The sequence below is a fragment of the Bos indicus x Bos taurus genome, chromosome 7, assembly GCF_003369695.1.
Source record: "Bos indicus x Bos taurus breed Angus x Brahman F1 hybrid chromosome 7, Bos_hybrid_MaternalHap_v2.0, whole genome shotgun sequence".
Lineage (NCBI taxonomy): Eukaryota > Metazoa > Chordata > Mammalia > Artiodactyla > Bovidae > Bos > Bos indicus x Bos taurus.
The window spans coordinates 89694389-89763389 of NC_040082.1; the positions used below are offsets into that span (position 1 = coordinate 89694389).

The window sequence follows — 69001 nt, forward strand, 5'->3', positions numbered from 1 at the left end:
ACACGGCTTTGGGAAATACTTTTAAGAGAAGAATTTGTAAAAGTAAGAGTGGGGCCCCAAGGCTCAGGGTGCAGGATTTGGGGTGCAGTGTGGTCCCAGGCGGCCCCTCTATGTGCAGGCATGGCCTGGGGGCTGAGCTCTGACCCTCAGGGGAGGTGGGGCAGGGCCCTGTGCATCTTGTTGGGCTCCGGCTGGGTGGGGGCAGAGTGGTCACCACTTGATGAAGACCATGCCAGCCAGGACAGTGTAGCCCAGCACCAGGAAGAGGACCTTGAGCAGCCGGTCGCTCTTCTCCTCCAGCTCCTTGGCCAGGATCTCAAAGAAGGTGACGAAGAGGAAGGTGCCACCCGCCAGGCCCTGCAGCAGCACAGAGGCCACGCTGCTGGGCATGCCTTGGGCGCTCTCAATGCCCAGGCCAAGGCTGATGCCCAGTGGGATCATGGCACTCACGGTGACAGCCAGCTTGGCTGCGTCCCTCAAGGCCATGGCACTCCTGGCCATGTTGATGCCCAGGGCCACGGCCACCAGCGTCTCGTGGATGGCCACTCCCACGAACAGGCTCACCACCTTCTCTCCTTCCTCCTGCAGGCCCAGGGCCAGGCCCTCGAAGACCGAGTGGGCCGACAGGGCAAAGACCAGGCTGAGGAGCCGCAGCGGGCTGGAGCGTGACAGCTCCTGAACGCTCAGGCCGTGGCTGTGCCCATGTGGCTCCGCGTAGAGTGCGTGGCCCCGTGGGCCGCCCATGAAGGGGCTCTCATACTCCGAGTCGCTGCCAGCATCTGAGCTGGCATTGAATGTCTCCAGGTCGATGAAGGCCGGCCTCTCCTTGCGGAAGGTCAGCACCAGCTGCTCCAAGAAGACAGTCATGAAGAAGCCCAACAGCATGATGGTCTCGGCCAGCGGGTAGTCGGTGCTGATGTGCGCGAGAGTCAGGACTTCCTGGAGCTGGAGCGGAGGGTGCCAGGGGGAAAGGATGGGAGAGGTTCAGAGGCAAGAGGCTGTGACCCCACTGCCCACACAACAGGTTCACCAGATATGACCATTCAATTAACAGAAATACCCACTTCATACAGGTTTTAAAAGGGGAAGGGGACAGTGACTCATCCTCGATGGATTGAAAAAAAAATCTATTAGAAAGGGAATAGGGCTCACGCCACTTCCACTCTGTTGACCAACTTGCAAATGGTGTAGAGACTTCCCTGATGGCCTGGTAGTTAAGAATCTGACTGCCAATGCAGGAGGACATAGGTTCGATCCCTGATCCAGGAAGATTCCACATGCCTTGAGGCAACTAAGCCCCTGGGCCACAACTACTGAAGCTGTGCTCTGCAACAAGAGAAACCACCTCAGTAAGAAGCCCAGAAGACCTAGCATGGCCAAAAATTAGTAAATAAATAAATAGTAGTTAAAAAAAAAAAAAAAAGAATCCATGCTTCCACAGCAGGGGGCATGAATTCGATTCCTGCTGGAGAAACCAAGATTCCGCATGCTGCTCGGTGTGGCCAAAAAAATAAAAAATAAAAGCAACCATTTGATACCCTTTAAGATATTCTTCCTTTCTGTACTCCTCCAGCCTTCTACAGGTAGCTTCTAAAACAAGCAAACAGACAAATATTTAAAAAAATAAAATAGTGTAGTGTGCTAAAGATATGTCCACCAGGAACTTCAGAAAGTGATCTCATTTGGAAGAAGGGTCTTTGCAGACATAACTGAGGTGCAACAGGCTGAGCTGTGTCCCTGACAAACAGAAACTTTTATATGAAAGTCTCCCAACCCCTAGTGCCTCAAGTGTGTGTGTGTGAGTCCTAAGTCGTGTCCAATTCTTTCTAATCCCACGGACTGTAGCCCACCAGGCTCCTCTGTCCATGGGATTTCCCAGGCAAGAATACTGGAGTGGGTTGCCATTCTCTTCTCCAGGGGATCTTCCTGACCCAGGGGTTGAACCCAGATCTCCCACATTGCAGGCAGACTCTTAAGCCTGGTGCCTCAAAACCAACCCTATTTGGAGGAAAGGTCTTTAAATAGGAGCTTCAGTTAAAAGAAAGCTGTTGGGGCAGCCCTAAGCCACTAGGTGGTGTCCTAACAGGAAGAAGAAGAGCCATCCTGTGAAGAGGCTGCAAGAGATGGCTGTCTGCAAGGCAGGGAGGGAGGCCACAGGAGGCCCCACCCTGCCAGCACCTTGATCTCAGACTTGTGGCCTCCAGCCCTAGAAGAGAGTAAGTGTCTGTTGTTCAAGCCCCCCATCTCTGATCTTCTGTCATGGTCACCCCAGGAAACTCATTCATAAGATAAGGATCTTGAGATGACATCTTCCCAGATAAGGATGGGGCCTGAATCCAATGACAGGTGTCCTTCTGAGAAAGAAAAGGAGACACACAAAGAGACACACAGGGAGAGGCCATGTGATGATGGAGGCAGAGATGGCGTGATGCTCGCAAAGGGCCAGGGACACCAGGGACTGCAGACGATTCCCACAAGCCAGGAGGGACACGGGACAGACTCACTCTCATGGCCTCAGAAGGACCCAGACCACTGACCCCTTGGTCTTGGACTTCTGGCCTCCAGATCATGACATCAGTCGGGCCTTCTGGCCCTGATGCCTCCATGGGTTTGCTTCCAAATGACTCAGAGGCTATTTCTGGGGGCCCCCGTCACTCCACCCTCTTGGGTGAAGGTGCTGAGAACCAATAAGAGGCTCGCCAGCACATCTGGCTGTCCTCACCAGACCCCTTGAGCCAGTACCATCCAATACCTTCCAGATGATGGAATGTTCTCTGTCTATGCTGTCTGACATGGAACCAACCAGCCACGCATGGCCCTTGAGGACTTGAAATGTGGCTGGTGCAACTGAGGACTGGCCTGTTGAATTGTGTTCAATTTCAATTCACTGAAACCTGACCAGCTGGAATGGTCCAGGTCCATGGCGGCCACACTGGACCATGAAGCAGGAGCTCTGATGGGGGCTGGCAGGTGGCCAGGAGGAGGGGCCTGGCCCACTGAGGTGTTGGGGAGTCTGGGGCAGGGGTGCGGCACAGGAGTGGTTCTGGGAGGACTGTGAGAGGGCCCTGTGCGCTGGAGAGGAACAGGGAGGGGCAAGGCCATTACAGTAGTCCAGGCTGGTGGTGACACTGTCAGAATGCAGGAATGGGGTGCAGAGTACACCAGAGAAGACTCAGATCTCATCCTCACTGATGCCAAGTGCACAAGTTTCCCATGCTCTGTAATGGAGGAACACAAGCTTAGAAGTGCAAAACACTGCCCAGCCCTCAATGTCAGCAGTCCAGGCACAGGATGGGACTTGTAGATAAAAGCAAAAGGCACAGTGAGGAAGCCCATGTGGCCAGGGACTGCGGGTGGCTCCCAGCCAAGAGCTCGGGAGGAACTGTGCCCCAGTTCAACCATCAGGAAGGAACTGAACTATGTCTCACAACCACGTGAGCTCAGATGCCAACCTGTCACCAGCTGAACCTTGGGATGAGACCACAGCCCAGCAGATACCTCTACTGCTGCCTCATGAAAGCCAGCAGCCAAGTTGTTACCCAGACTCCTGACCCACAGAAACTGTGGTCTTAAAATATATGCTGTTTTAAGATGCTAAGTTTGTAATAATTTGTTATGCAGCAAACATCTGACTGATACAGGAGTTGAAAAGAGGCCACAATTGTCAGCTTCAGGACAAAGTGCACATGCCTGGTGCAAGTGGTCTGGTCAAGTAACGACTGATGAGCCTACCATCTGGGAACCCCAGGTCTTGTTCAAACCCCTTGTTTACCAGGTAAGACCCAGAAAGGAAAAGCAACCAGCTCATGGTCACAGAGCAAGTTCATTTTCTACTTCCCCTCACCCTTATAGTGTCAAGGTCCCTAAGCTTGGTATCAGGGTTGAAAAGCACCAGAGATGGGGGAGGGGCAAGATAAGGGTAGGGGATTAAGAGGTATAAACTATTATGTATAAAATAGGAACTTCCCGAATGGTCCAGCGGTTGAAACCCTGAGCTCCCAATGCAGGGGGCCTGGGTTTGATCCCTGATAGGGGAACTAGATCCCACATGTCACAACCAAAAGTCCAAATTGCCACAACTAAGAGTTTGCAACTAAAGATTCCACACACCACAAAGAAGATTGTGCATGTAACAGTGAAGATCCCATGTGCCACAACTAAGACATGGTGCAGCCAAAAAAATAAAGACTAAAAAGATTAAATAGGCTACAAAGATGTATTATACAGCATGGGGAATATAGCAATAGCTTCTAATAACTATGAAGAAAGTGAAAGTGAAAGTTGCTTAGTTGTGTCTGACTCTTTGCAACCCCATGGACTATACAGTCCATGGAATTCTCCCCAGGCCAGAATACTGGAGTGTGTAGCTGTTCCTTTCTCTAGGGGATCTTCCCAACCCAAGGATCCAACCTAGGTCTTTCACATTGCAGGCGGATTATTTACCAGCTGAGCCACTAGGGAAACCCAAGAATACTGGAGTGGGTAGCCTATCCTTTCTCCAGCGGATCTTCCTGACCCAGGAATCAAACCAGGGTCTCCTGCATTGTAGGCAGATTCTCTACCAGCTGAGCTACCAGGGAAGCCCTTTAATAACTATAAATGGAGTATAACCTTTATAAAATTGTGAATCCCTATGTTGCATACCTGAAACTGACAAAATATTGTATATCAACTATATCTCGGTTTAAAAAAAAAAATGGAAGAAAGAAAAGCAGCAGAGACGCTTGGCCATAAGGCGCCATGGGCCACTACTGCCAGCCCAAGGAGCCTTACCTTTTCCCTCACAGCCGGCAGTAAAGCATTGAAACATGTGGCCAGAAAGACCCCACCGCCAAAGGTGTTGCAGAGCGAGAGGATCTTTTTCGAGCGGTGGGCCTTCTCAAAGTCCATCTCGATGATCTTCACGGGGAGCAGGGAGCCAAGCAGCATGAAGAAGAACATGCCCACCATGCAGAGGATTTTGGCCACCAACAGCTTCACCATGGTGGCGTCCCCCGGCTGCTCTGGTCGCCGCCTGGCCAAACCATGTGTGGGAGCACACTCCCGTCCCACAATGCGCTAGGGGGTCCAACCACGCAGCTGGGGGCTCATGCCTCAGTCCAGCCTCTGTGAATGTCAGGGGAAACTGCATCAGCTGTTGGACTGGTCCTCTGACCAGCTCAAGAAACCAAGCCCATCACCCCCAGTATTTCTACCCACTCCAGGCCTAGCACGCATCATTGTCTCCTGCAGAAAATTTTCCACGGCTACGCTGTTCAGTATGGCAGTCACTAGACGCATGTGTCTGTGTAAGTTAATTAAATAAAATGCAGAAATAGGGACTTCCCTGCTGGCCCAGTGGCTAAGACTCCACTGCAGGGACTAAGACTAAGGTTAAGACTCCCCAGTGCAGGGGACCCAGGTTCAATCCCTGGTCAGGGAACTAGATCCCACATGCCTACCCTAAGACCCAGTGTAGGCAAAAAATATATATATATAAACATTTAAATAATATTCAGTAGAATTCAGCTTCTCAGTCACACTAACCATATTAAAAGTGTCCAATAGGCACCTGAGTCTAGCAGTCGCCATACTGGACAGCAAAGAGAACACTTCCATCATTGTACAATGTTCTGGGTCCCCTCGCCCTTATGTAAAATCCAACAGCTTTACCCTGAAACAAAGGTTCTGCACCGCCTCCCTTCACTGGCCTTTGTGGTCCCTGACTGTGGCAAGCCTGCTCCCACCTCAGGGCCTTTGCACCTGTTGCTCTCTTCCCCAGGCCACTTTCCCCTAACCTCCCAGTAATGCTTGTCTTTCAGATCGCTGCCTCCAGGACCCCTTGAGGGGGCCTCCCCCTGCCCTAAATGGTACCGCCTGTACCCACCTCAAGGCTCCAAGCAGAACCGATGCTCAGTATCAGTTGGCTGAACAAACGGATGAGCTGAAGCATGTGGACCTCTTTATGGGACTTGATGAGCCAAACTGAAATCGATCTCGCCCTAAACAGATCCGAAAATGTCACCATTAATACAAGAGACTGCGGCTGCTCCCCAACCTCTCAGTTCTCACTGCCCGCGTCCCCTAGTCAGTTCAGATGCCACCAGGGGGGAGATATCTCACACCCCGTCCCTAGGCATCACTGGTGCTACAGGAAACTACATAAAATCCTCGAATGTCCTTACTCACCTTGGGCTGCGACTTCCACAGGATCCAGGAGTCTGTCTTCCCCAGTCCGAAGCCAGATACACAGTAGGCGCCCAATAAATACCTGCCGAGGATCAGGATGCCCCAGGCTGCAGCGTTGAGGTGAGTGTGTCCTAGACGCCCTCAACCCGGGGATTAATGGGGCTAGGCAGAGGGGACGGTCTCATTCATTCATCCTTTCACTCAGCATTTATTGAGCACCATCTGTGTACCCAGCGCTGCATCCGGCGCCCAGCTCGACAGGAGACAAGTCGCGCTCCGCTGGGGAAACCGTACGCAAATCAAAGGAGGGGCCTCGGCTAACGGGCAGAAGAGCCCGCCTGGCCCCGAGCCTCCCAGGCCCAGCCCGCACGTACCTCCGTCGGGTCCTCGCCCGCCCACCAGAGCCGTCTGCCGCTCAACTGCCGGGCGGTGTCGACCCTTCTGCCGGGCTCCTGGCCGAGCCGTAGCTCGGCGCGCCGCTGCCCACGCCCCGCCCACGCCTCTGACCACTGGCCACCCCAAGCGCCGCGGGCCACGTTCTCCACGCCATTGGCTGTTACAGTTGCCACTCAAACTGCGACTCCACCTCTCCTACTGGCAAGGGAAAGTAGTTTCCTCCCACTGAGCGGCGGGTACTGCCATAGGGCGGCTCCGGTGGGAAACTCAGACCTTAGAGGAAGGGTTCCAGAAGTATTTGGCTTCCAGAGCTGTCCAGGGGCTCCTGGTGCTGAATCCCGTTCGGGTAGAGGCTTGGCCGTTGTCAGGAAAGGATTTACTACGAGTGACTGTCCCTTTCGGAGCGTCCTGGCTGCTGATGCCCTTCCTGTCGGCTTAAGAAGCAGATTTATCCCTTCAACATCTCTGCTTCCTATGTGCCAGAATATTTTCTTGGAGAACTTCTGTCAACAAAACAAAGCTCTCTCCCCTTTTGGAGCTTACGTTCTAAGAGACATAATATAATCGATAAACATAATAAGTAATAAAATTGTATCAGAAGGTGACAAGTGCTCTGGAGTAATAGAGCCCAGAGAGGGTTATCAAGAGTGTTGGGAGGTGGTTTGGGATATATACACACACACTACTATATATGATAGATAACCAACAGCACCTACTGTATAGCACAGGGAACTCTACTCAGCATTCCGTGATAACCTATATGAGAAAGGAATCTTAAAAAAGAATGAATACCTTATGTACACCTGTGGTTAATTCATGTCGATATATGAAAGAAAAACTGATACTGTAAACCAATCATCAATCAATTAAAAATAAACAAACACTTTTTAAAAAGCATGAATGTATGTATATGTATAACTGAGGCATTTTTCTGTAGACCTGAAACAAACACAACATTGTAAATCAACTTTACTCCAATAAAATTAAAATATATTTAAAAATAAAGTGCTGGGTGGTGAATTGCTATTTTGAGGTTTTTTTGTTTGATTGTTTTAGGATATATAACCAGGAGTGAATTTGCTGGGACAAATGGATAGTTTTTAGACAAGAAGAAGGAGACTTAAAAAAAAATCTTGATATTAGCCCCCCAAAAGCAACCAGACTTAAGAAAGAAGAGACTGTATTCATTTGTTAACTAAAATCTTATTGTCAGCCTACCATGAGCCAGGCATGGGAGAGTTACTAAGAATAAAATGGAGAATGCTACAATATGGATAAATCTTAATGCATTAGGCTAATTGAAATAAGACAGTCACAAAAGGATAAATACTGTATAATTCCACTCACGGGAGGTCCTAGAGGAGTCAAATCCATAGAGACAGGAAGTAGATGGTGGGACCAGAGGCCAGGGGAGGTTGGGGGGTCAGTGTTTCATGGAGACAGAGTTTCAGTTTGGGAAAAGAAGAAAGTCCTGGAGATTATGGTGGCTGTACAACAATGTGAATGTGCTTAATGCCACTGGGCTGTGTACTTTAAAATGGTGAAAATGCTAAATTTAATGTTATGCATATCTCACCATAGGGGCTTCTCAGGTGGCTCAGTGGTAAAGAATCTACCTACCAATGTAGGAGACACAGGATGCTGGTTCCATCCCTATGTCAGGAAGATCCCCTGAAGGAGGAAATGGCAACCCACTCCAGTGGGTTGGAAATTCCATGGACAGAAGAACATTGCAGGCAACAGCCCTTGGGATTGCAAAGAGTCAGGCACAATTGAGTGAGTTAGCACAGAGGCAGACTTAATAGGCAGACCTCTAAGATGATTCCAAATGACTCCTACATCCTAGGAGTCACATCCTTGTATAATCTTCCCTTCTCCATCTTAGGGTACACCCAGTGACTTGATTCCAATGAAGAGAATATTGTCAAGTGATGCGATGTCATTTTCATGATTAGGTTTCAGAAGACTGACTTCTGTCTTCCTAGCACAACTCTCTCTATTGCATTTTCAGCTTGCTTTTTTTTTTTCTTTTTGAGGGCAGGGTGCTGCGCCATGCAGCTGTAGAAACTTAGTCCTTCCACCAAGGAATGAACTCTGGCCTTCAGCAGTGAGAACATGGAGTTCTAATCGTGGGACCACCAGGAAATTCCTTCAGCTCGTATGTTTTGTTAAAGCAAGTTGCGATGCTGAAGAGGCCCACACTGCAAGAAACTGAGAGTGACCTCTAGCCCAACAGCTGAGATCTTTGGCACAAGAGCCTGCAGGGAACTGAATACTGCCAACAACCATGTGTGATCTCAGAGCAGGGTCCTGCTCTTGTTGTGCATTCATAGGGCTCATGCCCAGTGGACACTTCGGTTACAACCTTTGAGAGATCCTGAGCTGAGGACTCAGCTAGGTGAACCTGGCTTCCTAACCCACAGAAACTGAGTTAATAAACCTTGTTGTGGTAAGCCACTAAGTTTTGGGGTAATTTTTTATGCAGCAAAAGATAACAATACATATGTATAAAGGGAAAACTGTAGATTGTACTAAGAATTATTCAGAAAAAAAAAAAAAGAGTTCTGCATTAACCAAATAAAGAGTGGTGAGGAGTAGCAGGGGGAGACAGAATGTTTGATGTGAAAGTAAAAAAGAGGACTTCTGTGGCAGTCCAAGGGCTAAGACTCCATCAGGAGGCATGGGTTTGATCCTTGGTTAGGGAACTAAGACCCCACATGCCACATGGCAAAAAAAAAAAAAAAAAAAGCTGGCCACATTGGGGAAACTGAAAAGCCAGGCTGGCTGGATGCTGGTGAGTGATGAGGAGAGCTGAAGGTCAGTCCCAGAAGCCATGTTAAAGCATTTGGATTTCCCCATCAATGCACTGTGATTCGGTGATGAAAACTCATTGAGAAATTCTAAGCTGGGGAGGGCTTCCCAGGTGACACTAGTGGTAAAGAATGTAGGAGACACAAGAGCCACAGTTTTAACCCCTGGGTGGGAAAGATCCCCTGGCATAGGAAATGGCACCCCACTCCAGTATTCTTGCCTGTAAAATCCCATGGGCATACTAGCCTTGTGGTCTACAGCCCATGGGGCCACAAAGAGTTGGACACAACTGAGCAACTAAGCACAAGCAGGAGAAGCTTGTGATCCAACTGACATTTTATATTGATTTTGAGACCTATGTCCACACTTCAGTTGAAGCCTTTGAGAGATCCTGAACTTTGAGCACTCAGCTAAGTGAACCTGGATTCCTGATCCACAGAAAGACAGAATTGTAAAGGGAACAAGTGAAGGCAGGGAGACCAGTGGAGGAATTTGAGGAAGAGCCGATGCTGGGTTATTTTTATTTCTTTATTTTTGGCTGCATTGTGTGGCATGTGGGATCTTAGTCCCCTGACCAGGGATCAAGCCCATGCCTCCTGCAGTGGAAGCTCGGAGTCTTAACAACAGGATCACCAGGGAAGTCCCAAGAACTGATGCTAGTTTACACAAGGGCATTGACAAGGGAGATGCAGGGAAGTGGATGAATCTGAAAACCATCTTGGAGAGTGAACTGACAGGACTTGGCTTTGGTGCTGGTTTGTCTGTGGGTTGTGGGAGTAGGAGGTGTTGAGGATGACTTGTAGTTTTCTAGTTTGAGCAGTTAGATAGATCTCAGTGGTATTCACTAAAATAGGAAAGACTGGAGGAGGCACAGACATTGGAGGTGTCAGAAGACTAAGTTTGGCTTTGCAGAGTTTAAGTATGACAAGTCTATAAGTTCTTAACGTTTAATGCCACTTTCTGCCTCTATGGAATTTGCTTCATGACAAACATGCAATATATGGTAGCTATTTTTTTTTAATGAAGCATAGTTTATTTACAATGGTCTGCCAATTTTTGCTATACAGCAAATGACTCAGCTATATATATTCAATATATATATACATTCTTCTTCATATTCTTTTCCATTATGGTTTATCACATGATATTGAATATAGTTCCCTGTGCTATACAGTAGGACCTTGTAGTTTATCCATTCTGTGTGTAATAGTTTGCATCTGCTAATCCCCAGCCCCCAGTCAGCCTCTCCTTGCCACCCTCCCCCATGGCAACCACAAGTCTATTCTATATGTCTGTGAGTCTGTTTTTCCTTAATAGGTAAGTTTATTTCTGTCATATTTTAGATTCCAGGTCTAAGTGATGTTATACAGTATTTGTCTTTCTCTTTCTGACTGACTTAGTATGTTGATCTCCATCCATGTTGCTGCAAATGGCATTATTTTGCATTTTTTAATGGCTGAATAGTATTCATTGTATATCTGTGGGGTGTGCGTGCGTGTTCAGTCGCTCAGTTGTGTCTGACTCTTTGTGACCCTATGGACTACAGCCCACCAGGCTCGTCTGTCCATGGTGGGTTATCATTTCCTACTCTTGGGGGTCTTTCCCACCCAGGGATCAAATCTGACTCTCTTGCATCTCCTGCATCGGCAGGAGGATTCTTACCACTGTGCCACCTGGGAAGCCAATATACGTGTCGTAGCTATTTTTACCATTGGACACACAGTGACTTGACTCTTTTTCTGTTTTCCATAATTCACAACAACAAGAAAGATCATTCATAACTACAGCACACTAGGTAACTGCCCACAGGACCCCCTCCTATACGAGAATTCATAAAGGGCAATGTGTGTGTTATTCACTCAGTCGTGTCTGACTCTTGGCGACCCCGTGGACTGTAGCCCACCAGGCTCCTCCATGGGATTCTCCACGCAAGAATACTGGAGTGGGTTGCCATTTCCTCCTCCAATAATGTGAAATATTTTTTCATAAATGTTTAGAGGAGGAGGCTGCTCAGAGAAGGAACTGCATAGCTTCAAGCTTTTATTAGTTCCAGACATATTTTTGAAAGCTTCCTAGACTCCAGGACCTATATAAATAGAGCAGGTATCTTCAGACTACAATAGAAAAAAATATTGACAAATTTGACTGCATTGAGTACTTGAAAAATCTCCCATCATGAAAGATTCTGAATGAGCTCAAAAGATAAGTGACAGGCCAGGAAGAAATGTTGAAAATAGATGAAATAGAGCTCTTGATAGCAAGCAAACGTCCCAAAATAAAAATGGGAAGGGAAATGAACAGACAATTCTTAGGAGAACAAACACAAGAGGAGAATAAATACAGGAAAAGATACTCAAGCTGTGCAGATAATCATGGAAATAGGAAATAAAACCAGCTGAACAGGAATTCCCTATAGGTCCAGAGGGTAGGGCTCCTTGCTTCCACTGTAGGGGGGCAGTCCCCCTGGTTGGGGAACTAAGATCCCACATGTTACGTGGCATGGCCCCTCCAAAAATACCCACCAAAAATACCCATCTGAAAAGCTTTACTGAGGTGTAAATGATGTACAATAAACTACACATATTCTAAGTATACAGTTTGATAAGTGTTGACATATGTACACACCTGAGAAACCATCCTCACAATCAACATAGTGAACATAAACTGCACCCACTGAAAAAAATGACCTCCTGCCCCTCCCCACCACCGATCCCCAAACAGCTGCCATTCTGTCATGGTTGTTCAACTATGGTTGAACATGGGTAGTTTTCAGTATTGGCTTTGCTAAAGGCACTGCCCCCATTATTCCTCTGCATGACACTGGGTGGCAATTCATGAAGGTTGCTGTTGGGCATACATTCCCAGGGCGGTGGGGGGGGGGTGGTGGTGAGGGGGAGCAGGGCTTGGGTGAAATTGTATATCCAGAGGTTTTAGGGTATCTAGATGCTTAGCTCTAGAATGTCGATGTCAGGACTGGTGGTCAGCCACTGGACCTGGTGGTCCAGTGGCTAACACTCCACCTTCCAATGGACGTTGTGGGTTCAACCCCTGGTCAGGGAACTAGATCCCACATGCAGCAATAAGAGCTCGAATGTTGCAGCTAATAGATACTGCATGCAAAAAATAAGACCTGGAGCAGTCAAATAAATAATAAATAAATAAATTTTTTTTTAACTCATTGAGCTGTTTGCTTATAATGTATGCACGTATGCTACACTCAGATAAAAAGTTTAAGAAGCACAGTGATGAGAAGGAGAAAGAGATTTCCGACCTCCTCCCCAGGTCCGCGAGAGCTTACAAAGACGGTGGGAACAGCCCTAAGCTGAGATAATTCGTGGTCTGCACCCTCCAACCTCACCACGGCAGGGACCCACATTCTGTGACCGAGAATCACATCAGGCAATCAAGGTGGTGTTTGTTCCCACCACAGCACAGAGCTTCACAGAACGTCCCTGTTGAGGATGACTTAAAATTCTGAAACGAGAATTGGCTGTAAACGTGCAACTCCCAAACTCTAGGACGCAGGCCGTTTCTAGGCTCAAGTCCGGATGGTTTCAGGGTCAGACGCGACGGTGTTCTTTGTGGTCCTGATGCTCACGGATGCAGGCGGCGCCTGCGCGCCCTCTGGTGGCCTCAGCTTCTAACATACGGGGGCCAAGTCCAGAGGGTTCAATGTGTGTTCTGATCATTGATTCAAATAATTCATTTTGAAAGGCTGGGGTCGATTTTGGGGAGGGGTCAGATCGGGCGTGGAAGCCAACTCAGTTTGGGGTTTTCAGGTTACCTAGGTTGGGATGAAATCTTTACTGCAAAGATAACAGGAGCATTCTAGAGCCAGTGAACAAGTTAATTAAAAAACATTTTTTTTTTGGCCCTGCTAAGCTGTTTGACTGTATAGAGCTTCTCCATCTTTGGCTGCAAAGAATATAATCAATCTGATTTCGGTGTTGACCATCTGGTGATGTTCATGTGTAGAGTCTTCTCTTGTGTTGTTGGAAGAGGGTGTTTGCTATGACCAGTGCGTTCTCTTAGCAAAACTCTATTAGCCTTTGCCCTGCTTCATTCTGTACTCCAAGGCCAAATTTGCCTGTTACTCCAGGTGTTTCTTGACTTCCTACTTTTGCATTCCAGTCCCCTATAATGAAAAGGACATCTTTTTGGGGTGTTAGTTCTAAAAGGTCTTGTAGGTCTTCATAGAACCGTTCAACTTCAGCTTCTTCACCGTTACTGGTTGGGCTTGGATTGCCGTGATATTGAATGGTTTGCCTTGGAAACGAACAGAGATCATTCTGTCGTTTTTGAGACTGCATCCGTTTTTGAGATTGCATCCAAGTACTGCATTTCTGACTCTTTTGTTGACCATGATGGCTAAGGGATTCCTGCCCACAATAGTAGATATAATGGTCATCTGAGTTAAATTCACCCATTCCAGTCCATTTTAGTTCACTGATTCCTAGAATGTCGACATCTCTTGCCATCTCCTGTTTGACCACTTCCAATTTGCCTTGATTCATGGATCTGACATTGCAGGTTCCTATGCAATATTGCTCTTTACAGCATCGGACCTTGCTTCTATCACCAGTCACATCCACAAGTGGGTATTGTTTTTGCTTTGGCTCCATCCCTTCATTCTTTCTGGAGTTATTTCTCCACTGATCTCCAGTAGCATATTGAGCACTTACCGACCTGGGGAGCTCCTCTTTCAATATCCTATCATTTTGCCTTTTCATACTGTTCATGGGGTTCTCAAGGCAAGAATACTGAAGTGCTTTGCCATTCCCTTCTCCAGTGGACCACATTCCGTCAGACCTCTCCACCATGACCTGTCTGTCTTGGGTGGCCCCACATGGCATGGCTTAGTTTCATTGAGTTAGACAAGGCTGTGGTTACTCCTTGGAAGGAAAGTTATGACCAACCTAGATGGCATATTCAAAAGCAGAGACATTACTTTGCCAACAAAGGTCCGTCTAGTCAAGGCTATGGTTTTTCCAGTGGTCATGTATGGATGTGAGAGTTGGACTGTGAAGAAAGCTGAGCGCTGAAGAATTGATGCTTTTGAACTGTGGTGCTGGAGAAGACTCTTGAGAGTCCCTTGCACTTCAAGGAGATCCAACCAGTCCATCCTAAAGGAGATCAGTCCTGGGTGTTCATTGGAAGGACTGATGCTGAAGCTGAAACTCCAATACTTTGGCCACCTCATGCGAAGAGTTGACTCATTGGAAAAGACCCTGATACTGGGAGGGATTGGGGGCAGAAGGAGAAGGGGACAACAGAGGATGAGATGGCTGGATGGCATCACTGACTCGATGGACGTGAGTATCAGTGAACTCCAGGAGATGGTGATGGACAGGGAGGCCTGGTGTGCTGCGATTCATGGGGTCGCAAGGAGTCGGACATGACTGAGTGACTGAATTGAACTGAACTGAACTAAAGCTTCTTGAGGGATCTTGGATCCCCCACCAGGGACTGAACCTGGGCCCTTGGCAGTGAAAGCACGGAGTCTCAACCACTGATTCACCAGGGAATTCTCCTGAACAAATTATGTTTTGCTGCTGGCAAAATGGTTTGGTATATTTGTTTCTCTGACATGTTTATCAAGGGTCTACTGTGTGCTGTAGGGCAGGGCTTCTCAGCCTTGGCCCTGCTGATATTCAAGACAGGATGAGCGACTGAACTGAACTGAACTAAACTGAGCACTGGGGGGTGTGGAGCAGCATCCCTGGTCCCCAGGGTGATAAGCACAGATGTCTGTCTCCCAGACATCACCTGGTGTCTCTAGGAGCCAGAACTGCTCCCAGGTGAGTCCTCTTGCTTATGCAAAAGAGAGACACATCTTGTTTCCACCTCATTGCTCCACTGGACTTAATCCGGGTGGGATTTGCCATCTAGCTCCTAGGATTTATGCACCAAGGGTGTGGGGATGCAGAAAACAGTTTTCCTCACCCCATGGACTGTAGCAGCAGCTGCCTTAAGTCTCAAGACTCAACCCACTCCTGGAAGCTTTCTCCAAGGCACAACTTATGCTAAATCTATGTTTAATTGCCTTTTTTTTTTTTCCTTTACTCAATACACTTCTGACAGTAATATTCAGAAATATCCTATGGGCGACAGACGATTCGATGGTTGGTTGGCATCACTGACTCAATGGACATGAATGTGGACAAACTCTGGGAGATAGTGAAGGACAGGGAAGTCTGGTGTGCTGCAGTCCATGGGGGTCACAGAGAGTAAGAACCACTTAGGGACTGAACAACAGCACTCGTGTGGGATCAAGCAGCGAGTCTCCAGGATACACATCTCATCGGGTTACCTAGAAAAGCCACTGGATTCTGGGATGAGATGCTGACAGTGACCCCATTTTTTTTTTTTAATCCATTTCCCTCTTCCCCACGCTTCCAGTGGTTCCAAAATAGAATGTTTCTGGATCTTTCCTGTACACTTAGACTGGGTGTGGGGTCAGTTCGGAAGAGGCTGTGCAGGGCCTCCCTGAGATGGGCACACGGGATGGGAGGAAAGGAACCCAGACCATCTAAGAAGACCTATGGGCCATGTTAGATGCTCCTGGAAAACACAACTCCTATTCCTGTGCCAACGCTGATGCTCAGCATGAGCTTCTCCAAACAGGTCTGTCCCAATCCCCTGAGATGCTTGCTTAACACACAGAACCTGGTGGACTTTCCTGGTGGTCCTGTAGCTAAGACTCTGTGTTTCTAAGGCAGGGGGGCTGGGTTCAATCCCCGGGCAGGGAACTAGATTCTGCATGCTGAAGCTTAGAGTCTGTATGCTGCAACAATAGCAAGAACAAAAAAGACTGCATTTGCCACAGCTGAGACCCAGCATAGCCAAATAAATAAGTAAAAATAAAATGCAGAACTGGTAGCACATGCATGCTCAGTTGCTCGGTTGTGTCCTACTCTTTGGGACCCCACGTACTGTAGCCCACCAGACTCCTCTGTCCACGGGATTCTCCAGGTAAGAATACTGGAGTGGGTTACCATTTCCTCCTCCAGAAGATCTCCCCAACCCAGGGATTGAACCTGCATCTCTTCTGTCTCCTGCATTGGCAGGTGAGTTCTTAACCACTGATCCATCTGAGAAGCCCTCAGAACCAGTAGAGGGCTCACTAAATAAATTCAGGAGAATGCCTGGACTTGACCAATATTTCTCAAATCCTTTGGTGTGTGGAGCAGCAACCCTGGTCCCTACCCACTCGATGCCAGGAGCATCCTTCAGTGCCAACATCCAAAAATATCTCCAGATATCACCTATCGCCCCCTGATGGGGGCAAGGTTTCCTCTATTGACAACTACCAACCCAGGTGAATTTTCAGAGTTTATGGGGGGGTGGGAGGAAGGTATCAGGGATAAAGACCCTCAGATGACTTCAACAGCAGCCCAGATGGGGAGCACTTCATCCTCCTCGCTGAGCTGAGGGCCACCAGCCCATCCTTGCTCATCGCAGACAAGGAGGGAACAGGTTTAACCGGCACCATGGAGCATTAAGACTTTGCTAAGGGACTTCCCTGGTGGTCCGGTGGTTAACACTCCGTGCTTTCACTGTAGGGGGCGCGGGTTCCGTCCCTGGTCAGGGGACTAAGATCCTGCATGCTATGCAGCCAAAAAAATAATTTTGCCAAAAGCGCATTCCAGAAGGTTGGTAAGTCTTAGATTTTTCTCTCTGAAGAATTCTTGCTCAAATGGATTGGCATAAACTGAGACCTATGTAGAGGTGAGCTGGGGGAAGAGTGGAGGTGGCAGGAGGGTCCGTAAAGACCCGAGATGCTAAGACTCCTGCCAGACCTGGAATCTGATGATTCATTTTTGAACATGCCTGCACTTCACAGAGGCTGCACAATCAGAGCCCTCTGGTTGGCTGGGAGACTTCACTGAACTCAAGCCTGTGGTGGACAGATCCTAAGGCACTCCAAAATCCCACATCCTAGAGGTCACGCCCTGTGTAATCCCCTCCTGTCGGTGTGTGGCTAGATCAGAGACTCCTAACCAATAGAATAGATGGTGACCATCATTCCTGAGACTCAGCCACGTTGCCTAAGTTTCCAACCTGGGAGCTGAAGCCAGCCAGACTTCCTCTCTCCTGCTGCTTGGGTGAAGCAAGTGCTGACAGCAATATCTGGGGAATTGTGGAACGCTAGCTATTGACCCCCAGAGGTGTCCACGTCCGAATCCCCAGAACCCATGAGTGTGGTTCCTTACATGGCAAAAGGGACTTTGCAGGTGGGATTATGAAGGACCTTGAGACAAGAGATGATCCTGGATCACCCAAGGAGGAGGATGTCCTGTGTTGTCATGAGGAGGCAGAGCGCGCTTTGACACAGACAGCAGGGGTGAGGCTTCTGTGTGAAGAGAGAGGCAGAGACTACGGTGATGTGGTCACAAGCCAAGGACACCGAGGCTCGGAAGCTGGAAGAGGCAGGAAGGACTCTACCCTGGAACCCCTGAAGCGGCAGGGCCCTGGCAGACACCTTGCTTTTGGACGGACCAACTGATTCCATGCTCCTGCTTCTAGAACTAAGAGGCTCAATGTGTGTTGGTTTAAGCCCCTGAGTCTGTGGTATTGAGAGAGTTATTTCCTAGGCAGGTTGATAGGGAGTCTAGGGGTCCCCAAGGAGAGAAGGGTCTGGAATTCCCAAGGAGGAAGAAAGGACAAACTTTTCTTTCTCCACATTCCTTAGGATTATATACCAATAATGTATCCTGCCTAAGGACAGTCTTTGGATTCAACCTTCTGTTATCTTAAAATGTTAATTATGGGAGTAGACCTGGTCTTTACAAGGACGTATCTTGCCTGAGGACAGTGTTATCTTAAAATGTAAATTATGGGAGTGGGTCTGATGAGGTCTTTACAACCTCCAGACATTCTTTGGATTATATAACCTCATTGTTAACACTAGCAAGCGGGTACTCTTTCTGTCCCCTTCTGATGCCTATGTCAGAAGCTTTCTCTATCTCCTTTATACTTTAATAAAACTTTATTACACAAAAGCTCTGAGCGATCAAGCCTCGTCTCTGGCCCCGGATTGAATTCTTCTCCTCCGGGGGCCAAGAATCCTGGTGTATTCGCGTGATTCAACAACAACCTTTCATCTTGGGGGCTCGTCCGGGATCCTTCAGGACAAGGTAAGGATGCTTGGAGCTTTAGTTCTTTGTTCTCTTAGCGAACACGTTTTCTGCTGTGCTTTACTAACTCTACCGTGTGCTTGTGTGAATGAATGGCATGCCCTGCGTGAAACAAGTAAGGAGCTCTGCTCTGCGGTTCCACGGTGATCTCATAGGGCTTATGGCAGAAACCTGTTGGGGCGTTATACCGACCTGCCAATGCCAAGAGGCACCCAATGTCTCCTTCGGGAACCGACCAGAAATGGGCAAAGCGTGTGGACCGAACTCTCCTTTCTTGGTCAAACTTTTTGGTCTCTTCGACCATTTCATAACTCCTTGGGAATTAGAAGTACTAACCTAATCTATCGGATCATAGACTTTCAAGGGACTTGTGATCTATACTGTTATTGTATACTGTGGCTTAGGTCCCAAACTTGGATTCGTAGTCAAGAAAGTGTCTAAAAAAAAAAAAAAGAAAGAAAGAAAGTGTCTAGCCTTGCTAGGAATCGAAAGTTCGGAAGCTAGATGGAGCTCTAGCTCCCAGAACATCTCTGAGGTTAAAGGTTACTCAGATTGGGACTGCGATGGGTTTTTTTCCTTTGGTAATGCCAGCTCTTAGTGGATCAGAGGAGGCTGTTATACTGGTGTGGTGATGCTTGGAAAGAACATCTCAGTTTTATGTTCATGTCGGTCTTATTGTAGTCAGGAAATACTCAGGGTCGTGCACAGGCACTCAGGTGACGAATGTTTCCTACAGCGGTCTTAGCTTGGGAGGCATTCCGGAAGGTTACTCTGGTTCACCCCGGGTGACATCAGAGGCAAGCAAGGTTAAGGGTGAAGAGCTGGACGTCAAGTAGGGATGCTGTCAAGTCTACCCCTGGTACATCCCCACCCCATCTCGGTGGTAGAACCGGGAGGGACGAGTACGGCGCCTGCGTCGGTAACGGACAGACTAAGTCCGACCAGGAAGGAAAAGCTTTTGGTGTAACGTCTGTCTACACCCCCATCTAGAGCAGGGAGGGACGCCTCCGGTAGAAAAATGGCCTTGGTCGCTTTTTTCTCTCTTACAGATGGGAGCTAACAATTCCAGCCTCACTCCTTTGAACTGTATCCTGAAAAACTGGGATAGATTTGATCCCCAGGGCTTAAAGAAGACACACCTGGTCTTCCTATGTGATACTGCATGGCCACGGTATCCATTGGAGGACGGCGAACGGTGGCCAGTTAGAGGGTCTCTTAAGTATAATACTGTTCTGCAATTAGACCGGTTCTGTAAGGAACAAGGGAAATGGGTAGAAGTAGCATATGTGTTGCCCTTTTTCTCTCTGTGAAATATGCCAGACTTATGTCCTAAAGGTATAGATTTGGGTGTGAAACCTTCAGCTCCCTCCTGTCCTCTTACTTTGCCCCCGTACCTGGGACTCCAAACTGGGATTCAAACTGCCCACATGGAGGTCCAAACAACTCCTGTCTCAGTACGACCTCAGACTACTCTGGTTTCAGTAGAAACTCAGACCATCGAAGTAAGAGATGAGATGGAGGACAGGAGACAAAGAGAAGAGGAGAAACAGGTTTCTCCAATCTATCCCTGGGATCATATGCGCAGAGCAGCCAGAGAGACTGAGGAACAGCCACACAAGCTGTTGCCTCTTTATGAAACACCCACCGGGAGAAATAATCAGTCTGTGAGAGTTAATAAGCCTTTTTCTTATCAAGAAATACAAAGAATCAAGGAGGATCTGGGAGACTATTTAGAGGACCCAGAAAAATATATCAGAGCTTTTAAAGGTGTTACTCTGCTTTATGACCTCACTTGGAAGGATGTGATGTATATCTTGGGACAAACGCTGACTCCTGAGTCAAAGACTCGAGTTTTGGGAAAAGCGGTTGCTTATGGAGATGAGTGGCTTGGTAATGAATCAGTAGGGAAGAGGGAGAACGAGATAGCGGCCCTCCCCACTGGGACTCAGGCGGTCCCAACTATAGAACCGGACTGGGACTACAACACAGCTAAAGGAAGATGGGATCAGAGTCATTTTGTTAGATGTATTCTTGAAGGACTTAGGCAGGCGCGTTCTAAGCCTTTAAACTATGGCAAATTGGCAGATATAGAACAGGAGGAGAAAGAAGCTCCTGGTAAATTCCTATATAGACTGAGAGAAGGCCTTCGCAGATTCACTGAGATTGATCCCGAAAGTGAAGAGGGAAAAGTGATCTTAAAAGATAGATTTCTCACTCAGTTGGCTCCAGATATCCGCCGTAAGCTATTAAAACAGGCGTATGGACCAAATCAGTCTTTAGATACTCTGTTACAACTGGCTCAGACAGTCTATTATGGTAGGGAATATGAGGAAAAGAAAGAAAGGCAAAAAAAGACAAAGGAAAAGGCGGAAGCCTTCGCCATGGCTATGAAAAACGTTCTTAAACAGCCTGAGAAAAATGCCCAGAGGGGCCCAGGTGAAAAGGGATGGGCTTGCTACTGCTGTGGAAAGGAGGGGCACCTCAAGCGGGATTGCCCTCAGGCATCTAAGCCGCCCCCGGCTCCATGTCCGGTCTGCAAAGGACCACACTGGAAGAGAGACTGCCCCCAGAGGCGTAGGTCTCCGGGGTCGGACTCTCAAGACAATCAGGCCTGAAGGTGCCCGGGGGTCCCCACACAAGCTCCCGTCCTAATTACACCTGAGGAACCCCGGGTATTAATAGTTGTGGGGGGCCAATCCGTCGATTTCCTTTTAGATACTGGGGCAACTTATTCTGTGCTTACTGAAGCCCCTGGCCCACTTTCTTCCCGATCCGCTTCCGTAATGGGACTGTCTGGACGAGGCAAAAGGTATTATTTCAGTTATTCTTTATCTTGCAACTGGGATTCTGTGCTGTTTTCACACGAGTTTCTGATTGTGCCAGAATCTCCCTCATCCCTTTTGGGAAGGGATATACTGAGCAAGGTCCATGCCTCTGTTTTCATGAATATGGAGCCCTCCCTTTCTCTCCCTTTAGTTGAACAAAATGTAAATCCTAGAGTATGGGCTGATGGAAAATCTGTGGGTCGAGCACAAAATGCTATTCCTGTAGTTGTTAAGCTCAAAGACCCACACGTATTTCCACATAAGAAGCAGTATCCACTGAAACCTGAAGTTAAGGAAGGGTTAAAACCCATCATCGAAAATTTAAAAGAGCAGGGACTATTAATTCCCTGTAACAGTCCTTGCAACACTCCTATTTTGGGTATAAAGAAATCCAATGGTAAATGGAGACTAGTTCAAGACTTACAAATAATAAATGAGGCTGTAGTTCCTTTACACCCCGTGGTGCCTAATCCTTATACTCTATTGTCTGAAATTCCTGAATGGGCCAAATATTTCTCAGTAATTGATTTAAAGGATGCCTTCTATTCAGTGCCTTTGGCAGAAGAAAGTCAATTCCTATTTGCCTTTGAAGACCCTACGCAGCCAGCTTCTCAGTTAACCTGGACAGTTTTGCCCCAGGGATTTTGTGACAGTCCTCACTTATTCGGACAAAGTTTGTCACGGGATCTACAAAACTTTAATAGCTCTGAAGCAGTGGTGTTACAATATGTAGATGATATTTTGCTCTGTGCTGAGACAGAGGAAGCTTGTTCGCGAGCCTCAGAAGATTTCTTAAACTTTCTGGCAGACTGTGGTTACAAGGCATCAAGAGAAAAGGCTCAGCTTTGTCAACAATCAGTTAGATATCTGGGCCTAATCATATCAGAAGGGACTAGGGCCATAGGCCCTGAGAGAATTAAACCTATACTAAATCACCCCCTACCTATGACTTTAAGACAATTGAGAGGATTTTTGGGAATCACAGGTTACTGTCGCATTTGGATTCCGGGTTATGGGGAACTTGCCCGGCCTTTATATAAACTTATAGCTGAAACTCAGCAGGCCCAAACCGACAAACTGGTTTGGTCTCCAGAAACTCAAAAGGCTTTTAAGGTTCTTCAGACTGCTCTCCTGCAAGCTCCAGCTCTGAGCTTGCCCACAGGGTCAGAATTTAATTTGTCACTGAAAGAAAAGGTGTGGCATTGGGAGTTTTGACACAACCCCGAGGGCCTCACCAGCAACCTATTGCTTATCTAAGCAGAGAATTAGATGTAGTTTCATGTGGGTGGCCCCACTGCCTAAAAGTAATTGGGGCAGCGGCTTTATTAGCACCTGAAGCTTTAAAAATAATTAATGGATGAAACCTTACTGTACTGACTTCTCATGATGTGAGTGGAATCTTAAATTCTAAGGTTAATATTTGGATGACAGACAGTAGGCTTCTTAAGCATCAGTCATTGTTGTTAGAGGGACCAGTAACTAAGCTTAAAGTTTGTGGAAATTTAAATCCTGCCACTTTCCTTCCTGAGAAGGAAAATGAAACACCTGATCACGATTGTTCTCAATTCCTAACTTTAAACTATGCAGCTCGGGAGGATCTAAAGGATATCCCATTAGACAATCCTGACACGGAAATATTTACAGATGGCATTTCTTTTGTTCAGGATGGAAACCGTAAAGCAGGTTACGCCGTGGTGACTGCTGAACAGGTTTTGGAAGCAAAATCTCTCCCCCAGGAAACAAGTGCTCAGTTAGCAGAGCTTGTGGCCCTGACCCGAGCTCTAGAATTAAGCAAAGGGCAGCGGATGGGCCTGATAATCTATGTGAGTCTACTTTTGCTGACTCCAAATATCCTCAGTCTGCCATTGGATCTTCAAGACAATGTCTTCTTGTCCTGGGCTCACTCCTATGCTACATTCCACAATCAGTCTAACTGCTGGGTCTGCGGAGCACTCCCCTCTTCGTCAGTGGAAGGCTTCCTGTGGTGGACATGCCCACTTCAAGGAAAAGACTTTCTCCAAGTCTGTGAATACCTTCGACAACAATCACATGCGATGCCTCTTCTTCATCTGATGACATCTACCAACCCTAAAATGGACTGGTGCAACACTTTGCACTTTAACTATGGACATAATGTGACTTTTAATTTTGATTCTAAATGTTTTGTTTTTACTGTTTGCTCCCTACATCTGTAATTATATAACTGGATTTGTTTCTAGCCGCATGAAGCTTTTAAGTTACAAATGGTTGCTCAAACTCCTGCTACTGCTGTAGCTTCCTCCAGCTACTATTTGGGGCCCCTGGATCAGATAGCCTTAATATGAGGATTAGGAGAATATGTTGCCTCACCAATTTAGGGACAACGCCCCTTGTCAGCTCGGAAGTAGTTATGGAATGAGAACGACGCCCCCTTTCCCTAGGCAACATAATTCTCCTAAAAGAAAAGGGGGGGATGAGAGAGTTATTTCCTAGGCAGGTTGATAGGGAGTCTAGGGGTCCCCAAGCAGAGAAGGGTCTGGAATTCCCAAGGAGGAAGAAAGGACAAACTTTTCTTTCTCCACATTCCTTAGGATTATATAACAATAATGTATCCTGCCTAAGGACAGTCTTTGGATTCAACCTTCTGATATCTTAAAATGTTAATTATGGGAGTAGACCTGGTCTTTACAAGGATGTATCTTGCCTGAGGACAGTGTTATCTTAAAATGTAAATTATGGGAGTGGGTCTGATGAGGTCTTTACAACCTCCAGACATTCTTTGGATTATATAACCTCATTGTTAACACTAGCAAGGGGGTACTCTTTCTGCCCCCTTCTGATGCCTATGTCAGAAGCTTTCTCTATCTCCTTTATACTTTAATAAAACTATTACACAAAAGCTCTGAGCGATCAAGCCTCGTCTCTGGCCCCGGATTGAATTCTTCTCCGGGGGCCAAGAATCCTGGTGTATTCGCGTGATTCAACAACAACCTTTCAGTATGAGGACAACCCCAGGAAATGAATACAGGAAGCCCTGGGGGCACAGAGCTAAGGGAGGTTAGGCCTTGACTTACCACACCATAAAGACTAAACTGCAGACGGTCTATGGGCAGATAAGAATGAGGCCTTGGCTGAGACCCTGAACAGAGGCCCCAGCTGAGCCTCACTGGTTTCTGACCCACAGACACTGGGAAGGAACCAGTTCTGAACCACTGAGTTTGTGCCAACTTCTGCTTTTGGTGGCACTTCATGGCTTGCTGGATCTTAGTTCCCAGAGCAGGGATCGAACCCAGGCCCTCAGCAGTGAGTGGGTAGTCTTAAGCACTGGACCACTAGGGAAGTCTATTATCTCAGTTTTTAAAGAGGGACCACTTCCTCAGGCAGGTAGCTGGAGCGACGTAAATGCCAGTCCACCCTTCCGTGGGACACGGCCAGGACTTGCCTCTCCTTTGCTCTGATAGAGCTCTCATGCCCACAGTAGCATGGGGGACGGACTCCTCTTCTCCCTGAACTTCGTGACTTACCAGCCACCATCCAAGTGGCAGGGAACATGGGGAGGTCACCTCAGCAGGACACAGCAGCTCAAGGTCACTAGAGGCTATGAGGACACCCACTGGAAGCCAGAGGTCACAGCCAAAGAAAGTGGCATGGCCCAAAAGCATTTCCACAGCCCAGCGACCCGGGGGAGTCGAGTGCAGGCCTGACACCCCCTGCACCTACACACGTGTCAGCCGCTGGACAGGGAGTGAGCCAGACCCATCAACACATGGATTTAGCCCAAGGGGGTTCCCAGTCTGACTTCTGGCCTCCAGGATGGAAATACTGTGTGTGGTTAAAGGCCACTAAATTTGTGAGATTGTCTCCAAGGTGACAGGGAAGGCACACACAACCTGGGTCAATGGTTCAGGGTGACCCATGCAGGGTCCACGCTGGGGGTTCCCGGAAGCTCTGGGAGGTGAGGGGGTGGGGGCAGAGCGGCACTGAGAGGTCCACACAGAGGCCAGCAGAGGTCACGATGTCTATTTATTCCCCACACGTTACCTTGTCACCATGGTAGCACTCATGAGTTAGGATGCCTTGCGGGATGTGTGTGGGGCTGTCTCTCTCTGAGTTACCTACACACACAGTACTGGTACGGTGTCGCCTCCCACACGACCTGACACCACCAGGGAGCCTCCAGCAATCCCATCGCAACATTGTGGCATGAGCCACAGTGCCAGGGACCCTCTCCACCCTGCCCTGGGCTGCAGGGACATCCACGGTGGCTGCCTGGTGATCTCAGGCCCAGGCAGGTGGCCATCAGGGACCCCCGTAGCCCCGACCCCCAAGTGGGAGGAGAGCCCGCTGAGGATGCAGGCAAGCCAGGCCAGCAGGACCACCTGTGGACAGAGGACAGTGGCTGGGATACACAGCCAGGCTGGGACAGGCTCAGGAGCCAGCTCAAAGGTCGAGAGGGCCCCTCGAAGTCTGTCGGTTTTAAGTACTGAGAAAAGCATGGCGATCAGACCCGAGTCCATCCGAGCACTGGACTGGAATTCAAGTCCCAGAAATGGGTCGTGTGCATCCAAGACGTCTGCTTCAGCCCCCGCTGGACGCAGAAACTGCCTCCGGGGCACTTGCAACTGGAGTTCCTTGTGTGAAAACACGGGTCTGCTGGGCCAGGCTGGCTGGCAGTGAGCTCGTTCGAGCAGGGGTGGCCAGGGAGGCCATAGTCAACTCAGAAAGCGGCTTCTTGGGGGCTGGGAGGCCCTGCAGACAGACTGGGGGGGCAGGCAGGGGCTGAAGAAGGGGCTTCGGGGCCACGGCACCCCATGGGCCACTTCTTGGAGAGCGGTGAGAAGACCACCCCCACCTCAGAATGTTCTAGAAAATACTTTAGTGACCAGGTCTTCAGGGCAGGGGGCCAGGAGGGAGACGGGTGCTGGTCTGCACTCACAGCTTGCTGGCTCTGTTTCAAGAAGGATCTGGGGGCCGTGAGAGAGTACAAAAAGGGAGGGAGGGGAGGAGGTAAAAGTAAACATCATAAAAATCTGGCTTAACATGCAGGTCCAAGTTCTTTTTCTCTCGTGGGCGATCCAATGGGAAGAGACGGAAAAGGTCAAGAAGGCTTCCTGTTGGCCGGGAAGGACCCGATGGCGCTGGGCAGGCTGGAGGGAGAAACATCTGAGTGGGACCACCTGGCAAGAGACCTGAGGGCCCAAGGTGCCCCCCAGCCCCGGGGACTCACGGGGCGGTTACTCCTGCTGGTCGTCGTTGCTGGCACTGGGAGTCCGACTCCTGATCTGACTGCGGAGCTGCTCTATCAACTCTGGGTTCTGTTGCTGCATTTGCTGAGCAAACTGCTGGCCCCTGCAGGTGGGGGCAGGGGAGGCATGCCTGGGCTCAGCCAGGTCCAAGGCACCTACCCAGCCACCTCTCCCCACCTGACATGCCCCTGGAGGGCAGGGGGACCACTCCCTGGAGAATGAGGCCCCACAGAGCACCCGGGGACCCTGGACCCTACCCCACCCGGGAACCCTGCCTGGCAGGTCCACTCACGCCTGGATGAGACTGGCCAGGTCATTCTGCGAGGGGCTGGTGCCGGGAGTTCCCAGGGGGTTGTGGCCGCCCGAAATCATGCCAGACATGCTGCAAAGAGAGTCCTGGACTTGAAGACGGCTCAGTCCCCTTTTCCCCCTGCGGCCCTGCTCAACCCTTCCCCTCTGCTGGCAAGAGATGTCCCCTGGGACCCAACTCCCCCTGAGCCCACCCTTCTGACTGCAACCTGTCAGTTTCACCAACTTTCCCAGGAACATCCATTTTTTACTCAAAAACAGTGATTCTCAGTGGGGTAGTGCTGCCCTCCAGGGACACTAGGCCATGCCAGTGACACAAAAGACCATAGAATGTCTGAGTCCACTGATGTGAAACACTGTCAGGCCGGTCAACAGACGGGTGACTGGTAGTCAGGAGCTGGGAGACCACACTCATGGGGTGGGGCTTCATTTTGGGGTGATGGACGTTCTGGAATTAGATTGTAGTGACCAGCTACAGGACATTATAAGCGTACTTAATGCCATGGAACTATAGACCTTAAGATGGCTAAAATAGGAAACTGTATGCATCTTTTACCACAATAATTTTTAACCACAAGGTCCAAAGAAGAAAGGACTTCCCTAGTGGTCCAGGAGCTAAGAATTTGCCTTGCAATACAGGAGATGCAGGTTCAATCCCTGCTGAGGAAGTAAGATCCCACATGCCAGGGAGCAACTGAGCTCACGTGCTGCAACTACTGAGCTCGCGTGGAACTGAGAGTCCACACACTGTGATGCAGATCCCGAGTGCTGCAACTAAAACCACAGCCAAAGAAATATTTCAGAAAGACCCAAAGGAGAACAGTGGTCACTTACAGCTGCTGAACCTGGGGATTGTTCATCAGGTTTGATGCCTGAAGAAGAGAACAGACCTGTCAGATGGGGCAGGCTCCCCAACACATCCTGCCACTGACAAGGTTACCCTGTGAGCACCATGGGCCTCCAGTCTAGCACCCGGAGCGCCTGCCTGCCTCTTCCCCAGGCCTCACCACCCATAATGCGCTGCAACCCTCCCCCGCTTCCCTACTTTCATCCTGTCTGGACTCTCATCTTAGGAGATTCCAGGCACCTCGTCACCACCCCAGATGGGGACGCCCCAGAAGAGTTGGTCCCAGTTCTCCTCTGTGGATAAACGATGACACCTGTTATCTCCCCTGCACTGATCCCCTCCCCTGCCAAGTTGGGACGATCTCCTCTGGGCCAATTTTAAGACAAACATGAGCAGAGGTCAGGGAGGTGACTTCCAGGTTGTGGCTCTTTCCAAAAAGGGCAAGATAGCGCTACCACCTGGCCGTGGACCGTCCACCGCCCTTTGTGGCTGTCTCAGGTCACAGTCGTGTGAGCACCAGGCATGGCTGGGTACTAACAGCACTGCACAAAGCCTCGGGGGGCTGTGACCATTGACCCCAATGGACAAGGCCAAAGGAGTGGCCACTGCTAGCTGCGTTCCCTGGCTGGGTGTCCTCCTGCCTTGTGGCCATCTGTCCCTGGATGAGAGCAGAGGCCCAGCTACAACATGGGAGGCCAGACATGTCTCATCAGGACAGACATTTCTCTGGCAGCTGGGGCTCCTCTTCCTGATGGTCTGAGACCCTGGGGCCCCTGGAGCCAGCAGTGAGCCCTGAGGACCAGCAAGACCACCTGGAACTGCACAGGCGTGTGGACACGCCAGGCGCCTGCTCCCGGGGAACACCCTGTGCAGAACACGCACCTCTGCACAGAAGGTGGCCTTTCTCTGGGGCCCCCACGCCCTGCCGAGTCTCATCTGCACCTCAGGGAGCAGGTGTAGCCATCTGTAATAATCGTGTTCACACTGAGAAGGGGCTCAGCATGGGGTGCAGGGCTGGGAGAGGTGGGCTCAGTCTGCTCCCTGTGCTTGACATTGAGGAGTCTGACAGAGGGTGCTGCAGGTACCCCCTCCCTGGGACGTCTGTGGCTGTTCTGACAGTAGGCAGGGGCAGCGGGGGCAAGTGAGGCCATTACCATGCTCATGAAGCTCGGGTTGTTCAGGAGGCCTGCGATGTCAAAGCTGCCAACACCTCCCGTCTGCGGATGAGAAAAACCCTGCTCAGTGGTGCCGGGACACAGGACCTCGAAGGCTAGTCCCCAGGAAGTGAGGGGTAAAGTTTCCCATGGGGGGCGTGCTGGAATCCTGGGCATCCCTGCAGCTCAGGCGGTCCAGGCCTGCAGCCAGAGGGAGCTTTGTAGAAGGAAGCACCACGTGTGGGTCACCCAGGAGGAGCTCAGCATGTTAACCTCAGCTTTTACTTTGAAGCTGCCTGAGAAAGGACAGTGTCCTCCAAGAGTGGCAAGTCCTTAGAGACAGTAACCAACTCGTCCATGACTGCACCTTTCACTTGCACACCTCCCAGCACAGGCCAACATGACCCCTCCTTCACAGGGCCCCCACAGGTGGAGCCACAGTCCCCACCCTGGTCACCTCAGATCACTCACACTAGGTACCCCGAGCCTGCTGGCCCTGAGGGCTGACTCCTGCCCAGGGAACCACTGATAGGCTCTGGTCCCCACCCCGAGGGGTGGCTTCCCTGGGTGACACGCCCCCTTCTGTTTCCGGGATCAGCCCCTTCTCTCAGGACAGGACCCCGCTGAACAGAGGACCAGCCCCCAGCACCAGAGGGTCTCCACACCCAGCTCTGGCCTTGCCCTCCAACCCAGCTGCCCCACCCCCAATCGCTGTCCCACGGGACTCACGGGACTGGGTGCCTCTCTCAGCCGCAGCTCAGCCACCTTGAGGTTGGACTTGTAGGTCTCATTGTCTGGATCCAGCTCCAGGGCCTTTCTGTAGTAGGCCACGGCCTCCGTGTGCTTGTTCAGGCTGGATAGTGCCAGGCTGCAGATGGAGGGACGGAGGGCATGGGGGAGGGTCCAGGAGGCAGCCCCAGTTCTCGTGGTGGGGGGTCAGAACCCTACCTCCCTGCTTGGAAGAGCTGGTCTCAGGTGCATCCCGGGACTACCCGGGAGTTCATGCCAAGGAGGCGCCTCAGGATGGGCTGCAGGCCAGGACACCAGCCAGCCACCCCCAACATCCACAGAGGGAAGTGCTAGAGAAAGTTATAAAACCCACCTCCACTGATGACCCCCCAGAGTGCCAGGTGGGGTGCACCCTGAACCCCATGGGGAGAGATGCTCTGCCTGGGACCCTCCCCAGCCTCGCCCTCCATGTCTCTGCATCTGCTGTCCATCTGTTTCTTCACAAAAAGCTGATTAAACTAAATGACACAGGAATTTCCTGATAGTCTAGTGGCTGAGATGGTGAACTCTCAATGCAAAGGACCTGGGTTTGATCCCTAGTCCAGGAACTAAATCCCACATGCCCCAACTGAGAATTCACAACTAAAAGACCCTATGTGCCACAACTAAGACCCATTACAGCCAAAGAGATATTAAAAAAAGAAACATCACCTAAATGACATGTCCTCCTGACTTTTGTGAGCCTCATGGGGAATCGCTGAGCCCAGGGAGGGGTCATAAGAACTGTGACTTACGCCAGGGGGTCAGAAGCTCAGGTGTCAGCCTGGACTTGGGATGGTGTGGGGCTCTGTCCCTAACACAAGCACCCCGGGCAGACGGTGTCCGCCGGGTGGATGGGCAGGCACACTCACCCCATTCTGCCATAGGCCTTGCTGTAGGACGGGTCTATGCAGATGGCCCGCTCGCAGTCCTGCACTGCCCCTGCATAGTTCCCCAGTTTGCTGTAGGCTGCGGCTCTGGGGGAGGACAAGCAGAAAGGTCGGGGAGCCAGCTCCTCCTCGCAGCCCCTCGCCCGGTCTCCCTGGCTACCTGGTGGGGCAGAGGCAGGGTCGCCGAGAGTGGGAGGCCCTGGCAAGCTGAGTGCCCATGCTTGGTACCTGTTCATGCTCACTCACGCCTGGCTACCCACCCAGCCAGGTGTGTCATTTAGGATGGCAGCTGAGGCATCGTCATCCCAGCCTTGGGTGTGACCACTCTCCCCATTCTCTCCCACAGCCTGCCCAGGCCCCTGCCAGCAACTCCCTCCTCCCCTATACTCCAGGTTGCACCTGTTACAGAAGTAGACGGCATTGGCAGGGTTCAGCTCGATGGCTTTCCCATAGAAGTGCACAGCGGCCTCGAAGTTCTCTACTTTCATCTGCTCATTTCCTAAAGAAAAAGGAAAGGATACATCCATCCTGGGGTCGGAGGCAGCCTTCTTGGCTCTCTTGGCTTCCCTGTGAGGGGATGGGGTTTTAGGGCCCAGGACGTGACACTCAAACACAGGTCAGGCTGGTGCCAACTGTCGTGGCCCTGGCTGTGCCATTTGGGAAGCTAAGCCTCAAATGCCATCACTCTTGCTCGTTCCTTCAGAAACAGCCCAGTTTTAATGAGATGGAATTCATATACCACAATCCTACCCTTTAAAACTATATAATTCTGCAGTTTTTAGTATGTGCAGAGTGGCCCAATCATCACCACTAACTCCAGTACGTTCCATCGGCTGAACATAAGCACCAATAGCTGTTACCACTCCCCAGTCCCTGACAACCAGGAACCTACTCTCTGTGTCTGCGGATCGGCCTGCTCTGCACATTTCCCATCAGTGGAAACACACCCTTTGTGTCCTTCCGTGTCTGCTTCTCTCACTGAGCGTCGTGTCCTCAGGGTCTGTCCACATGGTAGCGAGTGTCAGTGCTTCACCGCTTTCTGGGACTAAGTGACATTCCCGAGTGTGGAGAGACCACATGTGTGCATCCACTCATTGGCTGATAGGCAATGGTTTCCGCTATGAGCACAAGTGCACAAGCACCTTTGTGGATGTGTTTGCACACCTTCTGGGCATACCCCTGGGAGGACCCACTGGGTCATGTGGTCACTCTAACCACTTGGGAAGGTCCACAGTGGCCTTGCCATTTACATCCCTCCCACTGAGGGTCTGACTTCTCTATGTCTCCACATCCATGCAGAAGCCCCTGACCCCGACTCCAAGGCTGGCTTGCCATCTACTCTGACGGACCGGCTGGCTTCTACTTCCTGCAGCATCTGGAGACCAGGTTGTGGGGCGCTCCTCACCTTCAGTTTTGAGGCGTTCTGCCTCGGCCGAGTCCTCCTCCGAAGGCGGGGTTTCCTGGGGGCTCCTCAGATCTGGCGGCAGCTCCTGTCCCCAAAGCGAAATTGAGTTGCTGGAGAGGCAGTAGGAAACCACCGTCCCCCTGCCCCACCCAGCTCAGCACCCTTCATGCCTCTGGGGGTGACTCAGGCCCTTGTTCTGCGACCGACCCATGGTCCCGTGGGACCTGAAGGCTCACCTTGCCCACGGCAGCTGCTTCAAATATTTCCGGAAGAGTCTGGGGGAGCGCGAGGTCACTGTCCTCCACCGTCACCCCAAAAGCGGTCTCCAGGCACTGGATGGCAACTGCCAGGGGAATGGAGGTACACTCTGCTGACCCCAGCCCCGAGACTGCAATCTTGGCAGGCAAGATTCGAGCTTCCCTTCTAGGGCCAGCTTGCCAAGGCCTCGGAATGCATCGGTTGTGGTTCTGATTCCTCGGGGAAGTGGAAGACGGACCTACCCCTCGAGCCATGAGGCTGGGAGGAGAGGGGACAGTGCTATCCCTGCCTAGCAGGGAGCAGATGGTGACCTCAGGGCTGTCTGTGGGGTCACAATGCTGGGGCCGCCCAGGTGGTCTGACTGCTGGGTCTGGCCTGGGGTCCTCAGCCTCATTTCCATCTTTGGTGGATAGGGACACACATTCAGGGGGAGGGATTCAGAACCCTAGGGGGCTGTGCCTGACTGTAAGAGCAAGTGACAGAAAACCAGCAGGGGGCCCAGCGTCCCTCCCTGTGAAAGAGGATGGGGACCGGCCCATCACACTCACCCCACAAAGCTCCTGGGCACTGATGGGGGAAGGAAGGAGGAGGATGGGGGAAAGTAGCTGGCAGCAGGGGGCAGAGGACCCAAGCTCCAAGGAGGAAGGGAGACCAGTGACCCCCCACATACCTTCCAGGCTTTCCTGGGCATCAGACGAGAGCTCCCCATGCCGGAGCTGGTCGTGCAGGAAGCGGATGATGGCGTAGGCCAGACGCTTCTTGTTGTCCATCGTGAGGTGGGAAGACACACGCCTGGGAGCTTCAGGACCTGCAGACATAGAAGGAGACAGGCCTGGGGGCTTCAGGATCTGCGGACATGGTTCAGGGCATGAGGACAGGGTGGCAGGGACAGCCAGGCCTTTCCCCCTCTGCCCCCACATTCACCATCATGCACCTCTTGCCCCAGACCATCCAGGCCCCAACACACCCCACCCTGCAGGAGCCACTTGAACTCACTGGCTAGCTGTATCTGCTCAACGAGAGAGGCAGGAAAGTTAATTCTTCTCATTTCACATAGGGGACACTGAGGCCACCCAGAGCCCCTGGCAGTCCTGCCTGATTCCTGCCTCAGGGTGACATGGCCCTGGGCCCAGTGGTCGTCACTCCTCACCAGCTGGATGGGATACACAGGGCTCCCCAGGGACACAGAGGGTGGGCCACAACCCTACCTGCTGCTTCTCTACACTCAGGACAAGAAAACATTCTGACATTCCAAGTCCCAAACATTGGGGGAACAAGCACTGTCCATGAGGGTCAGACAGGACCAACTGGTGGGCCTGAGCAGACCAAAGGCCCAGAGGGCACTGACTGCCTCCCTTCCAGGCCGCCCAAGGGCCTCCTCTGGGTTCCAGCACACCCTGCTGTATTCCTAGGCTTTGTGTGACCATTCCCGGGACACCCTGGTGACACTTATGGTTGTCATGGCTGGGAAGGCAGGCCCCCACAGTGCCATGATGTGCCAGGTACTTCACATCCCTGCAGCTTTGCCCCCTGCAGGGGACCACCTCCCAGTCAGAGAGTAAACAGGCTCAGAGGGGACAGCCCATGTTTGCCAGGGCTGCAGAGGGCTGACCTGGCAGCTGGGATGTGCAGTGTGAAATATCCTGGTTCCCCTAACATGCTCCCATGGGGTGAAGAGCCTGCGTGGCCTAGAAATCGAGGGGCAGCCTCCCGGCCGACTTATCACTAACCCATCACTGGTCAGTGACAGGTAAATCAAACTAGAGCAAGTCCTAAGCCCCAGGGTTTGCACACTGGCTGAGAGCAGGCGGGTGCTATCCACCCTCGGCCCTCAGGTTCAAGACATGTGACCCTGGAGGCACTTAGGGCCCTGTTTCCGGTTTGCAGAAAACTACATCACTGACAGTTTAAAGAAAGGAGAGAAGGCAGACACAAAAGGCCACACAATGTACGATTCCACTGATGGGAAATGTCCAGAACAGGCAAATCCACAGACACAGAGAGTGGGTCCCCGGTTGTCAGCGACTGGGGCTTCTTTCGGAATGTTCTGGAAGTAGAGGTGACAGCTGCACAGCACTGTGAATGTACTGAAGTCTACTCAATTTTATAGGATGTGAATATCTCAATTTCTAAAAAGTGAACTTGAAGAAGCGGTGTTTTATGCAGCTGGACAGGGCATCTTGGCCAACATCCCACTCCCCAAAGCTCTTCAGGGTGGGGGAAGTGGAATGACTTTCCTCCCCCATTTCTGGACACAATGAGCCTTTACCAAGCAAGTGCCTTTGGCTCAAGCGTATCCCTGGAACCAGGAGGTCTAAGGTCAGGATGGGCCAGGGCACAGAGGGCAGATGGCCAGCACTGCAGCCACAGGATCTTAGGAACAACACAGAGGGGCCATGGAGACCAACCCACACAGCTCACGTGCTCAGAGGACAGTGAAGCCCCCAACACTGAGTCATATTCCCCAGCTGAACCAGCAAGCTGCCACCCAAAATGTCAACTACGTTCTGGTTTTTCAGTTCAGTTGCTCAGTCGTGTCCTACTCTTTGCGACTCCATGGATTGCAGCACACCAGGCTTCCCTGTCTTCCCAATCTTCACCACCTGGTTTTCACAGGTATTTGTTTTGCAAACAGCAGCTTCATTCACCACAGCCAAAAGGCGGACACAACCCAATGTCAGTGGATGGACGATGGGTCAATAAATGTGGTCCATCCACATAGTGGAAGATTACTCAGCCTTAAAAAGAAAGGAGGTTCTGACACCTGCTACAACCTGGACAGACCTTGAAGATATGATGCTCAGTGAGAGAAGCAGACACAGAAGAACAAATACTGTTTTGCTCTACTCATAGGAGGTCCCTGGAGGAGTCAGATCCATAGAGACAGGAAGTAGATAGTGGGGCCAGGGGCTAGGGGAGTGGAGTCAGTGTTTAATGAGGTCAGAGGTTCAGTTCAGGAAGATGAGAAAGTTCTGGAGATAAGGGTGGGGATGGTTGCATGACAATGTTGAATGTGCTTAATGCCACTGAACTGTGCACTTTGAAATAGTTAGGATGGTGAATTTTACATTATGTGTATTCTACTGTAATTAGAAAAAAACTTGTTTTCAAAGCTCAAAGTGGTCCTCTTAGGATGCAGACCTCTGAGACCCCAGGACCCTAGTCCTTTTGTATATTCTGCTCTAAATCAAGGGTCAAGGGCCACACCTGGCAGCCATCCATTTAGCTGAAAATGTCTTTTGCATTCATATGCTACAGAAGTGCCTCCATAATATGCTTGGTTTTCCTCACTGCCCCCAAACCCCAGAGAATTTACCACCTGGCCTTCATGTTTACCAGCTCACCCCCGACCCCTCTGATGACTTCTCACTGAACTGGATGGAAGGGTGTCAGGGTCTCCCAGAGGGGGATCACATGTCAAGGTGACACGGTAATGTCACAGGACTGGGTAGCTGGGGCTCCCCCATGTGTTCCAGGCAGCACTTTGGGGCATGGTCCCCCGTCATACCCATGGGAGGCAGCACTAGGTCACTGAGATTCATGCTGGGCTGGGAGGGTACGGGGCGGGGGGTCTGCTTTCCCTCCCAGGGAATAAATGTGGCCTCTGTGACAACAGGCATTTACTTAAGAAAATAAAGGGCAACCTGATGTCTATGTGAGCAAGCTGTAAGGATGGAGGGAGTGACTCTGAGGGGTTGCTGGGGGTCCAGGGAATTCAGAGACAAAGTCACATGTGTTCCCTGCACACTCTCAGTTCTTCCAGCCCCACCCCCCACCATACCCCAGGACCTTCACATGTGCTGCTAACAGCCCTCTCCCCTGACAGATGCCTCCCTTGAGGCCACTGATGCCTGGTTTCCCACTTCCAGGGCTTCTTCTGGTCTATGACAGGACCTTCTCCCAAGGTTTGGCCCCCAATCTGACGTACTGAGCGCCAAGACCAGGGCCCTGGAGCCCACCCAGGGATGATGCTAGGCCCTACAATCTTAATGCCTCAGGTCCAGCAGTCTCCATCTGAGGCCAGCTCCTCGTCACCCGCTGCCTCAGGGCTGAGATGCTCTGCGCCCCATCTGAAGGGCGCCCAGTGGATGTTCTCACTCTCTCCTATAAAACAGGGTAATGGAGGCTGCAGGGAGATTCCAGCACCTCATGCAGGTGTCTCCCCCAGGCTCTACAGACATGGGGGGCTGGGGAGAATGTGCACTGAAGGGTGTTTAATAGCACCCTCTGCATCCATCTTCTGGGAGAGGGGGTGGGGTGGGATGGGATGCGACAAGACTGGGTTCCATCACCATGTGACCTTTGAGGTCCTGGGACCCTGATAATACTTAAATACACACCTGAGTGGAAGGGCGGGGAGGTGACCCACTGTGGGGAGGTGACACTGGGGCCCTCCTGTTCATACTGTCTGACCGTCGGGAATTTATTGTGGTGTCCAGTGTGAGCAGGCATCAAACTCAGTATTTTTCTCAAATGTGAGTGCAGGGGCCTTCCCCTGCGGCATAGCTGACAAGGGGTCAGGTCACTGTGCAGGGGGCATCCTGGGAGCTGGGATGGGGCAGCATCCCTCTCCCTCACACCCTCGATCCCAGGAAAATCCCCCCACCCTACCCAGGGTGTTGCCAATCACAAAAGTCTCTAGATGTCACCAAACCCCCAGCTGAAAGTCAATGATACACACCAAGTGGGAAAAATAAAGGGCAGATTTTCTGGCCAAATGACTCGGCTGTGAACTTTCAGCAAACCCTGCATTCGCCAAGTATTTTGGGTTACACGGGGCTTCCCAGGTGGCTCAAATGGTAAAGAACACACCTGCCAATGCAGGAGACAGAAGAGATGCAGGTTCAATCCCTGGGTCGGGAAGATCCCCTGGAGGAGGGCACAGCAACCCATGCCAGTATTCTTGCCTGGAGAGTCCCATGGACAGAGAAGCCTAGAGAGCTACAGTCCACAGGGTTGCAAAGAATCAGACACGACTGAAGCAACTCAGCACACATGCACGCTGGGTTTCAGGACTGCAGACAAGAGACTGCGAGTCTGCAGTGGGACTGGCACCTGTTGGACACAGGCAGTCCATGCGAGTGGCCACTCTCCTCCCTCTGGATGGCCCACATCACCTTCCTGCTCCCAGCAAAGTGAGTACAGAAACGCTGGCACATGCTCTTCCTCAGCTGCTACTGGGCACCAGGGGCTCGGGAACAATTCCGACTTGTCAGGCTTTGGCTGGGGAACAGAATCCTCAGCAGGACCGTTCTCTCTCACAAGAACAGCAAGGGCTTTGTGAGGCCCAGAAGGCTGCAGGGGCACTGGCTGCAGGCATGGGGTGCAAGCAGGAGACTGGCCGGGAATGGACAATGGCCCTGGGGTGTGGCTGAGGCCAGGGACCCAGTGCCAGTTCCTCCCAGTGCCTTCAGAAGCCCTGCTGGCTCTCCATCCACCTTTCCATTTTCTCACTAAAAACACCCCAGTCTCAGGAATGCCCTGGGTGTCCAGTGGTTAAGAATCTACCTGCCAATGCAGGGGACATGGGTTCGATCCCTGGTCGGGGAAGATACCACATGTGGCTGGGCAGCTAAGCCCAAGCACCGTAACAACTGCGCCTGTGAACGGCAACTACTGAAGCCCAGGTGCCCTAGAGCCCTGGCTCTGCAACAAGGGAAGCCACCACAATGAGAAGCCCACACACCACAACTAGAGAGAACTCCCGCTATCTGCAACTAGAGAAAGTGCATGCATAGCAACAAAGACTCAGTGCAGCCAAAAATAAACAAACAATAACAAAAATGTATAGAAAAGACTATAGCTCTCAATACAGGGCAGTGCTTAACCCGATTTAGGGCCACTTACCCTTCCAGGAAGACTTAATTATAAAGCCCTGAATGAAATCCTTGGAGTGCCCAGCACTTACAAACCTGAGCTGTATACTCTACCCACACTTGCTTATTTCAAGGGTCAGCAAACATCTTCTGAAAAGGGCCAGGCTGAGGACGTTCAGCTTCCCAGGCGCCAGGTAACATGTGTGTGATCCAGTGGGCTCTATCCCACAAAACCTCATTCACAACAGGCTGCAGGGACTTCCCTGTGGTCCAGTGGCTAAGCCTCCATGTTCCCAATGCAGGGGGTCCTGGTTCGATCCCTGGTCAGGGAACTAGATCCCTCCCCGCCAAAAGAGGCTGCAGTGGGATTTGGCCCCCTGGTCACCGTTTGTTTAATCAAACTCCCACTGTACAGCATAAAAAACTGAGGCCCAGAGGGATGGGAGCAACCTCCAAGGTCATCCAGGGAAGATGCATATCTGCAGCTTTGAACCTGCGCAACCTGATTCCTAGAGCTCCAAACTCCAAAATACCCTTTCCTCACCCACAAATATGGACACCCACACCAAACCTTGCATGTGATTTCTTGGGGGTTCACACCCTTCACCCCTTCTGGACAGCACGGGTGAAAAACCACTAGTCTGAGGTAGGACGTACTTTAGCACTGTGGACATTGAGGGCCAGACTGTTCTCCGTGGGGCCATCCTGTGGATTGTGGAGCAGCATCCCTGGTCACCACCCCCTTGATACCAGGAGCGCCCCTGGTTGTGACAGCCATAGACGTCCCCAGACATGGCCCCGTGTTCCCTTTGAGGACAGAATGCCTGGCCTAGGAAGAGGAAAAGCAGACAAAACAAATAACCAGAGAGAGAAACAAAAGAAAATGGGAAACGTTGCTGGGCGGAGATGCAGAGTGCTCACGCATTTCCTGGCATCTGATAACAAAACCATCTGTCCTCTAGGAAGCTCTAGACAAGTAGCAAAAACCTAATGAAAGAGGGTTCCACGTGTACTTAACCTCATAAAGACCCTAAGAGACATACTTCTACAGCCCCTATTCGTGGCAGGAAAGGGTCGTGGAGGGGGCAAGCGACTTGCCCAAGCTCACAGAGCCAGCGAGAGGTGGACGAGCCGGTCCTTAGCGCCAGATTTCGCCCCCGTCTCCGGCACAACAGGCAGAGGTCGTCCTCGTGAAATTGGACTAACCGCTGCTGATCTCTTGGAGCTGTCACTTCGCGCTGGGGGCCCTGCGGCTTTAGTCCTCTCGGGAAGTCCCCCTACCCCATGCAGGGACTGTGACGACGCCCGTTATCTGGAGGGGGAAACAGGCTCCGAGAAGCCAAGAGGCTGGTCAAGGTCACCCAGGTGGACAGTGGAGGAGCCGGGTCAGGGAGCCCCGACTTGAACCCCAAGGACCGGGGCCCCGATTCAAAAAGACCATGTTTCCGGGACACAGCGGACACCCAGCAAGTGCTCACTGCGTGCGGGGCGCTATGCCTCCCGCTATCCACCCCCGGGCCTCCTAATCCGCATTTCATAGGCCTTGAGTCCAGAGGAAGGAAACCTGGGCAGCCAAGGGCTTGCCCGACGCGGTCTGGCCTCAGTTTCCCCTCCGCGCCGCCCACTCACAGCACTCCGCAAATCATGGCGACCCCGGTCCCGGACCGACGTCTTCCTACGGGCACAGGAGCCCCAGAAGCCCCAGACGCCCCGAACTGCGGACCTCAGGCCCATTCGGACCTGCGCCGAACCCCCCGACTCACCTCTCACGCAGCCGAACCCGGGACCCACCGACGGCTGCGCCTGCGCACCACGGCGCCTCCCGGTCCCGCCCCCCCCCCAACTGAGACGCCTGCGCAGACCGCCTGGCTTTCATTCTGCGCAGGCGCGCCAATTATCAAGGCTGGCATAAGGGGAAGTGACGCACTTTAGAGGCTGGGACAAGCTAGTCGTTAGGGCAACCAACCACTGCGAGCGAATGGAGGCCGGAAATCAGGACTGACTTGTCCTCTACAGCGGGAATGGAGTGGTGCATCATGGGACGGTGGAGGATTCTTGTGGGTTGGCTGAGTCTTCACGTGGTGCCGAGTGGGCCACGTGGTGCAGCTGCGTTTGGGTATCTGGCGCCTGGAGCATCATAGACTATCTTTGAATTCGAGCAACTGTTATTTATTTTCTTTACTCATCCATCCTCCAACAAGTGAATTATTTTATTCATTCAGTCCATCAGAGTAAAGTATAATTCACAGATTTTTGTTCACAGCAGGTGCCTAGTAGTCAACGAATATGCACGCCAACTATAAAGGGAAATGTTTGCTCTCATTACCTTGTATTGCGGTACACTGTAAACTAGTGAGTGAGTGAAGTCGCTCAGTCGTGTCCGACTCTTTGTGACCCCATGAACTGTAGCCTACCAGGCTCCTCTGTCCATGGGATTCTCCAGGCAAGAATACTGGAGTGGGTTGCCGTTTCCTTCTCCAGGGGATCTTCCTGACCCAGGGATCGAACGCGGGTCTCCCGCATTGCAGGCAGACGCTTTACCCTCTGAGCCACAAACTAGTATATAAATGAACAGATTTTACTCAATGGCAAGCACTATGAAGAAAACGTGGTGTGTTGTGTTTGGCGGGTAAATTGGCTGGGATGATTAGGGAGGGTCTCTCTCCCACAGGTGAATTTGAAGAACAGGAGAAAAGCACTCAGCTATAGGAAACAGCGAAAATGAAGACTAACATAGAATTAAACTTGACGGTCTCAAGAGAGAAAAAAATCGAGGGTGGGTAATGGGAAATTCCCTACTAAGTGACCGTCATTAGGGTGAAAGTTGCCAGAAATGTTCTCCCAATTCATTTTTATCCTACTTAAAACGCACACTTAACATCCCAGGGTATTTTCATTTCTTTTGCAGAAATGAAGGATAAATAAAGGAGGTGGGTTTGGGGGCATATTTAATTCTCGTGAGTTTCTGGGTGACTCAGGTGGTTCAAGGTTGATATTTTGGGGGTTTTTTTGCGCACTGCGCTTAGTTTCCTATGCATACGTGCATGCTCAGTCGTGTCCGACTCTTTGGGGCCCTACGGAGAAGGAATCAAACCTGCGCCCCCTTCAGTGAAAGTTCAGTTCAGTTCAGTCGCTCAGTCCTGTCCGACTCTTTGCAACCCCATGAACAGCAGCACGCCAGGCCTCCCTGTCCAACACCAACGTTAAAGAGTGGAGTCCTAACCTCTGGACCGCCTCAAGATTCTGTTTTAACCAATAATCCCTAGGTCAGGCAACTTCACTGTTTAAAAACACCTGTTGTTTGAAGTCCTGGATCCGTTTTCTGAAGCTTTCTCAACAACTTACTTTGCTTACACACATTTTTGTTTTTTAAGTAAATGTGTGTTTAATTTTATTGACCAACTGGTTTCAGCTAATGTATGTGGCGCACCTTCTTTATTCATCAGATACTCGAATGGGATAAGCGCCTGAGACAAGGTAAGCGATCACGGATGACCTTACTTAAGGGAGAAAAGTTGTAAAGCTACACAAATACACAACTAATGTAGAAAGGAGGCTAATATAAATTAATACAGGAGCTGGAAGCCCAAGCCAACTACTGCCAGAAAGAGCCCAGATAAAAAGCTCGGAGGCGCCAGCTGTGCGGGTTTCCACGGAAACGCCTGTTCCTCGCCTCCCCGAAAGCTCCACCCTCTCACAACCGAGAACAAATGACGGACGGGGGTGGTCCCGGCGCAGGCGCAGAGTGAGTCAGCCATCTGGAGCACCGCCACGGGCTTTGGGCGGAGCTAGGGCGCGCAAGCGCCCTGCTCTCCAGCGCACGAGTCTCCCAGCATTCAGTGAGCGCGCGTGCGGCGGGCGCCTCGGTGTGGACATTTGCGTTCTCTGAGTGGGCGGAAGGAGGCTGCTGGCCGCTGTGCGGACACGGACCAGGTGGAAGCAGGGGCCGCCGGTGCACACCCGCCAGCTATGAAGCCTCCTGCAGGTACAGGCCGTTTCTTGGTGTGGCCCCGCTCGTCGGACCCGGGAGCCCTATGCCCCTCCCCCGGGGTCGCCCCTGGGGCCTTAGAACGGAGCCAGTGACCCTCGAGTGACCTCGGCCCAGGCTGGGGATGGGGGTCGGCGAGCTTGGAACCCCGCCCCCTCGGTTGCCGAATGAATGATTCAGGTTTTTCAGCGCTTCACTCATTCGGCAAACTCCGTTACTTCTCCTGAGGATGGGTCTGCCCTGAGGTGAACTCCAAGGGAGTTCTAGACTTAGGTCCACAGCCGGACGTTCGACAGGCAAAAAGCAAGCGGGGGCTTTAGACAGTGATCGGTGCCATGGCTGGTGGTGCTTCTTTAGGGGGGGGGGCGGTCCTGGAGGGCTTCTCGGAGGAGGTGGCATTTCATTCAGCTTGGATTTGGTGGGGAGAAGCAGCTGTCCCAGGTGGTGGGAATCGCGAGGGAGGCAAGCACACCAGTAAGACGTTTGGGGAGCAATAAGTCATTTTGGCTAAAGCACAGCTGCAGGTCCCTTTTATGTGAAGCACAATGGGGCACCACAGAAGGGTTTTCCTTTAGGGGAGCAATGTCACCTGCATACCAACCGTGTTTTAGGAAGTCACCCAGGATGTTGAGTAGGGCCACCTCGAATTTTGTCTTGCCCAACCTATCCTCTGCAGCCTATATTGATGATAATCATAATTACCGTTATTCAGGCCGCAGTAAGGCAGGAATGTAGTCTGCTTTCTTTGGTTCAGGATTGTTAGAGACCTGGCACGTAGGTGACAGTGAATGTTTACAAACATGCCTGCTCAAAGTTTTCAAACCCTGCTGCTGCTACTGCTGCTAAGTCGCTTCAGTCATGTCCGACTCTGTGCGACCCCATAGACAGCAGCCCACTAGGCTCCTCTGTCCCTGGGATTCTCCAGGCAAGAGTACTGGAGTGGGGTGCCATTGCCTTCTCTATAGCCGTTGCCAACCTACAGATGCTACAGGAACGCCATCAGGGCCCTCTCTGAGAAAGGGATGTGAAAAGGAGAACTGATATGGTAGGGCTCTGGGCAGAGGGGACAACTGTAAGAAGGCTCAGGAAACTTCTCGAAGAAAAAGCCTGTGTGTCCAGGCACAGAGAAATTGACCAAACCAGCTGGCCAAACCTGCTGTGCTGGACCCAGTAGAGTCTGGACCAAGTAGAGCAGGGGTCAGTGAACCTGTCTGTGTAGGGCCAAGTGGTTTAGACTTGGCAGGCAGGCCACACAACTTCTTGGTCACAGCAGAATCACCTTTAGCTCAGGGGCTAGACAGAAACAGTTGCGACAGTGTTTGGCAACTGCAGGTGTAGACTCTGATAAAGGGTTTGAACTTTAATCCTGAGTGGAGCCCTGAAAAGGGGACAGGACCCGACAACCACAGGGTGTGCAGATTTCCAAAGATGGGGTGAGCGCCATCTGCTAGTTCAAGGCATGGGAGGAGAAGTAGGCTGCTTGACTTTCAACCATCCTTATCGCTTGCTGGCTATGGGATCAGGCTATCTCAGGGTTCCCATCTGTGACATGGGGCAACCTAGGGTGCGGAGGACAGAACTGTCTTGGAACCCAGTGAGGCAAGTACACTGCAGAATACTGCCCAAAGATTTTTAAGTGACAGCTGTCAGTGGAGACCAGACTCTCATCCAGAAAACTCTTGGTGGGGGCGGGGGGAGGGGGTGGAGGTGTGGGGGCTAGGGAAGTCTTAATTGTCAGGGCTTCCCCCTCTTTTAGAAAAATAACACAGTACACATGTCACATTCAGGGAACTCGGGGTTCCACCCTGCAGGCAGGTGTTCTTTCAGTGAAACGCAGGTGTGTGCTCAGCACTGATGACTTTGGGGGCTGAGTCTTCCTGCGAGGGCTGTCCTGGGCACTTTGGGGTGTTGAGCAGCATGCCTGACCCCAATGATGCAGTGGTATCACTCCCTGATTGTGACAACCACAGTGTTCCCTGGGGGCAGGATCCCCTTAAGTTTGAGGACCAATTGTGCCACACGTCCACACACAGCCCTGGGGTCTCCCCCAACCCTGTTACTCTGACCCTGATTGCGGGCCTGACACTGACCTGCTGGGTGTGGGGTCTGTCTCCCGGGTCCAGCCTGCACAGGGGATGCCCTGGACGTGGTGGCACCGTGCTCAGCCGTGAACCACCTCCGGTGGGACCTGAGTGCCCAGCAGATCGCCGAGCTTACCACCGAACTCATCGAGCAGACCAAGCGCGTGTATGACCGCGTGGGCGCCCAGGAGCCCCAGGATGTGTCCTACGAGAACACGCTCAAGGCGCTGGCTGACGTGGAGGTGTCCTACACAGGTGAGCCATGCCCAGACCTGGCAACGCCACCTCCTTCCCAGGGACCCAGTGGAGAGAGGCGCTGGCTGGGAAAGGCCCCTGGTGGGCCTTGGTCAACGGGAGACAGCCAGGCCTGGCTGGCTTGCACTATCCCCCGGGGCCATGTCATCAGACCAGCTCACCTGCCAGCCTTGAAACTGGAGTCCCAGGGGTTGTTTGTTTCCTCCTAGCGGCTGAACTTGGTCCCCTTTGGTTTTCTGACCCCAGCCACCACCTTGTGCTCTGAGTAACCTGATCCCCTGGGGCGCCCTTCTTGTCACTCTGGAGTTCCTTCCCTCCTCTTATCTATGGGGGTCTGTCCTACAACTTTGTGTGGTCAGACAGATCCCCAGTCCGCCTCCCAAGCCCCCTCTGCAGAGGCTGATGAGGCAGAGAACGCTGAGCCAGGGAAACCCCTGTCTCTGCATCTCTGGGAAAGCTGTTCTCTGAGAACCGTCTAGAATCCCTGAACTCCGGCTGCAGGAGCCTCACGTGTCCCTGATGCTGCATGGCGCTGGGTGTGTCGGGCCCGGCTGCATGCTCAGACTCCAGAGGGGCCACCCCATGGAGGCCAGTGTGCCATGGGCTCAGAGGTGGGGGCCATGGTGCAGGCAGTGGATCAAGAGCCCATAGGACAGTTTTGCCCGCCAGTCACCTGCTGGGGTGGGGCAGACCTGTCTCCCCTCTCATCTCCAGCAGGAGGCTCTGGAGGCTGGTTGGTGCAAATTCCCACCTGGGGCGTAACCCTGCCAGACAAGATCTGGTCTCTCAACCCCCACTCCTGTGGCCTTTCCATCTCTCCTCAGTAGACCAAATTATATTATTTTTTTACTTTTTTTTTTTTTTGGGCTGTGCCATGCAGCACGTGGGATCTAGTTCCTAGACCAGGGATTGAACCTGTGCCCCCTGCATTGGGAGTTTGGAGTCTTAGCCACTGGACCACCCGGGAAGCCCCTCCCCCTGCTTTGCTGGGTGTTGGGCTGTCTGAGTACAGGCTGAGCCCTGCCTGGTGCCCCTTCCCGCGCCCCCTCGGCCCAACCAGCCGCCCGGACTAATCCCACACTCTGCTGTTCTGTTGTCCGCTCAGTGCCGTCACAGCGTTCAAATCCCACATGCACAGAGGCCGCTTCTGTCCTTTTCATGGCTCGCTATCGGGCAGCTGGTGTCAGGGCCCCTTCAGACCCTGCCATGTTTGGTCCAATCAGCTGAGCAGATCACCACCTCTGGAGGGTCTACTGTGCAGCTGACCCACCAGCCCTGGGACATTCTCAGTGGCCTGGGGCCATGGAAGCCACCAAACCGTGATGGTACTTCAGGCCCCTCTCCCCCCTGAAAAGTATACACTTTTAAAAAAATTGCTCTGTTGAAGGGGGCTTCCCTAATGGTCTGATGGTTAGGACTCCACACTTCCACTGCTGGGGGCGCAGGTTCAATCCCTGGTTGGGCAACTAAGTTCCTGTATACCACTCGGTGGTATAAAAGAACTGTTGAGATACATTTCACATACCATGTAATCTGCCCACATAAAGCCTAGATTTCATTGGTTTTTAGTGTATTTAGCATATACAGCCATCACCAGTATCTAATTCTAGAACTTTTCATCACCCCAAAGAGGTCCCCCATCTCCATTAGCAGTCACTTCCTGACAATGTGAACCCAGTCTCTGTGTCTGTGGATCAGCCTGCTCTGCACGTTTCCCATCAGTGGAGTCACACCCTGTGTGTCCTTCTGTGTCTGCTTCTCTCACTGAGCATCATGTTCTCAGGGTCTGTCCCTGTGGTAGCGAGTGTCAGGGCTTCTCTCCTTTTCATTTCTGAGTGATGCTCCCATGTGCAGAGGCGCATGTGTGTCTAGTCGTCTGCCGACAGATACCTGGGTTGTGTCCACGGTTGGTCACTATGGATCACGCTGCTATGATGATGTGTGGACAGTTTTTTGGGTGGGCAGTGTTCTGCTCCTCTTGGGTGTCCACCTGGGAGTGGGGCTGTGGGTCACATGGTGATGCAGCGGAAGCGTGTGTTCTCACAGTTGCCACACATCCCCTATCTCACGCACGTGGTGCGCCTTGAAGTATAAAATTGTTGGTGCCCTGCAGCATGGCCATGGGCCGCCGGGGCCCTTTCTGGCGCTGAGTCCCTTCAGCCTCTCCTGGTCTCATACTGTTCCTGTTCCCGTCCTTCTCAGCTTGAGGTGTCCAGAACTGAGTGCCATCCCATCTGGACCATGAGTCCCTGAGGACAGGGTTAACCACGCTCGTCTCTCGCCCAGGGCTTCACCTGCCCATTTCAATGCAAGGCCGTTCTCTCACCTGTACTGTCTCCCCGTTTCAGTTCAGAGGAACATCCTTGACTTCCCCCAGCACGTCTCTCCCTCCAAGGACATCCGCACAGCAAGCACAGAGGCGGACAAGAAGCTGTCGGAATTCGATGTGGAAATGAGCATGAGGCAGGACGTGTACCAGAGGATTGTCTGGCTGCAGGTGAGCGAGAGCCAGGCCAGAGTGTGGACCTCCTGCCCCCCGGCTTCATGAGGTGGACAGAGCCCTGCAGGGGGCAGTGGGGCCGTTTTACCACAACAGACAATGTTAGAGACGTGACAGAGACAAGCGGGAGGAGGAAAGGCGTGCAAGGCCTTCCCACATGCACGTCATCTCACATCCCTGACCTTGCTGGGGTCACCTCAAGGGGACATCCCATCTCCCACGTGAGGTGAAGGGACTAGTGACAGGTGTGTGCATTTCCTGCCTCCCTGGCAGTGCCGGCCGAGCACTGCTGCCCGCGTCAGGGGGCTGCAGGTGCTCCTCGCATGGCTGGTGGGTGGTTTTTAGAACCTGCCAGACATGTCCGCCTTGGGACCAGGAAGGCCCTGGGGTACTTTGTGCAGACTCGGGGGCGGGGGCCTCAGAAAGCACAGGCGGTGTTAACTGAAGTGTTTATTGAGACCATTGTAGGTTCACATGTAGTTGGAAGAAATGATTCAGAGAGGTCCCAGTTGAGCTTTGCCTGCTTGTCCCTGAAGTCACATTTTGTGACAAGTCAGTGTCACAGCAGGGTCCTAACATTGACACAGCTGCCCCATCACCCATTGCCCTGGGGCAGCCCCCAGCAGCTTTGGTTTGGGGCTGTCCCTAGTCACGCAAGGTCCTATGTGGACTTGAATCTGGTTCCCTGGGTCAGTGCTCGGGCCTGCAGTGCTGAGTCCTGCGATAGCTGCTTTGTTAGGAAGTTTCGCTTTTCAGGAAACCTGTAAACTCCCTTCCAGCACGACTGCACCATCCTACATTCCTTCCAGTGATGACGTCCTGCTTCTCCATGGCCTCGCAGGCATTCGGCAATGTCTCTTTGGTTTTCTTGTTCCAGGAGAAGGTCCAGAAGGACTCACTGAGACCCGAGGCATCAAGGTACCTGGAGCGATTAATCAAACTAGGCCGGAGGAACGGGCTGCACCTGCCAGAGGAGACACAGGAGGTGAGAGCCTAGCCTGTGATGACCCTCATGCCTAGGCCCAGGCCCAGCCCCCACCCTGGCTCAGGGCCCAGGGCCCAGGGGAGCCGGCTCTTTCCTCAGCTCCCCTTCTCCTTGTTCCTGAACCCAGGCTGGTCAGTTTCTGTTTCTGAAAACCAGATGGACTCTGAATGAACAGTTTAGGTCCCTTAAGATGGCCAAAGCTTAGATTCCCCAGGGCTGTGAGAGTGGTGGTCTCTATGGGGCACCCCTGCTTCCAGGTCCTTCACTGATCACTGGGAAGCAAGAACAGGGGGTCAGGGTCTAGGCTTCAGATACCTAAGCTCAGCACAACCCCTGGTGGGCCCCAAATCTAGAACCCCCACTCTTTCCATTTCCCTGGACTCTCACAACAGTCTTCTTCCATCAGAAAATCAAGAGTATCAAGAAGAAGCTGAGTCTCCTGTGCATCGACTTCAACAAGAACCTGAACGAGGACACGACCTTCCTACCGTTCACACGCGAAGAGCTGGGTGCGTGAGGGTGCACAGGGTGATGGGCGGTGGAGGAGAGCATTCCCTGGGAGGGCCTTCACCACGGGCACTCCGGGAGTTTGGAGCCCAAGGTCCTGGATCCTTCCTTGGAGAGGGCCGGGGTCTGTCTGCCGAGATTCTGCCCTACCCTTTCTGTGAGGTATGATCCTTTAACCTCATGGTGTCCTCCCAATCTGGCTGTGTATGGGGGCTTGAAGGCCTGGGGCCTGGGAGGTTTTCTCAGCTTCTACCTTCTTCCCCAGATGCCTTATTTTGAAAATTTGGTGCCTGTGGGAAAGTGGCGAGAATAGTACCAGGGAGACCCCATGCATGCCCCGGGCCTGGCCTCCCTGTATGTGTGCAACTCCTGTGCTGGGGCCTCCAGACCCATCAACAGGGATGGTGCCTCCTGTGTCCCTAGGTACAGGCCCTCTCGGGATGGGGTCCCCACCCATCCTGATGACTGGCTTTTCATTTCTGGCCCCAATCAGCTCAAGTTAAGCCTCATGTTCCATTCTAATCTCTCCAGATGCCTTCCCTGTTGACAGATTTGCTTCCGTTTTACCCACACTGACAATTTTGCAGAATCCAGGCAGGTGGGCAATAGCCTGTGAGCCCTGCCCGGGAGTCCGAGGGTGCTGTCACATACGCTGTGATACTGCCTGGGTCTCTGGTCAGTAGGGACTCAGGGACACAGATGTGCTCTGTCCTGAGCAGGAGCTTCAGGTCCATCACGCTGACCTCTGCCACTCTGACTTTTTGTCCCTACTGTTGTGTCCCAGGAAGCAAGGCCCATGTGGCTCCAAAGGTTCTCAGGCCAAAGGGCCATCCCAGGCCTCTGGAGTCCACTGTCCTATGGGGCTGCTTTTCTGCCCACTGTCCAGCCCAGGGCCCGGCTAGTTCGGCCTGGCCTCCTGGGCAGGAATGTGAACCCCCAGCACGTGGAACAGCCACTCAGAGCCCGGTGACCAGTCTCACGGGGCTGGGATGGCAGTTGGACATGTGTGGCCGCCTGGCAGGGTTTCAGTCCCTGCTGAGCAGGAGCCATGCTGGGTCATTTCTCTGGGTTGCGAAAGGCTTTGGAGAGTCATTTTACAGGAATGTAGGTAGGGTGTTGTGTCTCTGTTTTCTTCCCCACCCCAGCCTCTAGAGAGAGTCGTGTATACATGTATGAAACCCTGTCTTCTTTTTCTAAGTCCCCATCGTGGGGCCTTCCACCGGTGGAAGTTCTAGGACTTCCACCCGGCATCGCCTCTGTAGTGTCGGCTGTTTTCCCCTCATGATCAGTGATTTCTCCTAAGAATCCTGACGGCTCCAGCTCCTCGCACTGTCACCGGCTCGTGTCCTGTCCCTGTCTTAGTGGGTGTCCTCCCACGTGTCAGAACTAGCCCCCCACAGCCCCAGCCGTGTCCTCGCATCCACGGGCTTCCGGGCCCTGGTCTGTCCACTGGGGGTGTCCTTGCTGTCCTCACTTTCTTAGATGCTCATTGTCCCAGTTTGGCCCCTTCAAATGGACGCGTCCCTGTAGTTCTTGAAGCACCTCCTGTTGCACATGGACTGAGCTGGGCTCGCTGTGTCCTCTCCCTGGCGTGGCCCCAGCGGGGTGGTCAGAACTGAGGTCTGGCTGCCAGGGAGCTGTTGCTCCCGGGTCCCTCAGTCACCCGGAGCTGGGAAACCCACCTGGCAGGTTCCACCTCCTGCTGTGGCCTCTCACCCAGGAAGGACATGGGAGGAGGCGGCAGTCCACGCCGTCCCAGGGTGGCGCCTGTTGTGGGGTGCAGGCTGACCTGGGGTGACAGGACACAGCTCCACCTCCCCCCTCCCTGAGGGCATCCTGAGGGAGCAGAGCTTTGAGGTGGGAGAGCCCTCAACATTGCTCCTCTGGGTGCAGACCCTTGCAGAGGGCATGGGGAAGCCCAGCCTGCCATCGCATTCCTCACCTCCCATCCGCGGGGGCTTCCACCCCTCCCACCTCAGCTGGGCAGCCTGCCAGTCCCCTCAGAGCCCCCAATTTGGCCCCCACAGGAGGGCTCCCTGAAGACTTTCTAAATTCACTGGAGAAGACCGAGGATGAGAAACTGAAGGTCACGCTCAAGTACCCGCACTACTTTCCCCTCCTGAAGAAATGCCACGTGCCCGAGACCCGGAGGAAAGTGGAGGAGGCCTTCAACTGCCGGTGCAAGGAGGCAAGGAGCCACCCATTGCACAGTGCCCAGCGGGGCTCGATCTCGGCCTCTCCTCTCAGCGCCCCTGGGTCTGGCTCAGCCCCAAGGGCTGTTGAGTCTGCCAGTCCCAGGGCTGGCCTGGATGGGAGGGGTTGGCACTTCCCTCTCCTGGCCATGGACTTGACTGGGGCAATCCTGGGTTAGGGCCTTGGTGCCGTGGAGACGGCACTGCTGGCCACCAGCTCCCGGCCCCTCATCTTCTGGACGTTCTCTAACAGCTTCTGGGTGTAGTTAGGTTTCCTGTTGTGAACAGGCCTATTTCTCCTTGTAAATGAACCCAGTCAATGTTGCTCTGTGTCTGTCCCACAAGCTGGGGGGGCTGAGTGAAGCCCTCAGGTGCCGGCAGAGCCCTGAGCCCAGGGAGGCCCCGTGGATTATAAAGACCGTGTGTTATGACAGGAGCAAGTGCAGAGAAATCTGGGCAGTGGGGGTTGCGGGGGTGGATCGTGGGGGCACTAGCCATGGCTGCCAGGAACCTGAGAGCCCTCTTGCGGACACCTGACCTATGGCTCCAGTGCTACCGTCTATCTGTCCATCTGTGGGCTCTAGGAGAACTGCGCCATTCTCAGGGAACTGGTGAGGCTGCGGGCTCAGAAGTCCCGTCTGCTGGGGTTCAGCACACACGCCGACTATGTGCTAGAGATGAACATGGCCAAGACCAGCCAGGTGGTGGCCACTTTCCTAGGTAACCCCGCCCCCTTGCCCCAGGTGCCTGGGGGGAGGTGTGAGGGCTGAGGTCCACCTCAACTGGACGAGGTGCTGCCTGCGAGCCCCACTCTGTCCACCCTTGGGGGTCCCGTGTTGGGTGAGTGGTGGGGGCTAGGGGTGGCCCAGGGAGGTAGCTGAGCCTCACACAACCCCCATCGCCCACAGATGAGCTGGCGCAGAAGCTGAAGCCACTCGGGGAGCAGGAGCGGGCGGTGATCCTGGAGCTGAAGAGGGTGGAGTGCGAGCAGCGCGGCCTGGCTTTTGACGGGCGCATCAACGCCTGGGACATGCGCTACTATATGAACCAGGTGGAGGAGACGCGCTACCGTGTGGACCAGAATCTGCTCAAGGAGTACTTTCCCATGCAGGTGGTGACCCGCGGGCTGCTGGGCATCTACCAGGAGCTCCTGGGCCTCAGCTTCCAGCTGGAGGAGGGCGCCGCCGTGTGGCACGAGGACGTGGCGCTCTATGCCGTGCGGGATGCGGCCTCCGGCAAGCTCATCGGCAAGTTCTACCTGGACCTCTACCCTCGGTGTGTGCACGGGGGACCTGTCAGCCAGGCTGGGCTGGGCACCCTCTCCGCCCACCCCCAGTGGCCAAGACTGACCCCACGTCCCTGGTCCCCACCCAGGGAAGGCAAGTATGGGCACGCGGCCTGCTTTGGCCTGCAGCCAGGCTGCCTACGGAAGGACGGGAGCCGCCAGATCGCCATCGCTGCCATGGTGGCCAACTTCACCAAGCCCACACCCGATGCGCCCTCCCTGCTGCAGCACGACGAGGTGGAGACCTACTTCCACGAGTTCGGCCACGTGATGCACCAGCTCTGCTCCCAGGTGGGTGTGGGGGAGTGGAGGGCAGGGCGTGGTGGTCTACAGGAAGGTTGGTACTGGCTTCTGTCCCTGACCCCCATACCCGGGATATGTGAACAACAGCAAGGGATATCCTCGTGGCTCCGGAAGCTGGGAGCCCTGGGTAAAGGCATAAGCGGAGCCGGTTCCCTGTGTGTTAAGTCCCAGGGACTTTCCTCATCGGGCCCCCCAGATGAGCGTCCATCCCTGGGACCTGGCTGCACATGTGCTTGTGCTCGGCCCTCTTGCAGTCAGCCCTCAGCCTGAGAGCCATGCTCACACAAGCTGCCCCGGAGCGTGAGGGGACAGTTCAGAACAGCTCACCAAGCCGTGTGGCCATCCCAGTGCCCTGTTCTGGGAATTTTCCATCACCCCAAAAATGTCCCTCACACACCTTAGCTATCACTACCCACAACCCCTCCCCCCCAGCCCCTGACCACCAGGAGCCCACTGTCTGTCTGTGGATTGGCCTGCTCTGCACGTTTCCCATCAGTGGAGTCACACCCTGTGTGTCCTTCTGTGTCTGCTCCTCTCACTGAGCGTCGTGTCCTCGGTCCGTCCACGTGGTTGTGAGTGTCAGGGCTTCTCTCCTTTTCATGGCTGAGGGATGCTTTCGGGTGTGGAGGGACCTCTGCTGCTGTATTTCTGAGCAGAATGTTTTGACTTTTAAGTTGTTAAATGTTTTCTCGCACGTTTTGCAAATTCTTCTCTAACTCAAGGCACAAAGAGTTTCTTCTAAATTTTTTTCCTGTAAGTTTAGTAGCTGAGCTCTTCATTTTGGTGTTACTGTCTGTGGTGTGAGGGTGGGGGTCTCCCAGCCCTCGCCCCCACCACCTTTAGCCCCCTTCACGCCCCTCTCCTTGTGCAGCTTCCTCGAGATCCACTCAGGGATGACTTGCTGTCCCTGAACCACTCCTCTGCCAGTGACCCTCATGGCTCCCTCGCAGCCGTCATGTCTTTCTCAGTAGAGCTGATTCTCAGTGTTAAGGCAGTTCTGTGCTATAAAGTCGCTGTGAATGTGGAGGGAGCGGTTACTGAGCCACCACCCCTGCAGACTGTGCAGAGCCAGCCTCCCGTGAGTCTTTGTCACCCTGTTTTCAGGATGATCCTCACTCAGCTTCATGTGCTCTGGGTTTCTATTTAATAACACCTGGTCTGATACCAGCTGTTGGTTCAGTCATGCTGAGCCCCTGGCTGGCAGGGCTGTGACCCTCACCTGGACAAAGCTCATCTGACACACGCACTATCTCCGTGAGCACCTCATTGCCTTCTCGCTCCCCAGACGCTGGATAGCACTTCAGCCCTACGCTGGGGGGCCATCTAGAACAGAGAAATCACCCCCAGAAACATGAGAATGCACACATGGGGCAGTCAGTAGACTGTGAGAAGGACGCTTGTTTGCAGTTGGTGCTGGAACCCAAAGGCAGGGGTCCAGTGACCCAGGAGCCAGTGACATCTGACTGCCTCCTTGGGTCCCAGGAAGAACATGCCAGGTCACTCAGCCCACCTGGCCCTGTGTCTGCCAGGCCTGGGTTCCAGCCACACTGCCATCAGGTACTTTGTCTTCAGAAAGAACGTCAAGATGCAGGAAAGAGGAGAAAGGAGCTCCTACTGTTGCCGGCCACCTAGATCCACTGCATCTAGGGCTCTGTGGGTGGAGAGGGGCGCTGTGGCCTGCTGGACGGCAGGCTCTCTGCCTCCCTGTGTGCCGGGTTGGTTGGGGTCTGGGTCCTCCTACAGTTCCCCGCTCGCCCGCCCCCCACAGGCCGAGTTTGCCATGTTCAGCGGGACGCATGTGGAGCGGGACTTTGTGGAGGCCCCGTCACAGATGCTGGAGAACTGGGTGTGGGAGGCAGAGCCACTGCTCCGGATGTCCCAGCACTACCGCACGGGCAGCTCCATCCCCCAGGAGCTGCTGGACAAGCTCATCAAGTCCCGCCAGGCCAATACAGGTGCAGTGGGGAGGAAGGAGCCGCCCAGACACCAAACACCCAGCGCCCCACTGCCTTCTCCCCTCCCCCCAGGGGAAGTGGCCCGGACACACACCCAGCGCCCCATCTCCCCACCCCCACCTCCCCCCAGGTCTCTTCAACCTGCGCCAGATCGTCCTGGCCAAGGTAGACCAGGCCTTGCACACGCAGACAGCCGCAGACCCGGCCAAGGAGTACGCCCGCCTGTGCCAGGAGATCCTCGGGGTCCCCGCCACGCCAGGTAGCCGTGCTCCAGCTGGGTGCCTTAGGGGTCGGGGTGGTGGCCACTGCCCAGGTGGGGAAGGTCATCTAGTGATGTATGAAGTGGGGACTGTTTGACAGGCTTCAGCCAAGGCCCAGGAGGAGCCGCTGGCCTCTGGGCTCATCCTACCACAAGCCTTGGGCCTGTTGCTCCAGCTGTGGCGCGTGGGGGCCACGGTGGGCTGGCGGCTCTGCACGTGCTTTGTGAGAAGCCCAGGGGGTCAGGAAAGGGTTTGTACCCGGATGTATGAGTAGTGGAGGTTTGATCATGCGTGTGTTGGTATATACACGACGTTCACTCCTCTGTGGGCCTCTTAAGACATCCTTCAGGGAGTGCGGTGACCAGCGCAGGTGAGCCCTGACTCATCAGAGCCTGAACAGCCAATCTTGTAAGGTGCTCTGGGTGAACCCTTGTGAGCTTGAGCAGAAAGTGGGCAAAGACTTATTTCCCTCTGTGAGTTGCCCACGAGACCCCCATTTTCTAGAAGTGTTAGACCAGTTCCCCTCCTGTGGCATGGGCCTCAGACGGGGCTGCTTCGAGGCCCTTTTCTTGGGAAAAATCCTGAGGGGGCCCAGGGGCCATGACCAGAGCCTCTCCGCATCCATCCTAGGGACCAACATGCCTGCAACCTTTGGCCACCTGGCAGGTGGCTATGACGCCCAGTACTATGGCTACCTATGGAGTGAGGTATACTCTGCTGACATGTTCCACACGCGCTTCAAGCAGGAGGGCGTCCTGAGTGGCAAGGTGAGAGGCCGGCCTGGGCCCCTTTACCCTGAGGGCTCCTGCCCCCCACGCCCCCAGACGCTGGGTGTCCTTCCTCCCTGGTGATGCCGAGGGCCCTTCAGAGCCAGGGAGGGGTGCGCGACCCTCCTCAAGCCCCGTGCCCTCTTGGCAGGTCGGCATGGACTACAGAAGCTGCATCCTGAGGCCGGGCGGCTCCGAGGACGCCAGTGTCATGTTGAAGCTCTTCCTGGGTCGTGACCCCAAGCAGGACGCCTTCCTCCTGAGCAAAGGGCTGCAGGTGGAGGGCTGTGAGCCGCCAGCCTGCTGATGGCACGGGGCTCTGGCCCCAACCTTGGTGGGCCTGGCCGTGCACTACCTGCCCAGGTGCCTTAGTGCCCAGTCGGGGCAGGTGGGGGACTCCAGCCCAGGGACAGGGCAGGGGAGGGGCTGCGTGTCCCTCCCCCTCTCCCCCTCGCCCAGTCCCTGTGTCCCCATCGGCCTACGTGGGCTGAAAGGTCTCCATCTGGAGGTGTTTGGAAAGTCTCCTGTCTGGTCAAGACTCCTCTTTGTTGCACTAATGCAGCCCTTTCCTGGGAGTTTCCCTAGTTAAAAAACAGTTCTTTGAAATGCAGCCATTAAAAAAAAAAAGACTCAGTCCTGATCTCTGCCTGCCTCCCTCCCACCGCAGGAGCAGTGCTGTGGCCTATTTGTTGTTTTTTGTTTGGAGTTTTTTGGCCTCACCTTATGGCATGCGGGATCCTAGTTCCCCGACCAGGGATCGAACACATACCCCCTACGTTTGAAGCACAGAGTATTAACCTCTGGACTGCCAGGGAAGGCCCCGATCCAGTATAGACAGGCAACACAGGGAGTGGGTCCAGCCTGGGCTGGGTAGTGGAGCTCTGGGTTCAAGCCTCAGGGTTAGGCTGTCGGATGAGTGGGGCCTCCTGGGAGACCCACCTCAGCTGGGTTGAGCAGAAGTGGCCACTGGCCAGTGCACCGCTCTCATCTGCACATCCTGAACTGCCCGTGGGTGTCCCCACCCTTGGGGACCTCTCCATGCCAGAGGGAGTTGGGGGCCCCAGGTTAAAGCAGGTCATGTGGGTCATCTCCCCAGCCACAGGGTTCAGCCCAGACATCGACAGGTAGTCCAGTTGAGGCTGGTGCTGTCAGGCCCATGATTTTTGCTGAAGCAGTTTGGGGAAAGAAATTCTGTTTTCTCCCCAAACTTGGAGAGTATGAGCTGTCAGGCAGACAGAGCTGTCCTTAGAGGCCACTCAGCACAAAGGAGCCCATGCCATGAGGGCAGGCCTCCCCAGGACCCCATTGCCACCGCACACTTGGCACTTTGAGCCACTGGATCCCCTCTCCTGCTTAAGTCACCTTGGGCAGACATTTGTCACTTGCTAGCCAGAGTGCGTCCTTGACCACATCTCAGAGACCCCACCTGAGATGTGGCACAGCCAAGGCTGAGCCTGGCAGAACGCCCCACCTTGTAGGAGCCTCCAAGGACCTACCCAGGTCCCTGCCTACTTGGCTCAGGGCTATGGCAGAAATATGGGGAGGAGAGGTGGTTCTGGTCCAGGGGGACACAGGGCAGGGACTGCCCAGGCTCCTGGCCTCTGTTGAGTCTCAGAACAAACACCACGTTTGGAAGGGTGTGTATGTTAAAAGTACATCACATGTCTGCTCATTCAGTGTCATGGTAGCAGGAAACAGGGTTAGCTCAAGGCCTGGACGGGCAGGGGGTAAGGGGATGAGTAGCCTTGGCTGCCACCTTCCTGGGATTCAGGTTTGAGTGTGCTCAGACGCTCAGTCACATCTGACTCTTTGTGACCCCATGGACTGTAACCTGCCAGGCTCCTCTATCTGTGGAAATTCTCCAGGCAAGAATACTGGAGTGGGTTGCTATGCCTTTCTCCAGGCTCCTCAGCCATTAGTTGTGGCTGCAGAGGCTGTCTGACGCCAGCAGGAAAGTGAAGAGGGAAGGGTTTGGAGATACCCCAGGGCCTTTCCACCTGCTTCTGTCTCCATGCCCCCTCCCTCCCTCCCTCCCTCCCTTCATGCCCCTACTCCAGTGTCTCTCCATGTCCTGTTAAGGGAGATGAAAAATTTCCTCCTTAAAAGGGTAGTTTGAGTTGGTTATTTTGTTACTCATAGCTAGAAATTACAACCAAGCACTTTTGAATATTTTATTGATTCAGAAAATGAAGATCATGGCATCTGGTCCCATCATTTCATGGGAAGTAGATGGGGAAACAGTGGAAACAGTGTCAGACTTTATTTTGGGGGGCTCCAAAATCACTGCAGATGGTGACTGCAGCCATGAAATTAAAAGACACTTACTCCTTGGAAGAAAAGTTATGACCAGCCTAGATAGCATATTCAAAAGCAGAGACATTACTTTGCCAACAAAGATCCATCTAGTCAAGGCTATGGTTTTTCCAGTGGTGATGTGTGGATGTGAGAGTTGGACTATGAAGAAAGCTGGGCGCCGAAGAATTGATGCTTTTGAACTGTGGTGTTGGAGAAGACTCTTGAGAGTCCCTTGGACTGCAAGGAAATCCCACCAGTCCATTCTGAAGGAGATCAGCCCTGGGTGTTCTTTGGAGGGAATGATGCTAAAGCTGAAGCTCCAGTACTTTGGCCACCTCATGCGAAGAGTTGACTCATTGGAAAAGACTCTGATGCTGGGAGGGATTGGGGGCAGGAGGAAAAGGGGACGACAGAGGATGAGATGGCTGGATGGACGTGATGTTCATCACTGACTTGATGGACGTGAGTTTGAGTGAACTCCAGGAGTTGGTGATGGACAGGGAGGCCTGGTGTGCTGGGATTCGTGGGGCTGCAGAGAGTTGGACATGACTGAGCGACTGAACTGAACTGAAAGGAATTGACCCAAAGTTATGCATCCAAAGAGGGTCAGAAGTCAGGTTTGATAAAAGCTGCTCCAAACCTTGTATATCTGCTGAGTGAAAGGTAAAGAATGAAAAGACAATTGACATGGTCATTACCAAAATGATAAATTTCGTAGGCAGAGGGCATTAGATCTCCTTCAGTGAATCTCTGCACATAACTTTGATTTAAAAATTCAATGTATTTGATTATATGTAATTTATATATATATATATATATATATATATATATATATATATATATATATATAATTCTTTTTGGCTGTACCATGTGGCATACAGGATCTTAGTTCCCTGGCCAGGGATCGACCCATGCACCCTGCATTGGAAGCAGAATCTTAACCACTGAACCACCAGGGAAGTCCTCCCTAACAGTTTTCTGATGGACTCAATATCCATTTAGAACATAGGTACATTCTGTTGTTGTTATTTAGTCCCTAAGTCATGTTCAACTCTTTGGTGACCCCACAAACTGTAGCCCACCAGGGTCCTCTGTCCATTGGATTTCCCAGGCAAGAATACTGGAGTGGATTGCTGTTTCTTCCCCCAGGGGATCTTTCCAACCCAGGGGTCGAACCCAAGTCTCCTGCTTCACAGGCGGATTCTTTACCACTGAGCCACCAGGAAAGCCCAGATGTATTTTACTACAGGGTAGAACAATTCTTGGAGTTTCCCGGTGGCATTAGTGGTAAAGAACCCGCCTGCCTATTCAGGAGATAGAAGAGATGGGTTCGATTCCTGAGTCGGGAAGATCCTCTGAAGGAGGGCATGGCAACCTACTCCAGCATTCTTGCCTGGAGAATCCCTTGGACAGAGGAGCCTGTGGGCTACAGTCCATGGGGTCACAAGAGTCGGGCATGACAAGCGATTTAGAAAGCACGCCTGCAAAACAGTTTTTAATGGACACCCTGTCTCATTCTGTATCATGTTTCAGCACTTGGACAGCTCCCAGGTCATTGCTGCACTTCCTGTGTCTGTTCCTGTCTGAGAGTTTTGGCTTCTTAAGTCAAGCTGATTGCATTCATGTTCCATGACATTTCAGAAATAGGGAATTCCTGATTAGGGATTAGGTAGGGTTAGCTAGGCAGTGGTGAGAACATTCCAAACAGAAAGGAGATCCTAATAATTATAATGATGGGTTGGCAGGAAGTCTTTTTACTGAGCGAATAAAAGAACAATCAGTATAAGATTAAAGGAATACATATGACACTGCAAGTCCAAGACATTTTATTGGATGGTTGGGGAAGGTTTGGGGTGGTTAGAGACAATGTTTCTGCAGGTGCCTACCTGTTTGATTGGAAATCCCCCTATGTGGACGACTGATGTAGTTGAAACAGCAGACGAGTTTCCCTAACTGAGGGGTCTTCATGAACCCAGAACCTCAGCTCTAGCTGCACACAGAGTGGGGAATCAGAGAAAGAAGTTTTGTCAATAAATATGCCTTATTAGCAGCAGATGAAGTATCTATGGATTACAGGGATAATGATAGTGGCTCTTAATCTTTGTATTTAGAATGATATATGTTTTTTAATATTTATTTGGCTGCACGAGGTCTTATTGCAGCATGCGGGATCTTTTTGTTGCAGCATACAGGCTTAGTTGCCCCGTGGCATGTGGGCTTTTAATTCCCCAACCAGGAATTGAACCTTCATTCCCTGCATTGGAAGACGAACTCTCCCCCACTGGCCTACCAAGGAAGTCCCTATTATTTTTAACTAAGCAAGGCTTCCCTTGTGGGTCAACTGGCAAAGAATCCGCCTGCAATGTAGGAGACCTGGGTTCGATCCCTGGGTTGGGAAGATTCCCTGAAGAAGGGAAAGGCTACCCACTCCAGTATTCTGGCCTGGAGAATTCCATAGACTGTATAGTCCATGGGGTCGCAAAGAGACACGACTGAGCAACTTTCACTTCACATTGGTCATCAGCATTCCAGCTGCAGGAAGAATAGGACCTTCAATCCTGAAGGAGGAATCCAGGCAGCACACCTTCCATGTCATGGGCTAAGCCTGGAAAAGTCAGTTTGAAAAAGGGGCTGAAAAATCGTCCAGCACATTGTCTGAGATCATTCAGGACCCTATAACAAATGACCATGGACTTGGTTTCACCAACAATGTGCTTTTCACCATTCTGGAGGTTGCAAGTTTTAAGAATATATTACCAACTTATATTAATATATTAACCGTGGTAGTTTTATTATTTAATAGAATACTACTGACATAAATCTAGGGAATTCCCTGGTAGCACAGTCGGTAAAAAATCTCTCTGCAGTGCAGGAAACCTGGGTTCGATTCTTGGCTCAGGAAGATCCCCTGGAGAAGGAAATGGCAACTCCAGTATTCTTGCCTGGAAAACCCTATGGACAAAAGAGCCTGGCAGACTACAGTCCATGCGGCCACAAGAGTTAGACACAACTTAGTGATTAAATCACCACCACCACAACATAAATCAATATATTAATATTACTAATAAACTATCATTAAAACAATAAGTTTACTATATAGTGGCCTATAGATTTGCTAGTGTGTTAATAAATAATAGCTAATAATGTTATTACTGTTTTATTGGCAAATCTATGTCTCAGGCATCAGATCAGATCAGATCAGTTGCTCAGTCGTGTCCGACTCTTTGCGACCCCATGAATTGCAGCACGCCAGGCCTCCCTGTCCATCACCAACTCCTGGAGTTCACCCAGACTCACGTCCATCGAGTCAGTGATGCCATCCAGCCATCTCATCCTCTGCCATCCCCTTCTCCTCCTGCCCCCAATCCCTCCCAGCATCAGAGTCTTTTCCAATGAGTCAACTCTTCACATGAGGTGGCCAAAGTACTGGAGTTTCAGCTTTAGCATCATTCCTTCCAAAGAAATCCCAGAGCTGATCTCCTTCAGAATGGACTGGTTGGATCTCCTTGCAGTCCAAGGGACTCTGAAGAGTCTTCTCCAACATCACAGTTCAAAAGCATCAATTCTTCGGCGCTCAGCCTTCTTCACAGTCCAACTCTCACATCTATACATGACCACAGGAAAAACCATAGCCTTGACTAGACGAACCTTTGTTGGCAAAGTAATGTCTCTGCTTTTGAACATGCTATCTAGGTTGGTCATAATTTTCCTTCCAAGGAGTAAGCGTCTTTTAATTTCATGGCTGCAGTCACCAACTGTAGTGATTTGGGAGCCCAGAAAAATTAAGTCTGACACTGTTTCCAGTGTTTCCCCATCTATTTCCCATGAAGTGGTGGGACCGGATGCCATGATCTTCGTTTTCTGAATGTTGAGCTTTAAGCCAACTTTTTGACTCTCCACTTTCACTTTCATCAAGAGGCTTTTGAGTTCCTCTTCACTTTCTGCCATAAGGGTGGTGTCATCTGCATATCTGAGGTTATTGATATTTCTCCCGGCAATCTTGATTCCAGTTTGTGTTTCTTCCAGTCCAGCGTTTCTCATGATGTACTCTGCATATAAGTTAACCAAACAGGGTGACAATATACAGCCTTGACAGACTCCTTTTCCTATTTGGAACCAGTCTGTTGTTCCATGTCCAGTTCTAACTGTTGCTTCCTGACCTGCATACAAATTTCTCAAGAGGCAGATCAGGTGGTCATAGTGCTGAATATACTGAATTTTCGCCCTTATTTTTTTTTAGGCCATGCCCGCGGCATGTGGGCCCCAGTCCCCCGACCAGGAGTTGAACCTGTGCCCCCTGCAGTGGCAGCGGGGAGTCCACTACACCACCATTCGATTTTCTCCTTTAGTGAAGAAATTTGTGCATGCGCCTGAGTTGCTCCAAGAGCAGGCGTGTGCGACTGGAATATGAGGACGTCCTCTGAGGCAGGAGGTATCTCAATCCTGAAGAGACACCGCCCGCCCATAGATGGCGCTGTGACTCAACTCGGCTGCCTCCAGGGGACAGAGACGCAGGATCGCGCCCGGAGCCTTCTGGGACTTGTAGTTCATGGCCTCGTGGTGCGCAAGCGCACTGCCGAATCCATCGTGAGCGCGCGTCCCCGGGCGACAACGGCGGTGTGAGTTAACTGGGGTCGCCGATGGGGGGCGCGGGCAGGCCGGGTGCTGACGGGTCCCCGGGTCACGCTGCACTGAGCGCCTCCTCCGCGGCGGGACTCGGGTAGACTAGGCTTGCGCTGTGGGTTATCTTCGCCCACACCTGGGACCGCAGCACCCATGCATCTTTCATCCGGGCCGCGCAGACAGGATGTGGCCCCCGAGCCTGGCCCCCGCGCCTGTGCGGGTAGTTAGGCTATCAGGGGTCGGGATGGGGTCTGGGGAGGGGTCCCTAGCGGGAGGGATGGCCTGGACTGTTACCCTTGGGTTTGCTCCACCTGTCACACTGCAGGCGCAAAGAAGAGTCAGAGAAGTCGGGCAGCTTGCACCTGCCCTGTGAAACAGTCCAGCACCTACTCTGTGAAAATACCCCTGCACGACAGGTCCGTGGGGGCAAACTGTGCTGTGAGGTAAATGGAGCTCTCAGAGGCCTAATGTTACAGTACAAGGATATGGAGTAAACCGAACGTGCAGACTCCTGCATGTAGACTCATTGGGCGCTTGGGCAAACCCAGGGAGGAGGTCTGACCTTGGGTGGTTCTGTCCCCTTGGACGGGTGATACTGGGCAGTGTCTGAGGCCGTCTGTGATTGTCAGGACCTGGGGGCTCCTGGCATGGAGGGGATGAAACCAGGGATGCTGCTCCACACCCCACAATGCCCAGGACGCCCCTCAGAGAACGATCCAGCCCCAGTGTAGGTGTCAAGGAGGAAAGACCCTGGCTTAGCCTTAGCATTGTGATTCCAGTGAGACGCTATCAAGGGTCTACTCCACTGGTACCCAGACACCCCTGCTCAGGAATGAGGCCGCAGCAGAACATTCTGCCAATGCCTCCTGTTCCCTAGGGTGGATTGCATTTTTCCCTGCCAGGAAGCCCTCATCAGCCCTTTCTTGTGGAGAAAGGACAGAGTTTCAGTGGTTTGAACCCTGAAAGGGAAGACCCTGAGGCAGGTGCCAGAGGCCTAGGTAAATGAGGGCCAAACGGGGTCACTGACATCAACCACAAGGGAGGGGGAATCCCTTGAACCACGGAAGGGTGGGAGTGGATTGGTTGAAAGAGCTTGAAAGGGATAGGGGGTCCTGAACTCATTACCATCAGATGCAATTTAAAGTCCCAAGAGCAGATAGATCAAGATGTCACAGGGCTCTGGTCCCCCTGAAGCCTCCAGGGGACGGTCCTTTCTGCCTCTTCCAGCCTCCTGTGGTGGCCGTCAGTCCTTGGTGTCTCTTAGCTTGTGGCTGCATCACTCCAGTCTCTGCCTCTTTTGTCCCATGGCCTTCTCCCTGTGTGTTTCTCTTTAAAAAATTTTTTTTAAATTTTTCTGGCTGTACTAGGTCTTAATTGAAGCATTCAATATCTTTAATTGCACATGTGGGATCTAGTTCCCTGACTTGGGATCAAACCCAGGCCCCCTGCATTGGAAGTGTGGAGTCTTAGACACTGGATCACCAGGGAAGTCACATGTCTATTTTTTCCCCATTAAAAATTTTTATTTATTTATTTTTGTCTGAGCTGGGTCTTCATTGCTATGTATGGGCTTTCTCTAGTTGTGGTGAGTGGTGGTATGCAGGCTTCTTATTGTGGTGACTTCTCTTGTGAAGCATGGGCTCTAGGGTGAGTGGGCTTCAGCAGTTGTGGCACACAGGCGCAGTTGCTCTGAGGCATGTGGGATCCTCCTGGACTGGGGATGGAACCTATGTTCCCTGCATTGGCAGGCAGACTTCCAACCACTGGACCACCAGGGAAGTTTCAGCATTTAAACTCTCAGTTGTGGCATGTGGGATCTAGTTCCCTGACCAGGGATTGAACCTGGACCCCTGCATTGGGAGCACAGAGTCTTAATCACCAGACCACTGGGAAGTCTGTGTGTCTTTTTTAAAGACACCAGTCATATTGCATTAGGACACTCTCTACCCCAGTATGACCTCAGTTCAGTGCAGTTCAGTTGTTCAGTCATGTCCAACTCTTTGTGACCCCATGGACTGCAGCATGCCAGGCCTCCCTGTCCATCACCAGCTCCTGGAGCTGACTCAAACTCATGTTCATTGAGTCAGTGATGCCATCCAACCAGCTCATCCTCTGTTGTCCCATTCTCCTTTCACCTTCAATCATTCCCAGCATCAAGGTCTTTTCAAATGAGTCAGTTCTTTGCATCAGGTGGCCAAAGGATTGGAGTTTCAGCTTCAGCATCAGTCCTTCCAATGAGTATTCAGGACTGATTTCCTTTAGGATGGACTGATTGGTTCTCCTTCCTGTCCAAGGGATTCTCAAGAGTCTTCTCCAGCACCACAGTTCAAAAGCATCAATTCTTTGGCACTCAGCTTTCTTTATAGTCCAACTCTCACATCCATACATGACTACTGGAAAAACCAAAGCTTTGACTAGATGGACCTTTGTTGGCAAAATAATGTCTCTGCTTTTTAATATGCTGTCTAAATTGATCATAACTTTTCTTCCAAGAAACAAGCATCTTTTAATTTCATGGCTGTAGTCACCATCTACAGTGATTTTTGCTAAGTCACTTCAGTCGTGTCCGACTCTGTGCGACCCCATAGATGGCAGCCCACCAGGCTCCCCCGTCCCTGGGATTATCCAGGCAAGGACACTGGAGTAGGCTGCCATTTCCTTCTCCAATGCATGAAAGTGAAAAGTGAAAGGGAAGTCACTCAGTCGTGTCTGACTCTTCGTGACCCCTGGACTGCAGCCTACCAGGCTCCTCCGTCCGTGGGATTTTCCAGGCAAGAGTACTGGAGTGGGGTGCCATCGCCTTCTCCACAGTGATTTTGGAGCCCCCCAAAATAAAGTCTGTCACTGTTTCCATTGTTTACCCATCTATTTGCCATGAAGTGATAGGATCTGATGCCATGATCTTAGTTTTCTGAATGTTGAGCTTTAAGCAACTTTTTCACTCTCCTCTTTCACTTTCGTCAAGAGGCTCTTATTTCTTCTTCGCTCTCAGCCATAAGGGTGGTGTCATCTGCATATCTGAAGTTATTGAAATGTCTCCAAGCAATCTTGATTCCAGTTTGTGCTTCATCCAGCCCAGCATTTCTCGTGATGTACTCTGCATAAAAGTTAAATATGTAGGGTGACAATATACAGCCTTGATATACTCCTTTCTGAATTTGGAACCAGTCTGTTGTTTTATGTCCAGTTCTAACTGTTGCTTCTTGACCTGCATACAGATTTCTCAGGAGTCAGGTCAGGTGGTCTTGTTTTCCCATCTCTTTCAGAATTTTCCACAGTTTGTTGTGATCCACACAGTCAAAGGCTTTGGCATAGTTAATGAAGCAGAAGTAGATGTTTTTCTGGAACTTACTTTTTTGATGATCCAGCGGATGTTGGAAATTTGATCTCTGGTTCCTCTGCCTTTTCTAAGTCCAACTTGAACATCTGGAAGTTCATGGTTCATGTACTGTTGAAGCCTGGCTTGGAGAATTTTGAGCATTACTTTGCTAGCGTGTGCTGCTGCTAAGTCGCTTCAGTTGTGTCCGACTCTGTGCGACCCCATAGATGGCAGCCCACCAGGCTCCCCCATCCCTGGGATTCTCCAGACAAGAATATTGGAGTGGGTTGCCATTTTCTTCCCCAATGCATGAAAGTGAAAAGTGAAAGTGAAGTCGCTCGGTCGTGTCCGACTCTTAGTGACCCCATGGACTGCAGCCTACCAGGCTCCTCCATCCATGGGATTTTCCAGGCAAGAGTACTGGAATGGGGTGTCATTGCTAGCATGTGAGATCAGTGCAATTTTGCGGTAGTTTGAGCATTCTCTGGGATTGGAATGAAAACTGATCTTTTCCAGTCCTGTGACCACTGTTGAGTTTTCCAAATTTGCTGGCATATTGAGTGCAGCACTTTCACAGCATCATCTTTTAGAATTTGAAATAGCTCAACTGGGATTCCATCACCTCCACTAGCTTTGTTCATAGTGACGCTTCCTAAGGCCCACTTGACTTTGCATTCTAGGATGTCTGGCTTTAGGTGGGTGATCACACCACTGGTTATCTGGGTCATGAAGATCTTTTTTGTATAGTTTTTCTGTGTATTGTTGCCACCTCTTTTTAGTATCTTCTGCTTCTGTTAGGTCCATACCATGTCTGTCCTTTATTGTGCCCATCTTTGTATGAAATGTTCCCTTGGTATCTCTGATTTTCTTGGAGAGATCTATAGTCTTTGCTATTCTCTTGTTTTCCTCTATTTCTTTGCACTGATCACTGAGGAAGGCTTTCTTATCTCTCCTTGCTATTCTTTGGAACTCTGCATTCAAATGGGTATATCTTTCCTTTTCTCCTTTGCCTTTTACTTCCCTTTTTTCAACAGCTACTTGTAAGGCCTTCTCAGACAGCCATTTTGCCTTTTTGCATTTCTTTTTCTTGGGGATGGTCTTGATCCTTGCCTCCTGTACAATGTCACGAACCTCCGTCCATAGTTCTTCAGGCACTCTATCTATCAGATCGAATCCCTTGAATCTATTTGTCACTTCCACTGTAAAATCGTAAGGGATTTGATTTAGGTCATACCTGAATGGTCTAGTGGTTTTCTCTACTTTCTTCAATTTAAGTCTGAATTTGGCAATAAGGAGTTCATGATCAGAGCCACAGTCAGCCTGCAGTCTTGTTTTTGCTGACTGTATAGAGCTTCTCCATCTTTGGCTGCAAAGAATATAATCAATCTGATTTCGGTATATGACCTCATCTTAACTAATCACCTCTGCAAAGATCCTATCTATAGATAAGGTCGCATTCACAGCTACTGGGGGTCAAGACTTAGAGGACATGATTCAGCCCACGCCAGTCTTATCATGAGCAGGTGTTTCCCCAGGTTAAGTATTGTGTGTCCCAGGGGGCACCCATCAGCAGATGTTTCCCCAGGGTAAAGTATCATGTGTCCCATCACCTGACACAACCATGAGGCGTGGCTCAGCATGGCATCCTGCACCCATAGCTCCCACCCCCCAAGTGGAGGGGGTCAGAGCCAGCTCTCAGGAAAAGAATTTGCATCACATCCCCTCTGGTCCCTAATGGATCTTGTGAAAGCTGCCACAATTTTTAGATTTTTAAACTTTTCTATTTTTAAAACTTGTACTGATTTACTTACTTATTTGGGCTGCGGTGAGTCTTCATTGCTGTATGCGGGCTGTCTCTAGTTGTGGCGCACAGGCTTTTCATTGCGGTGGCTTCTCTTGTTGTGGCGCGTGGGCTGTGGAGCACGGGCCTCAGTAGTTGTGGTAGTTGTTTTTCACAGTGGCTACACCATTTTCTATTCCCACTAGCAATGTGTGAGAGTCTCCCATCCTTGGCGATACTCATTACTATCTTTTTAAATTTATTTTTTAATTGGAGTATGTGTATGCATGCTAAGTCACTTCAGTCCTGTCTGACTTTTTGTGACCCTATGGATCATAGCTCGCCAGGCTCCTCTGCCCCTGGGATTCTCCAGGCAAGAAGAAATGGGTTACCATGCCTTCCTCCAGGGGATTTTTCCGACCCAGGTATGGAAACCATGTCTCTTACATCTCTTGCAGGAAGGAAGGACCCTCACTTGGAGCCTTTGTGGGGGATGGGTCCTGCCATACCTAAATCTCAGACTTCTCACCTCCCTGGAAGAAAATAAATTTGTGCTGTTTTAAGCATCCCAATTGTGTAGTCATTTGTCATGGCACCCTGGGACGCTAGTACAGAGTGTTTCACAGTAGAACTTGTGTGCCTCTAAGACCTGGTATCTTCTGGTATCTTCATCCAGAAAATGGAGCCACTGAGACTTCCCTGGTGGTCCAGTGGTTAGGATTCTGAGTTTTCACTGCAGGGGGCAGGGTTTTGATCCCTGGTCAGGGAACTCGGATCCCACACACTGTGTGCCACACAGCATGGCCAAGAAAACAAATAAAACCCACAGAAAATGGAGCCATTAAGACCCCTGGCTTGTCCTGGTGAAACTGATTGGTGTCATTTCAGGGGGGCTCTGTAGAATTCCGGTACCACTGAAAGATAACGTTTCAGTGCAGAGAAGAACTCAGCAAGAGCAAAGTGATAGATAAGTGATTTATTAGAATAGGTTGCTTATGAGGCTTACAAGTAGGCACATGAGAAATGCTGTGAGAACTTAGTGGGCTTCAGTTTTAAAATGGGGAGGGGAAGAAGACTTTGTCTTTCTTGAGTAGACATCATGCTTCCATCATCAGCATCTATTCCTCCAGGTTGAGCAGGGGAGTTTTCTTGTCCCTGTGTGGTCAAGCTAGGTCCACAAATGATTGTTTTTCCATGTGTGCAGAGAGCATGTTGTAGGGATCATTAATTTACTGAGCTCACTGGGCAGAATGTGGGGCTCATGCCACCATTGTTTTATCGTTTGGGGGTATGTCTCATGCTTCTGGTTACATGGTTTTGTTGTCAAGAAGGCCTACTTGGTTTAGTAGCTAAACTGAAAAGTTGTTGCTGAACCATGTAAAGACACCGGGATCCCTGGCCTCCAGAGGAGAAGAATTCAATCCAGGGCCAGAGGCGAGGCTTGATTGTTCAGAGCTTTTGTGTAATACAGTTTTATTAAAGTATAAAGAAGATAGAGAAAGCTTCTGACATAGACATCAGAAGGGGGTAGAAAGAGTACCCGCTTGCTAGTGTTAGCAATGGAGTTATATACTCTCCAATGAATCCAAAGAATGTCTGGCGGTTGTAAATACCTCACCAGACCTACTCCCATAATTTACATTTTAAGATAACAGAATTAGCCAGAAGGTTTAATCCAGAGACTGTCCTCAGGCAGGATACATAATCCTAAGGAATGTAGAGGAAAAAAAGTTTGTCCTTTCTTCCTCCTTGAGAATTCCAGACCCCTCCTTGGGGACTCCTAGACTTCTTATCAACCTGCCTAGGAAATGACTCTCTCAAAACAAACCTGCTTTCTTGAGTAATCACTAACCTACAGGGGTCTTCCATGTTTTTGTACTTCCAATCCCCTAGTGGG

At 51.7% G+C, this 69001-nt stretch overlaps 4 protein-coding genes across 12 annotated transcripts in view; 2 read left to right on the forward strand and 2 right to left on the reverse strand.

The window, feature by feature from the left end:
- Positions 1-6669, reverse strand: part of SLC39A3 (solute carrier family 39 member 3) — a 9520-nt gene extending 2851 nt beyond the window's left edge. The window contains exons 1-5 of one of the 2 annotated variants that reach the window (XM_027547145.1): positions 6543-6669; positions 6169-6250; positions 5867-5981; positions 4774-5106; positions 1-945 (exon numbers count right to left, since the gene is read on the reverse strand). The exon at positions 1-945 is cut by the window's left edge and continues 2851 nt beyond it. In XM_027547145.1, coding sequence (XP_027402946.1) covers positions 211-945; positions 4774-4983 — 945 coding nt within the window. In that variant the 5' untranslated portion in view covers positions 4984-5106; positions 5867-5981; positions 6169-6250; positions 6543-6669 and the 3' untranslated portion in view covers positions 1-210. Of the gene's footprint in view, positions 946-4773; positions 5107-5866; positions 5982-6168; positions 6448-6542 lie in introns of both variants that reach the window. The other variant, XM_027547144.1, reaches the window with a different exon arrangement.
- An 18651-nt stretch (positions 6670-25320) lies between these two features.
- SGTA (small glutamine rich tetratricopeptide repeat containing alpha) lies at positions 25321-39874 on the reverse strand. Of its 6 annotated transcripts, none has more exons than XM_027547150.1 (12): positions 39773-39874; positions 32864-33001; positions 32172-32278; positions 31936-32020; positions 30930-31029; positions 30513-30617; positions 29602-29740; positions 28873-28935; positions 27706-27743; positions 26855-26944; positions 26544-26665; positions 25321-26280 (listed from the first exon to the last, which is right to left on the reverse strand). In XM_027547150.1, exons 2-11 carry the CDS (start codon positions 32961-32963, stop codon positions 26551-26553), a joined length of 942 nt encoding a protein of 313 aa, XP_027402951.1. In that variant the 5' UTR covers positions 32964-33001; positions 39773-39874; the 3' UTR covers positions 25321-26280; positions 26544-26550. The 6 variants fall into 6 exon arrangements, with proteins under 6 accessions (XP_027402951.1, XP_027402947.1, XP_027402950.1 ...); XM_027547146.1 differs by having other exon boundaries at positions 25321-26463; XM_027547149.1 differs by lacking the exon at positions 39773-39874 and adding an exon at positions 39639-39738 and having other exon boundaries at positions 25321-26463.
- A 1950-nt stretch (positions 39875-41824) lies between these two features.
- THOP1 (thimet oligopeptidase 1) lies at positions 41825-55727 on the forward strand. Its single transcript, XM_027547153.1, has 13 exons — positions 41825-41994; positions 44121-44333; positions 46682-46830; positions 47711-47818; positions 48225-48327; positions 50353-50513; positions 51102-51237; positions 51426-51792; positions 51892-52093; positions 53874-54060; positions 54191-54319; positions 54951-55087; positions 55239-55727. Exons 1-13 carry the CDS (start codon positions 41979-41981, stop codon positions 55392-55394), a joined length of 2064 nt encoding a protein of 687 aa, XP_027402954.1. The 5' UTR covers positions 41825-41978; the 3' UTR covers positions 55395-55727.
- Positions 55728-61694: 5967 nt separating this feature from the next.
- The window catches only part of ZNF554 (zinc finger protein 554), a 12088-nt gene continuing 4781 nt past the window's right edge, over positions 61695-69001 (forward strand). Inside the window, exons 1-2 of one of the 3 annotated variants that reach the window (XM_027547155.1) lie at positions 61695-62001; positions 62331-62448. In XM_027547155.1, the coding sequence (XP_027402956.1) occupies positions 61790-62001; positions 62331-62448 (330 nt within the window). In that variant the 5' untranslated portion in view covers positions 61695-61789. The remainder of the gene's footprint in view (positions 62002-62330; positions 62449-69001) is intronic. The other 2 variants (XM_027547154.1, XM_027547156.1) reach the window with 2 other exon arrangements.

Coding starts and splice junctions, on each gene's coding strand:
- SGTA (XM_027547150.1), bottom strand. CDS start 32,963: ATGGACAACAAGAAGCGTCTGGCCTACGCCATCATCCGCTTCCTGCAC. Junction 32,279..32,863: donor TGCCCAGGAAAGCCTGGAAG/GTATGTGGGGGG, acceptor TTCCCCTGGCAG/TTGCCATCCAGTGCCTGGAG. Junction 28,936..29,601: donor TGAGAGAGGCACCCAGTCCC/GTGAGTCCCGTG, acceptor TCTCATCCGCAG/ACGGGAGGTGTTGGCAGCTT.
- THOP1 (XM_027547153.1), top strand. Junction 48,328..50,352: donor GTTCACACGCGAAGAGCTGG/GTGCGTGAGGGT, acceptor TGGCCCCCACAG/GAGGGCTCCCTGAAGACTTT. Junction 51,793..51,891: donor TACCTGGACCTCTACCCTCG/GTGTGTGCACGG, acceptor GTCCCCACCCAG/GGAAGGCAAGTATGGGCACG.